This window comes from Carya illinoinensis, chromosome 2 (genome assembly GCF_018687715.1).
Source record: "Carya illinoinensis cultivar Pawnee chromosome 2, C.illinoinensisPawnee_v1, whole genome shotgun sequence".
In the NCBI taxonomy this organism is placed as follows: domain Eukaryota; kingdom Viridiplantae; phylum Streptophyta; class Magnoliopsida; order Fagales; family Juglandaceae; genus Carya; species Carya illinoinensis.
In genome coordinates this window covers 23359227-23422015 of record NC_056753.1, presented here as the reverse complement: position 1 = coordinate 23422015, position 62789 = coordinate 23359227, and the positions used below count along the sequence as shown (strand labels likewise).

The window sequence follows — 62789 nt, the reverse complement described above, 5'->3', positions numbered from 1 at the left end:
GGCATGCATGGCTGCCAAAGTACTACGTACATGACCCTACAGAACCCTACTTCTTTCGATCAGTTTCTTTGTTTTGTCATTTTCCATAACTGATGAAACATAACGATCCACTTCCTCCTCGCAAAGTTCATACACATTAGTACGTTATGCTATCAGAATCTTTCTTCAACGGGAGGATCCTATATATATATATATATATATATATACGATCGGTGTCGAATATTTATTAGGGAATATCGTTCGTTTATAATTAAAGTTCATGTACCTATTAATGTTCTTGATCTCGTCTTTCTTATAACTTTAATATATAAAAGTCTTAGATTGTGTACGTGTACAGTACTGCATGTCTCCGGAGGGCTGGCGTTATATATATATATACGAGTAATGCTATACATCACATTCTTATCTTATTTTTATCATATTAAGTAAGATGTGATTTATTTAATTTTTATCATTGGATGATAAAGAAATATATAATGAATGATCATTTAATGATAATAAATATATCACGTTATATTTAATAGAATAAAAGTGAGATGATAATATAGTGTATAAAATTTATATATATATATATATATATATAAAGATGATCAGGGTTGGGATAGGGGTTAATGTCGGTACCGCTGGCTGGCTAGCTAGCTGCGCATGTACGTCGCCATCAGAGACTCGAAGTTTAAATTGTATTGGAAGCAAGAAGCTTTTTTGCACATGAGATCTGAAGATTCCTTGGAATTAGCAGTCTCGACAACCACAAGAATTTAGGACTACACACCAGCCAGTTTGGAATAGGAACTCACACACCCTGTCCATAAAAGTTACAACATCCAGCAATTCCTTTTCTCATCTTATATCATATGGTTATATTGTTTTTCTTCTTTCATTAGAGCTTTGATTCAAGAAACAGGTCTCAGCTTGAAAAACACAAACACATACGACATGATGCACTCACAATTAATAATAATAAACTCAGATCGATGGTTTTACATTCGCAACAAAACATGTGATCTTGTTCAATTAATGATCATTGATCAATGAATAAGAATCTCATTCTAGGCTGAATAAAATCAAAAATTATATTTGCAAGTCGGTGTAGATGATATATATAATGCCCTCGGCCACGCTGCTGACATTGTAAAATTTGATTTATAAGAAAATTATACTGACAGCTTGTAAGTAAGACTCAGTTGAATATATATTGTGGGCCTTCTTCCATCATTAATTGTGTTCCTTTTTCTTTCTAAAATAATCTTGATGCATGCCCTCAATAATCTTGGTTTATCTTTTCACTCAAATAAATAAAATTTGTGAGGATTCTGATCATCACTAATGACAGCTAATTAATATATAAACAAACCAAAGTAATTCTATACTTTCTTATAAAAAAAAGTTCTACTTATTGTATGATGTCTATCAAAGTATGCTAAGGTATATGTATCATATATATATATATATATATAACATAGATGCTAATTAGTTTAAACTCTAACTCTGCACTTCATGTATTTAATTAAATATGTTATGTGTTCGGCTCATCACTCCTTAAGATCAAGTATAACCCACACGTGGAGGGTAGTGTTAAGATATAAATATAAATAATAAAATTTATTTCTTTTTATTGGATAAATTTTTAAAATAAGTGGTGATTTCACTCTTATAGAAATAATATTTAATTATATATAACAATCAGTACCGATTAGAAATTTTCTTCTTGTCAAAGTTATATGGGACCTCATGCATGTGGTCTAGTTTCACGAATCACTAAAGTTATATATACATGATCATCAATAAATGTATATAAATCCACATGAAAAATCATTACACCCACTTTTAATAATAATCTTGTTGGCAAATTGCATCCCAATCACCTTTTCTCTTTTGTATTATGTCTAAGATGGGATTTCATACAATCATCAAGTGGTTGTTAGAGTGGGAAATGATAGTGTAGCAAGTGGTCACATCGTCCATGCAGCTGCTCTATATTATGGAAAATGATTCTCCCGGCCGGTACCAATTAAGAGGATCATCGATTCAATATATTTAAAAGGGTTTAAAATTGTTTAAAAGGGTTTAAAATTTTTTTAAATATATATATTTTTAAAAATATTTAAAAGGGTTTAAAATTGTTTCGGAAAAAAAAAGTAAAAGTTGTACCATCAGTACAATGCAAAATCACCTTTCGCGACAGTCCTAGCATCATTAATTCCAGTCCCACAAAAGCCTGATGATAACGAGGCATTGTAGCGATTGAAGAAGAAGAAGAAACAGATTAATAAAGTTAGAATTAGATTGGATTGGAATTAGAGTCAGTCCAACAATACCTTTTAACTTTAATTAAAAAATTTATAAAAAGAAATTCGATTCCAACTTCATGGAGAGAGAAGCTGGAGCAGAGCATGATTCGGAGTCAGATTTTTAGAATTTGCTAAAATTAGACCCTCATGTGAAATTTGAATAAATTGAAAAAAAAAACAATATCTTATTATAAAGTATTTGTATAAAAGAGTGGTGCTACACCATTGTAGCCTGACAAATTCCCCAGAACGAGAAGGCTATTTGGTATTTTTATTTATCTATTTATTTATTTTATACATTTTTTATATTATTAAATATTTTAAAAAATTATAATATCATTGAAAAAATATTTTCTTAATTATTATATAAACAAAAACTATTGCGACCCATGTCGGATAATCCCTGAGTGGGTTTTCGTGTTTTCCTATATAGAAAGGTGGTAATAGTTCTGTTCATATCGTTTTTGCTCCCCTGTTGGTGACATTAGGGTGTTCATTATATCATCTGTCATTTCATCGGTCAGTCGGATGTCAAATCCCTTCAAATTTTGATAAAGAAGGATGGCACCAAGAGCCAATCACCATTCAGATCATCCATTACTCCAATTTGGTCTAAAGGTCGCTTATGCAGATTTTTATTCCACAATTAATTGTACCATATATATAGTTGAGATTCGATTGCCTTCTTCCTTGCCCCCACCCACAAACATTAATTTGTTGGTTGCTTGCAAAACGCATAATTATGGGATGAAAAGGTAGTTATGATACAAATTATCAAATTATAACTGAGAAAGGAAAATGTTAAATCTACCTAAGAAAATTAAAAAAAAAAATCAATTATTGATATGATAAAAATTACGAAACTTGAAATTCAAAATTTAAATTTAAAAAAAAAATTAATAAAATGAGTTCTATAAATAAAATTGTAAGTAAAAGTATAACTACATGCGACAGTACTATTCAACCAAAAAAGAAAAACACTTGAAAATTAGTTTAGACATGAATGAGTTATGTTATATTTACTACGTGTTACCTTATTTTCATTCAATTATGTTAATGGAATATTGTCAGATAGTCTTTGGATGATTAATTTTTATTAAAAAAGCAAAGAAAAGTCAAAGGATTAATCATCAGTAGTATTACAATCAATACGATGAAATGAAAGCAATTTATGTTTGAATATATATAAGCTATTATAATTAGCATCATACACCCAAAATAAAGAGATTTTGTGTATCTTAATTATGGTAATAATACTCCTTAATTAGTGGGCCTATAGGTTTGACACTTCTTACTTGATATAGCACTAAGTTCTCCTTTGTTCGATTTAGTCAACATACTTTAATTTGTAATAAACCCTAAATATGATGGTACTACCTTTATAATGGGATAATGTTAGTGGGAGTTGTAGGATCTGCCTCTACTAGATTGTCCACATTACTTGGTCTGTTCTTCATGACCCTTATAGTGCCCATCGAAGACTAGAGATGGAATATCTGAGTCAAAAGACGAGGTGAGAGAGTTAGCCATGCGTGGGTCTTTTGACCGTTAATATATATACAAAATATGTTAATCACAAAAAGTTATACAAAAATAAATAAATCCATAAATTGATATAGGTTGATATTATACGTTAGATTGTGAAACTAGTTTAGTATAAATTAGATCTAACATATCATATAAAGTCATATCAGTTTGTATGTTTATTTTTATAGAATCTCTTTATTGTTATAAAACTTCTCTCTCTCTCTCTATATATATATAATGCTAGCTAGGTTGAGCATGGCATGTTTTTAGAATGTGGCTACATGCTTTATCTAACATCTTAGATTCCCATTGTTTAATGTATGGGAAACAAAAGTTCGGTAGATTATGTTCTTTGAGATATCTTTTAAAAATAATTATTAATATTTGAGACTACTAATTATTATTTTTAAAAGATGAAAAATCTATCTATATAGACTTATTATTTATGATAAATTAAAATGTATCATATATGCTGTCCTAGAAATTTAATATAATTAATTAAAAAATTAGTTAACAGTTTTTTATGGTAAATAACAATTTGCATCTAAAAAAAGTTTTCATTCCAAGGAAACTCATTTTTTATATCGCCAAATGGTAAGAAAAATAAGAAAACTGATTTTTGATAACAAACAAGCTAGCTATATATAAAAAATTAAAATGATATAAAAATTAAAGTGACAATATTCGATACAAAATAAAAAGATTGATTCAAAATAAAACTACTACTTAAGATTATCTAGGTCCTCCTGCATCATAGTAATGTGTCACTCAATCTCTCACAGCTGAACAATAACAGGTGCATTGATCCTCTCCATTGTCTTCAATCAAAAGTGCACGATGCTCCTCAAGTAGGGATCGCATCTCCCTAGTAGGAGTCCTTACAAGCTCTGTATCAGCATCGAAATCCGTAGAATCTAGATCACGCTCTATGCCACCATGTGCCACTGCAACATTAATACGAGCTAGTCTTCTGCAAGTGGCCTTCACTCTTGTTGAAAGTGTAATACCCCACTCCCCAAGTTTAAAAATAAAATTGCTTTTAGAAATTCTCAAGGAAGCTGGAGTGCTACTACTGAACCTGCTTAAAAATATTTTTTTTTTTCTAAAGGAAGCTCCAAGTACAAATATTCCTTATAATAAATACAGTCATTTTGAATTAAAATACTAAAATAGTAAATGAGAGTGTTCAGAAGTATTTATTAAAATTTATCAAAGTTCGTGCCATAAAAAAATTATAAATTAAAATTTTTGTACATGATCTAAGCCATTGTCATAATCTAAGCTATTGTCATGCCTCTCTGGACTAAATCTCATCCTGCAGTTCTACTATCATAAACATTCTGACATGGGTTGGTTTAAAAATATAAAATAAACTGAAATGAGTCAATGACTCAGTAAGAAACACATCATAACGTAAATATACTTAAAATAAAGTTTTTCATAAAATATTTCATGCTGTAAACTTAAAATCATAAAATTTCATACGTATACTTATGACATGTATGGCTTATCTTGGCTTATTTAACTCTTAACTTATCATATTGGCTCCCACACTTAACCATGTGTATAAGGTTGTGCACCAGTTCCACATCCTACAACCTCAAGGGGAGCCACTAATAGTATTCTAGCATACTATGCTAGACTACGCTAAGTTTCATGTCTTGCACATCCATCCATAAATCGCATTGTCATCATGCATCTGAATAACCATCTTATTTACTTATCTTTTCTTATACTTGATCATAAGAAAACTTATATATATCTTATGCAACATGAGAAGCAGAATACATAGATAACTATAATTTGAGGAATGAAACATGTTCAATGATGTGCTTGCAAATATCTTAATATGCATGGTATAAAGACACTAGCTTCCAAAGAACTGCCTTTAATAATAATATATATAACTGGCTAACATATGTTAATCCTAATTTATGATCAAGTTACTTACCTCACAATGTTAATCCAATATTTTCGACATGAGATTGATCACTTGAACTAGAAGGAGAGAGGAAACGTGAGGGATGTTGTGAGAGGAATGAGGCAGTCAACTATTGGCATGGTGAATGTGGAACAGGTACGTGCTAGATTGGGTATCTTGGGTTCAGCCACTGCACTTACAGAGGTTTATGGCTTTTTTCTAAATAGTGCACAAAATGGGGATATTTATAGAGAGATTTGGAAGAAGGCGTCGACGAGTTCGAATTCAAGTTGGACTTGGTCACGATCAATCAAGAAGAAAGTTTGAATTTAAAAACATGATCTAGTAATTCATTCAATGTAGGATTGACAGTGATTGAGATTGCATACAAGATTTCAATCAGTGATGATTTTAAATTGAAATAAATTTCTAATAACCGATCTTTAAATTCTAAAATAAGTCTAACTCATTCAATAAATAATAATTGAGATGTAACCTAGTTATTGAACCTAATTAAAACTCTTAATCAATCTCAATAATTTATCGCTCATGGATTTATCCAAGATGGCCCATTAAATATAATTTAGACCCAATAAAAATTTTCAATATTCCTACCTTAGAATTATTGAGTCAGATCATTATAGAAAGTGATCTTGTTAAGGGGTCTGATTTATGGTTGCCTCTGCTCTATCAATAGCACATCAACCCTTGAATTAACTAGGAGGTTAGAGATCATCAATGCATACAATAGACTACCTTTAGTCGAATACCATGACTTAGATCAAATGCGGATGATGAAGTATAGAGGTAGGTCAATTGGCTCCCATCGTGCTATCTGTAACATAAATCGAGCCAGTTCGATGTCAAAATCTGTCTTTTGTTTTCTCATATCGATATAGTGTGAGATAATCAAATTCAGCATGCGAAAAAAGGCTCGACAGTCAACCTATTTGAAGACCATGTTGCCGTCATCTGGAAGAGCCTCATCATGCGCTGGACCATCGTTTGTTGGAGCCTCATCCCCGATGGCATCACCACCGTTTGTCCCTACAGTTGAGTGCTGTGTAGGATATATACGCACCCACTTCACGAGGTACCCCTAGAAACTTGACAATATTGTTTGCTGAGATAGTAATACGGACTCTCCAAATATCAAACGTAAAAGGAGTTCTCATTGGCCTCTATCTCTGATATAGCTCTATAAAATTCACAAACCATATCAGGATAGGCCACCCCCCCCCCCCCTCTCTACTCACAGATCAAGCACCATCCTCTATCACTAATTATGGAAGACTGGTTGTTCCCCTCCTTGGCAAAATTGCGAAATTCTTCTATAATAATTTCTCGCTCAACCAATATCGGGCTCCTTGACTTACTAGCTTCACTGCTAGGTTGCCCTGCCCTTCCTCACTTTCTTCCAACATATACCATTAATTCACTATTTATAAAGCAAAGAAATAAGGAATATAAATCAAATTTGAAGTTGTAATTAAGTAATTCTAAGTTCTATTCTATTTGAACTAACAGTTAACCCATTCGAATGTTAAATGAAACCGTTAGAACTAGTACAAAGCTCTCATCGAACAATTAGATTTCATTCAAAAAGATAAATATATAGTTCAAAAAGCATCATCATATGGCCATGAATCATGTATATGAAATACCATTCAAACAACTATTTATTTGTTCAAATTGAGTCAAATTAATTCAAACGAATCATTCAACTATTTCTTTACATTCGAACATATGGTGCCGGCCACTTTTGGACTGAAAATGACTGTTTGGAAAAAAAAATAGCTTTGAAGCCATTCAAACGAGAAAACGTCAACCTTGAACATCTATGGCTGAGTCGACTCAAAACTGAATATAAAAACGAATGATTCATTAGTTTCAAGGATTCAAATCAACATAGAGTGAAGCCTAAACCTCACTCTATCATTTTTATAGCCAAATGTTGTGTGTGGCGGCCGAAAAACACAAAAAATGGGTCAAATTAGATTCGAGATCCAAATCCCATTTTTACGAATAATAATTTATTACAATTTTAAACAACTATGCCTCCTAAACGTAAAGAAATTCGTTTGCCATCTTCATCCATTACTAACTCCCCAATTGATTTGCTTGCCACGGATGGTGGACCAACATCACTAAACCGAGAATAAGGTATGTTAGATAAAAACTTGAGTTTATGCGATGATTTAAGTAATAATGTTTTAAAAATAAAATAATATTTTGATATTATATTTTTTAATTATTGTATAGTTGTTGAAGCCTTTGCTGAAGTCAAGGTGTTACTAGAGATGTTTTGCACAGAGAAAGTGCGGAAAGAGAGGAAAATTACAGTTGATATTCCTGATGATCACACCAGCGACCTTAGGGATCCAGTAGCTTGGCTTGCTTCTTATGTTGGTACCCTTGCCCGAACATATACAACCATGACTACATCCTCCTATGCCAAGGTTTCCTACAATGTGAAAGACAATATCAAAATAATAAGTTATTTAGAAAATAATTTTATTCAATTCTTACTTAATTTATAAGTAGTTTTTTTTTGTTCTTATCGTTCCTAATTCTTTCAAGGATGAGTTTGAACTTAATTTTGGGCGGCGAGTGAATTGAGTAACGTCTGATGAGCTGATGAATAACGTATTCTGGTAATACAAAAGTAGATGTTATGCACACTATTAAAAGCTTAATGGGACAACAGAGGCGCGTCAAAATCCATTCCAAAACATATGCCTAGACGAATGGGAGAACTTTTGTGATATGTTTGAAGATACATCATATAAATTAATTTTCCTATTATGTTTCATTATGCTATATGTTATATGCATAAAAAAAATATAATAATAATGTTGTTTCTTTTCTAGTAGTAACGAAGTATCGTCAACAAAATAAATAGTGCAAATTTAACTATACACCATCATTCAGGTTCTAGATCTTTTCATCGACTATGAAAGAAATTGATAACATAATACTAGCTCCCGTTAAATATTAATTTATCAACAATTGTGATTGAAGTTGTAACATATATTTTCTTTTTACAGGAACAAGATAGTCCTGGCTATAATCTAATCCAATTGTATACTAAATCACATACAAATCGTGATGGTGTTTGGATCAATCCGGAAGCAGAAGTAAATTATGTAAGTTTAATTCTTTTTTTTTTTTTTTTTTTTTTGTATTGGCTAAAAATATTTATGTTATTTATATTATCTCTAATGATTTGAGGGGTTTAGGACATTGTGTGAAGCCTTCTTCCTCAACTTCATCATCTTCTCAAAGCAAACCGAATAACAATTCTCGGGCCTTACAGGAAGCAAGGCTCGAGATCGAATTGTTGAAGTCCAAGCAACGAGAGTTGAAGCTTCAATTACATCAAGCAGCAGATATGGAGGTGCGATTACAACACGACATACGAAGGGAGATGGAAATTCAATTACAAAAAATGTTCAAATGCAGTTAATCATGTCCCGTAACTTTAGTCCACCACAAACTTAGATCTTATTTTCTTACTTTATATCTTTTGATTTATCTTGACTTAATGCAACATTTGAACAATTGTGAAATTTTAATTATAATTTTTAAATGTATTGTTAAAATTTTTAATTACTGTATCAATGATTATTGTTCGAACAAGCAACCCAAAACGATTAAAATGAAAATGAAATCGTTACTTTGGTTCGAATGGATTTCTAATACGTTTGAACATTCTGCATGTTTTATCATTCGAACACATACTATTATGTTTGAAAAAATTTATCATCATTCAAATGGACCCCAAACCATTTGAGTAAAGTTTGTTGGACCAAACATTCAAATAGATTTTTAATTCGAACAATTTTTCAAGGACATTCGATCAGATTATTTATGTTCGAACACAAATCGACGTATCCAAACAACAAAAAAGTATTCGAACACTTGCTTCATTTGAACAGGATCAAATAAATTCGTTTCTTTAGAAGTAAATTACGACTATGTCCGAACAACTGACCAATAGTTCGAACTGAATTTATTAAATTCGAACAATATTTTGAGATGAAATCTATTTTGTCTGCAAAAAAATTTGTTCTAACGACTTCTAACGGGTTGGCCACATTTTGTCCTTGAAAGTATTTTTTAGGGATGAAAGAAAAAATATGTCCAAAAAGTTTTCGAGACGAACTTTTTAAGATGAAATAGAGACGAAAATTTTTTGTCTCCACTTTTTGGGACAAAAATAGAAATTTTTTTTTAAACAAAAATTTTCATCCCAAAAAGCACCATCTCTTGTCGTGGTAGTTGTAAGTTTATATAAGTTAACTAATTTAACTGAATAAATTAGCTATGAAACAAGAGAAGATTAGATTAGATGATAATTCTAAGAAATAATTCAAAATAAACATTAAAAATAATGGATTAGGTTCCATCACATGATTTTTTAACCAAAAGATTTGTCAACATTAATCCAAATAATAGATTGTTATGAGTTTTTTGTTAAAGTCACAAAGGGATCAAAGCCTCAATAGAGAAGGCGCATTATGAAAATGATAGATAGGTTGAAGTGTTCGTGTAGATGTCCACTCTCACATCATGATCACATCTTTGACTGAAGGAGCACAAGCCTAATGCAAATGCAACTCTTGGCAAAGATATATATAAAGAGTACTGACTCATGTTGGTGATCAATCAAAAGGTAGATCGATGAGTTTGTGACGGAATGCGTGAGTTGGAAGAGGTGGGAAGAATGCCATAGATCAAACCAATAATAAAGAAAAAGGACGGGAAAGATAAGATAGAGAAAAGATGAAGGCAATGGAAGGCTCCTGATCTCTTCTTCAACAAGTAGTACTTGTCTAGAGCTCATAGTGACTAATCTATTGGTGAATTCAAAGACAAAAAGAGGAGAGAGAAGAAAGATCATATTGATGATATATATATATATATTTATATGTATATAAGTAGCTTAATTAATACGTGTAGAATAGTATATATTCTTAATCATGGAATACATCGAATTAGTTACAGCTTGATTAACCGATTGATTGCATGCATATCTTTCTATAATAATAAGCATTTATCTCACTGCTACATGAATGAACAGTAAATTCTCATTTTATTTCCGTGTGTTTCATGTCTTCACTCTTTCTTCAATTGTTGTGTATATTGTCCATGCAAAAGTCTTTAAATTGTGTTTATAATAGAAATATTTTCCTGGTTGTGCAGTCTAAATTTGTATTTTTTGATTCTGTGTGAATGATGGAGTGTCAGTGATTTATTTTGTGTGATTTCCGCCGGTTGCATTGGTACTAAAGCCTGCTGTTGTGCCCCTTGTCAGTTGGTTAGGATCAGTGCATGCATATAGAAGTTCCTCTTTCTTTTAGTTAGCCAGTGCATGTGTATAGGTAATGCCAATTTGTCAAACTGAGAGACTTCGAGGGTTTGTGGGGTGCTGTCTTATGTAGTTGAAGGCATTGCACAAAAGGTCTATGAAATGTACAGAGAGGTGCGTGAGAGAGAGAGAGAGAGACCGTGTGACCCTCACCAAGGGAGTAGGGAGCTGCGACAGCGAATCTGGGTGGTCGGACTGAATCGCCAATCACGAGAAAAAATGGCACCGTGGTCTTCACTCGAGAATAACAGAGTGGAGGGAGAGAGTTTGTAACGGGAGACTTACAAGGAAGACGTGCGGCAGATCTTGGCTGAAGGGAGGCTTCTGGAGTCACCTTATGTGGTTGTTTTCGTAGAGGTGGTGCTCGAAGGAACTGTCGTGCGTGGGGATCTTTTGGTGTAGCGACGTGGTTCGAGGTGAGGCACACGGTGGCTGGGCGGTTGCTCGAGGTTGGCAAGGGATGTTTCCGATGTGCATGGAGAATCCGTGGTTGCTGTGTTTGTGTGGAGGTATCGTGACTAGTGGTCCGTCGAGTTGTGTGTGTGGCTAGTGCGGCAACGGTGCTTGGTTGAGTTCTTGGTCTCTCTTCCGGGTTGCGGTGGTTTGATCTCAGGTGGCTGGGCTCGGTGTGGGTGTTTGTCCAAGTGTCTGAGTCACGGAAACACGGGCTTTGTTTTTGGGTTGTGAAACAAAGGTATCGCATGTGATTGCAGGTGGCTTATGGTCTGGTGAAAAATAGCTTCTCTTTTGTTATTTTTTTCTTTTGATTTTGACGATTTTTTTTTTATAATATAGCGTTTTTTTTTTCTCATTTCGATTTTTTTCTTTGTCTTACTTTTATTCCAAAATTTCAATTGTTTGCTTTTATTTTTCTTTTGCCGACAGGAGGCTAGGGTTTTGGATTTTCGGTTTTGGCCATCGATCAAAGAAATATTGTTGTGCTTCTCTCCAACATGAAGGTTAGTTTCAGTTCGGTCTCTTTTTCCTTTTTGAGTTATTAATTCTGTTTGGCTGTCGAGAAAAAAAAAAAAAAGGGTCAAAAAGTGATGGAAGATGAAAAAGGACTTGAGTGTTTGTGCAATTTGATCTCTGAGGATGAAAGTTTGAAGCTTCAACTATTAAAGGAAGGTGAGATTGAGATTGATGAATGTGGTTACATTGGTCCTTTAATCAAGATGTTGGATGGTTAGGCTATGTAAGAGAAAGAAGCGGCCGCCAATGCCTTGTCGATTTTGATGTTATATGTAGGGAAGTTTTCTCTAGACCTTAGCAATGGAAGTTGATGTTGAATTTGGCGCAAAAACATGGTTATAGGAAGATGAGGATCATTTCTATTGATCTGCATGTAAAATAATTGTGTTTGTTCTTTTTTCAGTTTTTTTTTTCTATTTTAATGTTCATAAGCGTTGTTTATTTGTGGTAGGAAAGCCAATGTTTCTAGCTTAATTATTTATGAATACTTCTTCTGTGTAGATATTTATAGCATGGTCCTTTATTTTATAACTTGTATATATATGTGTGTGTGTATTTTGTAGATCCTTGCATCCGAAGATATAAGTAGACAATTTCTGATCTATGGTGAGAGGTATGGCCTGCGTCATGTTTATCTAGGAAGTTGTAGACTACATTGTATATGCATCACTCCAAAATAAATTCTTCTTGACTTTATGCCATGCATTGTATGTGGATATCCCTTCCATATGTTTATTTTCTTAATGCGGTGTTTTCATTGTGTTAATGTGTGAATAAATAGAAAATGAGTTGAGTTGTATGAACAAGTTTTACATTGGTTTTACCATGAAAAGAAAAAGGAAATTAGAAATTGCAGTGGCTTTGGCTCCAACTAAAAATGCTTGTTATGTCATGCTTCTCTTGTAGAAATGAGATGTAAAATATAGTGTAGGTCCTGTGTAGTTGGATTGCTTATTTCTACTATGTTTTGTTACAAATGAAATGAAATAAAAAAACATTGTAAGCGAAGCATGCAATTCAAGTTCGTAGAAGAGAATACATGCTATCTAAGGAATAATGTCAGGACCAAAAATGTTACCTTTGGGAGCCAGAAATCAATATTTGATGGCTTCTCAGGATTATGATGACACCCCCCTTTGTCAAAAATTAGGATCCAGATTTTAAACCGCCCCCTTCCACTAAAACCAAAAACGATGCTTTCTTTGTTTTTAGTAAAAAATCGATTTTTTTTCTTCTTTCAATCTTACATCACAATTTAGTTTTTGATTTTCATATGATCACAGTTTAGTTTTTGATTATTTGAGTGCTATTTTCAGTATGGTTTAAAGCAACTCATGGCTAAAGAATCTCTCCTCTATAAGACTAAAAAATAGTACTCAAATAATTTCTTATCATATGGTTGTTTTCATTCATCATATATGATCTCTCTAATGGATATAGAATACAATTTTTAGTAATTATGTTTAGGTATTTTGGAATCTAAGTCCTAAAGCAGGCTAAAAAAAGTTTTCATTGATGATAAGATGTACATGATGAAATGCACTAAAGGAGAGTGTTTTGAACAAGGACATCTTAGTCGATATGGAAACATTGAGCTAAGCCCTGCTGCTGGAGTTCTAAATTATGGGCAGGTATGTTGTAGTTGATGTTTGCTTCAAAATTTGGCTGTATGGAAACAAAGGATGTCGTGTTTAATTGTATTTATTTATTTATTTTTCAAAAAAAAGAGGTTTTATTTCGTTGAATTTAGGTACTTTGAGGGCAGCTTTGTTTTACCCTTCACTTGTGTAGCCTAAAGGAAACTAATAATCAAATGAAAAATCTGAACAGGGATTATTTGAAGGCACAAAAGCATACATGAGTGAAGATAGACGCCTTCTTTTCCTGTTCAAAATAGAATGCAATTTGCATGAAAATGCAGGCTGAAAGAATGTGCATGCCATCACCCTCCATTGATCAAATTTATAGATGTTGTGAAGCAAACTGCCATAGTCAATAAACATTGGGTAATCTCTCTCTGTCTTGAAGAAAATGCCCAAGACTTATGCTGCATTGACAGTTCTATTATTTTCTGAGTTACATTTGTCAATGGAAGTTTAAACATATTTTTAAATATATGAATTTGTTTTAATACAATTGCTGTGTTTTTCTTTTATACCATTATTTGCTTTTATAGGAAAGTTTTACGTTTATATTTTGCCTCCACTAGGCAAACATCCCTTGGACGTTTTCATTCTACTAGTGTGTATATATATGCATGTGTACTGTCGGATAAATTGGCCAACAATGTCCATGATGGTGTTTGGAGCCGATTAATGTGTTTCTAAGGCCAAAATGAACTCTGTGTGTGTGTGTGTGTGTGTGTGTGTGGGATAGCCTAATGTAGCTTATATTTTATCTTTTGATCTTTTCATGATTTTCTTGGATGCGGGGGGAATAAGCAAAAATCTCAAATCATGGATCTGTTTTCTTTCCAGAAAAACTGGAATTAAGTACGTAACATGTAAAAGAAACCCTCACCTAGGCATGTGGCACAGTACTATTGGAAGATTAACAAAGCAAATCTTCATTAGGGTTTGGAAAAGTATTACCTTGATATATTTTAATATTGCTGGTCTAAGACTCTAAATTTATCTGCGCAGTTAATTACTTAATTAAGTACCATTTAATAGAAGTTATGTCAACGGAAACTAATATTCCAACCCTTTAAATTCATTAGCCATCTATTTAAAGGGATATATTTATGAATATTGAACATAAGAATTTGACTATAAATGTAGAAGGATGAGTTTGAAAGAATATGGGTAATACTCTTATATTTTCTTAATTTTACTACTACTTTACTAACCAATTATTTTAATTTCTTTCTTTTTACAATTTAAATATGGATTAAAAAATGACATTTTTGTATAATTTAAAAAAAAAAATATTTAATCAACCAACGTAATCGTGTAATTTAATTAAAAATAAATTTAATTTTATAAAACTTGACCTTCTTTTATTTTTTGAGTCAATTTTATAAAAATTGACATTCTTTTAATATTCTTTAAAGGCAAAAAATTCCATTTTTTGGTAAGAAAATTTTCACCCTCAAAAACTTGATTTTCTTGCAATGATGTCGACATGTCACAAATTTTTAAGAATGTTTTTGTATCCGATCAAGCAGTACTGTTGATTTGTAGGTAAGGTTTTCCTTACTAAATCATGCGTACGTGGGCCTCATTATATATATTTATCATACAAATTATGTAATTTTTTTTTTTTTTTTTTTTGTTATGTCTAGAATAATTTTCGATAATTAGTGGTACTTTTTTTTCAACGGTAATTCAAGATGTTGATGTAACCTTAGTATCGACCAACATGAGATCGATCGATCATGTAATCGATTCCAAATTAAGTGCCATTGAAAGATCATGGACTGTGTGGGCCTTTTTTATTTGTTCTGTTATTGTCTTTGTTACCAACCATATATTATATATATATATATATATGAGTCTATGACTTCTTTTTTCTTCTTTTTCTTTAGATACAATCTTGACTGATCAACATCGGACGTTGTCCAATAGTTTTCTTATCAGTCTCAACCATGCATGCATGCCACTCCCTAAGTTATAAGTACGTGGGAACAAACATAAAACTTGGCTGATTTTTTAAGATTTAACATATCTTATATTATGTATATAATGGTTCTATATTTATTCACTCTTTTTTAAATAATTGCGCAGCGCTTATGTACTTAATCCATGACTATATGATCTAGGGGTGAAAACCGAAGTATCGGTTTCGGTTTTGGACAAAAATCGAAACCACACCGATGGATGAAAATGATGAAAATTTCAACCGAAACCAGCCAGAGAATGGGGAGGAAATCGTCCTCCTCGGTCTCGGCGTAACTCCAGTCAATTCGTCGGCGATGTCGGTGGCTGTATGCACCATGAGAGAGAGCAAGAGACTACGGTGAAGCCGCGCACTGACTGAGATTTTTAAGAGAGAGAGAGATATGATGCCGCGAGGTGAGCTTAGAGAGAGAGAGAGAGAGAGAGGGAGCTGGCGATGGAGGTGGCCTTGTGTGGCTGCGCTATGTGCACCTTGAGAGAGAGAGAGAGAGAGAGAGAGAGAGAAAGAGAAAGAGAGAGAGAGAGAGAGAGAGAGAGAAGAGCGGCGGCATACTGTGAATGTGAGAGATACAAAGAAGAGGAAGACGAAGTGGAACGGCACTGTGTTAACTCTACAGTTAAAACAGCACCGTTCCTTTATTTTTTTTTCCAATACTAAGTCATAAAACAACGTCATTTAACTTCAGTTTAAGTAAAATGACGTCGTTTCATATATGTATAATTCAAAAAAATATATATTTAAACCATCAGTCGGTTCAGCCGTCCGGCCTAGGTTCAAACCAAGACTGAACTGCTGGACATCGGTTTTGAATAAAATCTACAGTGCGCCAACCGGTTCTACTCCGGTTCTGGTCGATTCTGATCTCCGGTAGCTGGTTCGAGTCGGTTCCGATCGGTTCTTCGGTATTTTGTACCGTCCTAATATGATCTAGTATTACTTGTTTCTTTATTGACATACCAAATATATTATTGATTTAAAAATTTGTCACGTCAGCTAGAGTGAAAAATTATTTTATGTGTTTCTGTTTTTCGTCTCTATCTATGTGCATGTACGTGTTCTCTCATTCCGAGTTATCACTAAGTTTTGATCATAGGGTCCTTGAAGGAATGTTTGGATTATGGGCTCCATAAAGATGGACGTACCTATTATTAAGGGAATAATTATTTGTACCTATACGTCTATGATCGCTCTTATTGTAAATCTTAAATTTTGAATAAAAACTCTAAGGCCATGTTTGGAAAGTGAAATAAGTTGAGAACATCTCATGATATGATCATTTAAAAACTTTTTAGAGTTGTGCTACGTACAAGTACAGTCGCGTACTAATCTGTATACCAATACTGATTTATTCATACTTAAAATTTAAATTAACATTATTTTCAATAAAATCTACTTTTTGACCAATCACATCACATTGGTGCACATATTAGTGCACAATTGTGCTTGCAACTATACTTTTCCAACTTTTTGTAATATTCTTCTCAAATATCACTCAAATATATACAAATGCCTTTCAATTTCAAGTTTTTAAACTTTTTCATCTTATCATTACCTATTTATTACAATTTTTTTAAACTTACAAATAAAACACAAAAAACCAATACAAAATTTTCAATTTTCAAAATAAAAATAATATTCAAACAATTTTTTAATTTTACTCAATTTTTTCTCGCAACTTTCTCAAAACTCAATAAAAAATTTTAATCAAATCGTTTCATTTCCTAATTAACTTCCTCCTAATCAAAACCTACTATAAATGATCGGCACAACACAATACTATTGATCATGCAGCTACGGCTACAAAGTCAAACGTTGTCATCAATCTTCACCTTAATTTGTACGAACTTTTTGTAACAATTGTAATTGGAAAAAGCTATATATATAAAATCTATTCACACGGCAAGATATATAACACTTTATCGATCTGGCCTCTTTCCTAAACCATTTATACTTTTTCGTGATATAATTGTCTTTTTTTTTATTTATTTATTTTAAGAATAACGGATCACATTTTATTCATGAAAGAGAACATACAAAATTGACTTTACAACAAATCAGTTACAAACGTTAATAGCTTCTCAACACACTTTCATAATTGACATGGTCTAGTTTAGACGTTAGATCTCTAAAAACTAAAGTCTAAGAGATAGCATAACTCTATTCACGATAGAGTTACCAAATCCTCATATCCTAACTAAGTGGATTATGGAGCACCAACCCCACTATAAGCACTGCCAAGCAGGGGCCCGGGGGGGGGGGGGGGGACCACTCCATTCAGACTAAGGTCCGAAGGTACTTTTTTTTAGATTTTTATTTTTTGGAAAGTAAAAACAGAACACGAAATAAATTATAATGAGAACATTGCACAAAACGAGAAAACTAGTGCACCCAGAGGCTGTTGTGGGGCATGCAAAACACGCGCCACTCTAGGAGGAAACCGACGGCCAATCTTGGAAGTCCTAGACTCACAGGCTCCAAAAGCGTCACTCGTGGCTTCGCCAGAGGGCTTATCGGTGGCACGTGCGAGCCATTCATCGCTCCGTTTGGCGTTGTATTTGGTAGTCTCGAAGATCAATAGCTGGGCAATACCATGGAGGGGCGCGTGTTGGTCTGCGTTTGCCAGAATCTTCCAGATCTGTAATTCTTCCTTATTGGGCCTCAAAAACAAAAACACAGAAAAAATACCTACATAGAGGAAGAGAGAGGGAGGGAGGGAGGGGGAAGGGGGCTGAAGCTCCCACCCCCTCTAGCCAAATATGTGGAAAGAGTTTAGAGAGAAGGAAGTAAGTTTTTCCTAGAGAGAGAAGCCGATGAATGGAAGAATGTTTTTTCGTAATATGATTATCAAACTATCAAATTAGTTGTCATTTCACTCTAATTACTTAATATTGTTCATCCAGATTCTAGAATGGGTACCCGAGTAAAATAAGTTGCAATTCATCAAATCGTAAAGATTTAATGATTTAGATCGACAAAAAAATGTAGCGATCTTAATGGTAAAATCTTAAAAGAATAGAAGAAGAAGAGAAAAACTGTATTTTTTTTTTTAAGATGACGGTACCCCAATTTTATTGATTGTCATCGCTTATGGTGGAGGAATACTATGGTAACATGTAGGACATTTAAGATTTACAAATATTCAATAAAACCATCCCAGACATCAAAACCAAGTAAATAAAAAGCAACCTATACAATAAAGTCGACAATAAATTAATAAACCAATCATAGGGGTGAGATTCAGCCAGTCCGGACCAGAGAAACCGACTGAACCGACCATTTTTAGACCAAATTGGGTTTGATCCAGTCCAATTTTTATAGGACCGAATTTATTCAGTCTAGTTCTGATCTAGGAAATTTTCACCCTGGACTGGACCAAATGAAAAAATATTTTTTTATTATTTATATAAATAATTGTATATAATTAATTATTAACATATCACAATATTACATAAGTATTATATTCTTTAATGTATAACTAACAAGGAATGCTACACATCATCCCACACTACATATTTATTATAGAAAAAATGAAAAAAAAAATTAAAATAAGTGTGGTGTGTGAAGTATGAGGATAACAAGAAGAATTTTCTATAACTATAATATATAGTACTAGTATATATTAATAATCGTACAACTTATTATGTAATTTTCATTTAATAAGTCACTCAATTTTAATTTAGTATTTTAAATAATTTTTTTTATTAATCGATTTTTTTTTTTAAAGGTTGGACGGATCGGACCGTAGCTCCGAGCTGGGGAAAATGATGGACCTCCCTAGACCGGATTGTGCTCACCCCTAACCAATCTAAACATTTGTATTTGTTAAAAAATAAAAATAAATAAATAAACTGTAATTTGAAGGCATAAAGTGTGATTTTTCATTTCATTATATAGTACAAACATTAAAAAGTGCGTATTGAGTTAGGACTTTAAAAATAAATAAATAAATAAAAAGAAAAGAATCTCATGATCTATATGTGGTTCTATACATGATTATGATGTCACATAAGGCAAATGCTCTTGGCTTTGCCCCAATACCGCTTTCGATGTTAGGTGATAAATGTTGACTAATATTAAACCCTAAAAAATTTAAAGATCTTGAATGATTAAATCAATTTCCCATAATTGGCTAAAAATGTTACACATGTATAGTTTAATTACAAAAGGCCTTTCGATAAGCACAACTCATAAATTTGGGGTATTTGTGAAAGAAAATGCTTTAGGGACACGTAATTCATAAAAATGGGAGTATCATGAATTGACATTAACCCAAAGCTCACCACTTTGTTTAATGATGTTTTTTTTTGGTATATTGTGGGAGAGAATTGACATTGACCTAAAGTTCATCACTTTTGTAGAGTGATGAGTCCAAATTGCAATGTGAAAGGTCGAAAAAATGCAAATTTTGCATAAAGTGAACATGGATATTGCTTAAGAGACAAAAAGGGAAATTCCCAGTCATGCCCTGCATTAGGCATAGATGGAGATATGTGCTGATCTGTCAAGCTAATTGGTGGGTGGAGGAACTTGTGTTCGTTGGGAGATGATGTGAAGTCCACTGAACACAAATGCATGTCGTGGAGGATACACTTATCTCCGCACACATGACCTATGTTGCATTCCTTTTTTCTTTTTTCTTTTTTCTTTTCAAACAAGCATATATTAACATAAAGGAAACGATATATAGGAGGAGGGGGTGGGGTCCCCAACAAACACCCCATTACAAAACCATGAAAAAATAAACCAAATTTTGGGACCAAAACCTTGATTTTCATCCATATCTTGCAAAGAGAACACCACTTTAAATGATAATTTTTTACAGTTCACATAGTTATGCGAACTATGATGCCACCGCTAGAGGCATTGGATGTTGAAAGTACACTGCAGTTTGTAATCCTGATATATTTGCTAAAGAAACTCGTATTACCTAACTCAAAATCATCAGTTAGGGAAGATTGGCATCAAATGGCCTGAAATGCTGTTGATGGGGTTTATTCACCCTCGTCTGTGACGACACGTGGAGACCAAGCACCAGTGATTGTGAGATGAGATGGGTAAAATCTAAACGATTTTGAGGTGACGAAACTACTGCTATAGTACGTGTAGCCGTCAGGCGCATTTTGATACGGCGCATGTTGTGGTCTGGATGGGTTTTTTCTTTTTTCTTGGTTATTTGTTTCCTTTCCGTGTTGTGTTCTGAGAAGGGTTTTGTTTTCCTGTTTTAGATGTGAGATGGGCTTCTGATTTGACTGGAGAAGAGAGGGCTGATTTCTGGAAAACATGGGTTTCATTAGCTGGTCTGGTTCATTGACAGTCCAGAAGTCCTGGACCAAATCTATAATATTGCCCGAATCAACTGGGCCCAACCAGAGAAGAAAGCCCACTTTTTATTATCTAGAATAGCATTTTTCTCTTTTGCAATTGAACTGTTCCATCCGACATGGCAAGTATTAGAACTCGACATGCGGTTGCCTACCTTTCTTATTTGCTGCCGTTCTTGCATTCCTGGTGCTATTGTTCGTTCCATGTGAACTTGCAGGTCACATGGGCATCTCACCAACATCTGTTGGCTGTTGAGAAGTCATGAAGCACAGGTGGGAGGGAATCACGATGTTCAAGTTCAGATTCGTTCCTACTCTCGAGATTGTTCACTTGGGCTTCAATTATTGCAAAAGACGTGTCAAAAAGTAAAGCAGTAAAAATTTCTTGATTATTCGCTTATTATAACATGTCATATAATTGAGCAGGTCGTTCGATCTGATCGAGGACAAGCGCTTAACCAGACGATATGCCATATTCCTTAGATCAAACATAGTGTCTTGGTCCTCTCGAAAGCAGCATACTGTCTCCAAATCAAAATCCCGTGTGTTGGCTAAAACAGTTGCAGAAGTCATGTTGGTGTTTTTCTTCACTTCACTACACTTCCAATCTAGCATTTGATGCACCAATGAAACATGTCGAAATCGATTTTCCTTTCATCTTTAATAGAGTTGCTTCTAAACGTACGGCCGCTTTGAAAGACTAGCTTGCCTTTGCATTCTCCTTGTTTTGTCCTGCTACAGTCCAACCTCACCGTCACTGCCTTGCTGTTGAGTTTGCAGGGGTTTGTTGATTGAGACATCCTTTTATAAAAAGTAATTAACACTATCTCATCCTTTTAAAATAGTAATGATAAGCTAACAATCCGTTTATAATTTATAGATAATTTTAAATATAATAATATTTTTTTATTAAATTTAAACACATCAAATAAAAAATAATATTATTTTATCACATAATTGTATACATGTTGTATCATTTCCTCTTTTAAAAAATAATTAACTCAAACTATTTGATAAATATTCGTAAATTTTTATTACGTTACACATAATATTGTGCTAAAGAGCACGTTCAGCTGTTCATGTTTAGCCTGCAGCAGCACTACTCTGAGTCTCTGACCGAGAACCAGAAAAATGGGATTACAGGGGAATGAATCCAACCGCTTCCCGAGTTCCAACTGCCGCCAACCGCTTCAAAATATCCAGCTGCCACGATTACTCTAAGTACAGTGCACACAATTGTCAAAAGATTTGGCGGTCACCCTTCACTCTCAATTTTCTCGGCCTACCCTCTCCTCGGTTGACGGTTACCATGGCGGTCCTAATGCATTTACACATTGTCATTTTTTTGGTCCTCGCTTTCTCTTTGTTCACAGCGACTGGTTCTGACCCTGCGAGTTCAGGCAATCGCTAAGAAAAACTTCTTTTTTCCTATCCTTTTTTCATACAGTGGCTTTTTTTTAATATTTGTTTTCAATTTCATTTGTGGCAGAGGAAGAATCATTGCCTAAATTTGCTTTCGGTTGGTTGGATGATAAAGACACGTTCCGGGCAGGTGATATCGCAAACATAAAGATTAAAGTACTGGAGCACGCTGACAGGCTTGATAGAAATGCTTTAAAGCCCATTCTTACTGTCAACGGAAAGATGGGGAATAGTTCTTATGTGTCGGGTGTTCTTTATGATTTTGCGGGCGATCCTAGTGACTGGAGAATTTCCTTCACTGTAATAACTGTCGGGTTATTCAATGTGTTCATCGAGGAACACAATTTCCAAGTGTTTGACTCTTCAATGCATTTCCAAGTTGAACCAGGTAGTGTTTGTAGTCAATTGCGAGATCGAATTGCTATTTAGCTAGGTGTTTCTGCATGTTCCTTTTCTTGAATGATTTGCATGTTATCTGTGGTGTCTATAACGAGGTGTGTTAACCCAAGTTGTTCTGTTGCCTGATTGAAGGTCAAATGTACCCGTCTGCCTGTGTCGCTTCATGGATGAATCTTATGAATGAGTTTGAAGCGGGGATGAGAGCGACAATTCTGATAATTTTAAAAGATGCATTTGGGAATAATATCTCTTCAACCGGTGAAGACCCAAGTTTGTATAAGTTTACTGTATCATCACTTTATGTAAATGGCTCTGTTGCAAGTGTCCCTAACATCAGCTTCATGGGCTCAAATGAATTGGGTTATATCATCATTGAATTTATTGTAGTGCAAGCTGGAGACCTCTCATTACGAGTTGAAGGTGACAATGAAACTTTGAGGGGCTCTCCACTACCGTTTAAGGTGAACCCAGGTGATGCAATATTGCTTTGTTATAAGCTTCTAATTTTTGTTGAGTGGTACTAATCTTATATACCTGATTTTGATTTTTTTTGTTTTTACTTTTACTGATGATAATAGTCATCAAGTTCTTTGCACCAACTATTAAGACATGGGCATCCTATAATTGGAAAAATGTCTCGTTGTGATCTCATGTGATACCCCATTTTTGTAAGTGAGAAGTGTAGGTGGTGTATAGGATCCCAAATTATTTGGAAAAAAGAAATTCTTGCTCTTTATAATGTTCCAATGGGACACTAATTGTATCATTAACTAATATTTTTGAATTATATGCCATGTGGCTTGGGCCTTCCATTAGGGCGTTACAAATGGTATCAAAGGCTATTACAACCAGAAATATGAGACTTGAGCTATGCCACTGATGGAGGATTAGCCCAACGAAGACATCAGGAATATTAGAGAGGATATTGTGATACCCCATTCTAATAAGTGATAAGTGTATGCTGTATATGGGATCCTACATTACTTGATAATGAAAAGTCATTGCTCTTTATAATACTCCAATAGAGCTCTAATTGTATCATTGACTAATTCTTTAAGAATATAGGTCATGTGACTCGGGCCTTCTATTGGGGTGTTACACCTTCATCTCACTTAATAGTGCGTTCTTAGGGCAGAAATAACTCTAATTCCAAAAAAAATCTTGTCTGTTTAGGGGGTTATCATGTCTGGCATATGTTTGGTTCTACTGATGATCTTGCGTTGGCCTTCACCAGGACCTCTTGAGGTTTCCAATTGTATGGCCACATGGAACTTCGAACCAAATGGATGGCAACTATTCTCAAAGATGGAGATCTTCATATGCCAGAAGGATCAATACGGGAACCTTGTTCCAGGATTGTATGAATTTGATGCTGAAGTTGTTGAAAAAGAGACAAACTTGTCTATACCTGTCGCAGATTTACACTTTGAAGAAGTCATGGCAGGAATTCAGTTATTTTCTTTTAGCAATTTGGAACCGGGGAACTTCTTGCTCACAATATATGATATCAAGCATAATAAAAGCATTTCCAATATGCCATATGCCTACACTGTCTTTGTAGGTGTGTATTATTATGTTGCTAAATTTGGTGATGGACAATCTGTCAGTGTCCGTGATTATCACTTGATTGATTTATTAGCTATTTCCCACTACAACTTTGTGAACTGTTTTGACCCTCTTCTTTTTTTTGCTTGCTCTTTTACTTCTTTTGGCACCCAGGGGGTGCGTTATAGACCTAGTGCAGTACGTGTTATACTAGTTTCTGATTATAGTTTTTGCCACAAGAAATAGTGTCATTTATGGACTACTCCTTGTGGTACAATTTACCCTTGCTGGTACATATAATTAAAGCAAGAGTTCTTATGTGGTTAATGTGCTTTGTTTGGCATTCTAAATTTAAAAATTCACTTTAGTCAGAGTGCATTTATGGGAAATGTTTTGTATGCTTTGTTCTGTCTACGAAGCCATTTTTTGTTAATTAACTGCGGAATTCATGTTATGCCTGAACTGGAACTAGGTTATTGTGATGGATTGAAAAGTGTTGTCAATGGATCTGGTTTAAATAACTCGATTGCTGGGGAAGTAGCAGAGTTCACGGTTTATTTGAAGGATCTTTATCAATACCCCTCAGCAGTTGAAGTAGAAAGGCTTCAAGTACAAATCGTTAGGGAAAGTGATTCATATTATGTATCTCCGACCATATCTCCACTACATGTCATCAACGGTATATGCAGTTTAGCAACTTTTCAGATGTTTGATCATTTTCTGGTGTGCTGTTAATTTTACAAAGAGAGTTTTTCTTTGTTTTAGGCAGTGAACCCACAAGAAGATTGAGATATGGCGCCACCAGCCCGATTGAAATTGCTCCTTCACCATCTTTTGAGCTGAGTAACAGTGTAAGAATTGCAATCTTATATTTACTTTAGCCTGATTTTTTTTTTTTTTTTTTTTTCCTTCTGATGATGTGCTGGTTCTGGATTTAGTCTGTCGACAGCACAAAAGTTCAGGCCAGTTCCTTTAATGTGGTGTATTCACCAGACAAGAGTGGGATTTATGAAATTCATGTATTTTGCGGAAATGTTTTACTGAATGGTGGCCATTCATTCACAAAGGAAGTTATAGCAGGTATCATTCTTTATTAATTTAATATTTCCCAACTTCGGCTCCCTTCCTTCCCCCCCACCCACCCCTCAATCATTAAAAACTAGTCCTTAAAGTTTTAAGCACAATAAAGGATCAATTGTGCTTTATGGTAAAAAAAAAATTTACAACCCTTAATGATTTATTACAAAGGTCCAAAGGATCAACCAGTTTATTATTGTGATCTTTTACTTTTCAGTTTCGTATCTGATCAAGGGATTACTCACCTGCAGGTGAAGTTAATACATCATTGTCAGGGGTTCTGAGATTTTCTCCCAAGGTGCCAAGGCTGATTAAAAATGAAATAATAGTGCAGCTCCTGGATTCATTTCAAAACCCTGTTTTCTCACAACAATCAAGGCTGAAATTAGAGATTGTGTCACACAACAATTCTGAGTTTTCAAGTTGGATGTTTGTGGATAACAATGATGGATCATACACTGTCCATTATCTGTCTAAGGATGTTGGCACTTATGAGATGTGTGCTTCTTTCAATGGCATATCGTTCTCACCCTGCCCCTTTGGGGTCAATGTGTACAGTAGTAAGACTAACAGTTTACTTTATCACTTTTTAAAACAGAATAAGTCAAGTTTATATATGGTTTATGATCTTGTGGCTTGTGGGTTATATAAATGTCAATGGGATTTATGCTTCCCTTTCCCTGACATAATTTTGAATCATCTGCAACTTTGCCAGTGGCTTTACATAAAATTATATGCACACTCAAATTTTTTATGTCGAGATTGACTTTTTCAGGTGAATATTTTCCCTCTGCCTACTCTGACACAATATCAGTTTGGGAGGATGAGTCCATTGCTTTTGATGCTTTAGCAAATGACTACTTTGCTGGTGATAATGCAAGTATTGCCGAATACACAAAAGTAAGATGAAAAATAATGAAAGCAGTCTCGACAACCCCAAACCCTCCAACCTCTCAGTCATCCAAACTTCATTATTATTTTTCTATACGTCGTTAGAATCTCTGCATCTGTTTATTTCGGCATAATCAATAGCTCAATTACACCATATCTTTTTTAAAAAGAATAGAATACCTTTAACTGAAATTCTTCTCAACTTTTTTGCTACACAACGTAGGAGGGGTGAGTCGAACCCCAGCTCTCAAGGTCAGAACTGGACTCAGTGCCTGTGATACCCCATACTAACAGATAGATAATAAGGGTAGGTGGTGTATGGGATCTCACATTGGTTGGGAATGAAAAGTTCTTACTCTTTATAATGGTTTTAATGGGGCTCCAATTCCAATTATATCATTGATTAATCATTATGGAGTATAGGCGCAGATGTGGCTTGGGCCTCCCTTGGGGCGTTACAGTGCTGGCTAAAGGCCACTGGCAAAACTGATTTAGACTTATATTGTAAAAGGGATTGATGCATAGATCTTTGTAACAATGAATTCTATTTATGGACAGTTGACCTAATTGATTGTCTTTTATTTTTTCAGCCAGATCACGGTTCGCTCCTACAGTATGGAAGGCATCTTAGATACACTCCTTACAAAGATTATTATGGGAATGATTCTTTTTCATACACAATGTCTGATATAAATGGCAATCTTGCTAGTGCTTCTGTAAATATTTCTGTTCTCAGTATCCCACCCCAGTTTGTTTCCTCCCCAAGTCTAGTGCAAGTAACTGAAGATGTGTTAAGTCCCAGATTTGGGTAAGGAGATTTAATCCTTTTACATTGTATTGATATGTTACATATAAATTCTGGTCATTTATGTCCAGGAATTTTTCTGTCTCTTTGTAGGGGTTTCTTTGGGTTTGAAATAAGATATTCAGATCAGATGGAGAACATCTCTATTATTCTTACTGCACAAGCTGGGACTGTTTTTTTGTCTCCAATGCTGATGCAATTTTGGGAGCCAATGTGGAGTGGACTTTCTGTAAACAGAGGGGGGGAAGAAGCGAAGGACTTGATCTTAGAAGGCCGTGTGGAAGTGATCAATTTTGCGCTTCAGTCAATTCAGTATCTTGGGTATGATTACTAAACCTCAATATCAATTCCACTTGGTTAAAAATTTTGATTGCATCATTTCTGAAAATTTGTTTGATATTAAGGATGCAGTTGTTTTATTTTTCTTTTTATTATCTTCTATGTAAGTACCCCTTGAAGAACTTCCAAGTTATTCAGATCTGCAAAATCATTATCACCGTTGATTGACTAGAAAATAGAAATTTATAAGTTATTCCTCATGAAAAATTATGCCATGTTTTTTGCTGCTCAGATACTATTCTTATTTTATAATTTTTTTTCTAGCTATGAACCTCCTCTTCTTTATTTAATTTTATAATATCGTTGGAAAATAGTCTATAAATCTGAAGGAAATTATTTGGGAAATCAACGCTACCTTCATTCGGATTTACCATTTCTGCTTGTACTGGTATCGATTTTTCTTCTTTTTTTTTTATCCGTGGGAAGGGAGTGAGGTCACTATAACCAGATGATTTATGACCCCTAGTGGGTAAGAAGTTTATAATAATGGACCTCAAAAAATCTTTTTCCATTTGTGCTCCACAATATTGTCGGTAACTTCTTGTTTGCTTGTTTATTCAGAAATCAGAACTTTAGTGGCAACGATACAATTCGAATCTCTACAAGGAACAAGAATGGAAAAAATGATTTGGATGTTCCCATTATTGTGGAACCCATTAATGATCCTCCATTTATTCATGCTCCTGAATTTATCATCCTGAAGGGTAACGAAGATGAATCACTGATCTTTGACAGAGAAAGGGACAAGTTTGAGTTTTACATTGGGGATCCTGATCTTCCTACGTTCCCTGGTATGGTTTAGATTGTTACTGTTAGATAGATGGAAATTCTTAAACGAGAAAGTCGAGAGGAGTGTGTAACTTAACTTGTAGCAAAATTAAAAGCATCACACTACAAAGTCAGAATATCTTTAGTATATGCCAATGTTATTGTTGTGTTCCTTTTCCACCAAAAAAATAAAAAAACTGGTACTTTTCATTTTAGAATCCGTTCTGTTATAAGGTGTTGGTTTGAGAAGGATGTCTGCATATTTATTGTTTCTTTGGAAAGATTGTTTCTCCTAGATACAAAATCAAGAGGCATGCCATGCTTGAGCCATTGCCAACTTAGTTGATAAATATGATAGGAAATTTTTATGAGAAAGTTCCTGGGGGTGGGTTTCTCCTATAACGTAAAAAGCACAAGAGTGCCCTGTTTGGATGAAACAGACGGAAGAATTATTATCTGAACCTTTTCATCTTAATATTTGTGCTTGACTTGCAGACTTCTAATTGCTGGACATTCTGCTGGTGGCTTATGTTTCAGGTGGTGATATTAACTTCTTAGTCATATTTTCTGTGGAAGTTAATGATGGATTTTTAGTTGCTAATTTACCAGCTGAACTCATCGATACGACTGAACTGAAGCTAAAGCATAGTTATATGTGGCAACCTCTGCAGACATATGTTGCTATCTCAAAACATTTTGCAGTTAAAGCTAGTGGTATAAGGTTTCGAGGCTCGGTTAATGACTGCAACAGTATTATGCAACAGCTTTTTTATCACGCGAGAGTGAGCTCCTTTTGCTCCAAATTATTGTACTTCAAGTTGTAAAAGTTGGTGGCAGATAAAGCATATGTTTACACAGACTTCCTCTTTGTTCAATTAGCCTCTACAAGCCCCTGCCCCTTCTGAAAATCTAATAATAATGGTAATTGTAAAGCTAACTATGATGGTAGCAAGAAAAAACACATAATATAAATGAAAAGAAACAACACATATTGGGGAGGGAGATAGTTATCTTAACCATTAAAAAGATATTTTTTTGACTAGGATAATTACGCACATGCATTTAGCTTAGTTTGGTCTTAGGAAAAAATAAATAAATAAATTGACTGGATCATCACCATGAATTAAATCTTTTTTCTTTTTTTAACACTTCAAGTTGGACTCTGTTTTCTTATGTTTTGTGGTTTTCTGCTTAAAAGATGTGAAAGATGTTGCATGTCAATACCACAACTTACTAGTGTCATAATTGGTTAGCATTATGCTTGAAGACGATTTGTCTGGACAGAGAGTATCAGACCATGCAGTCAATTATTCAGATAGTATTTTGTTTTTTTAATCCCAGGGAGCCCACTAATACAGTGTTAAGCATTATTAGCATCACGAAATGAAAGGACCAGGTTGTATCATAACTCTCGGAATTCAACATATAGTTTCCAAGCATAATAAGGCTTAAAATTGAGGAAAGAAAGTTTTGCATGTAGGAACATTATACCATTCTTCAAGTAGCAAGTGTTTATCTAATTGGGAATCTTGTACAGGGTGGAGAACATGGTGCTGTTTTGACAATAACACTAAATGATATGGGAAACCATGGGTGTTATCCAGATTCAGATTGTGCTGAAATGGTTTCATTGCCTTTATACACTAAGGCAGCTGTAAATCTTATCAGAAAAAGGCCAATGAGTTCCTTCGTAGCTCATGGTAAATGATATTGAAGTTATTCTTATTTGCTATTGTCTTTGCTTTTAATATGTATTCGCTTCAGCCTTTCATTCTTAGTTTTTTGGATAGTTGCTTGAGCATAATGGCAGATCTAACTTGTCCAAGTTTGAAGTAATATTTATCCTACCAATACTTTTATTTTGATCATCTGTGTTTCTCTTAATTATGATGATTTCCTTGTGACTTTTCTTCCCTGTAGAAAAATGTACCTAAAAAAATGCTTGGATTCTGCATTACAAGTTTCTGTTATGGATTTGGAAAGGAATTCCTTTTCTTGTGATGGTGGTTGTTGGTCTGACCAAATCAGCAAGCAAGACCCCCATTACCTTTGTGCTCTTACATATTCTACAGGGAACTTAATTGATGCAAGAACTTTAAATATCTTTCAAAATGATGTTACTTGGAAACGGCTCAGAAATGGATGAAGAAAGTTTAGTTAATCCTTGTAATTTATTAGCTTAGTACCAAATAACTAAAGGTGTGATAAGTTTTTATCTTCTCTGACGCGTACAGCCCTGGGATCAGCTATCGTCATTGAATTTCTTGTGGTATTTTCTTTTGGGGTGTTGCTTCTATTCTTTATATGCAAGTGTGCAATTCTCCTTGTAAATGAAAGAAGAAACCGGCACATGAAGACTTCTGAGCCATGTATTGTGCAAAGCTCCTATGATCGAACTGTAAGTATTCATACATTTCTGATTCTAGAATCATGACAGAGCACATATTGCCTCATCAAAATTGTACTTTTTTTTGTAACTAACATTATGAACTAATATCGATACTATTGACAGATGAATTGTGTACAAAATCGTTTTTAAATGTTGCATTTTCTTATTAATGTGCAGCCGAGTACAAATTTATCTCAGGATGCAACTCACTTCACTGGGTGTTTTTCAAGCTCCTTCTTGCCTGGTAGCCAATTGTCCAACTTTCGTAAGCGGTAACTACTTTAAGTTTCAAAATGTTCAAGCATGTGAGTAGCAATTTTGTTGTTACATGATTGAGAAAATAGGTTTCCTGGAAATAAGGGTAACAGAAAGGCTGGGTGAAATTTGGGACTGGGGAAGGTTTTTAGACACATTGTCACAATCTGCTCTTCTGACTTTAGGGTTCAATGGTAGGATATAGTTAGCTTCTCAAAAACTTGAGAACTGCTACAGTTACAAAGGTATTACAAAGAAAATAATTTCACAAGCTGGCGTGGTTTTATCTACTTCATTAAATCTACTTTACAATAAAAATAACTTTACAATTTGACAGACCACATGAAGCCACGATAGTTTGTGGGATTAGTTTTATATAATTCTTTTGTGGCTACAGTGTTTCTCTTTAGATTTTATTTTAGCACCGTAAACAAGCTCTTCGAGAATCAATATAATAACTTCATGGGCAGGACAACTGGTTATATTTCATTTTCAGCAGCATTTGATCCATTCTGCTAGAAAAGAGTATTGTAAAATAGATGGATGGCTTGGAATGTCTCACGTTTCTGAGCTTATTCTTTTGTTGAGCTTTGTTAGTAAATCCTTAATGCAAATTAATAAACATAGGTTCGAAAGGATGCGTCATAATGTCAATGAGCTTGTTCTTTTTGGTTGTTTTAGGATCCATTAACAAAATATTGTTTGCAAATTTTCAGGTCACATCGTCTATCTGGGAAAGGAGAATCTAGCAGGCAAGCGTTTCGCTCTTGTGATCAAAGCCAGCGGACTTCTCTACCCAGTTTCAAGCCACTTGCTGTCGAGAAAGAGCAAAGTTAAACAACTTGACAGACTGCACGAATCTGAACTGCGCAAACAAATCAAAGATTTTAACCTTGTCGGAAGACATTTATTTTCTATGGATTCCACTAAAAAGAAACAAAAGGGATGCTATTACAGGGATTGCAAATGCATTAGCTGTCACTGGCAGCGGGCAACATAGCATTTCTCAAAAGAAAATAATAGAATGCCTGTATTTTCATTTTAATCACTTATGAATTTTTTTTTAATTAATAGAGAATAATTATAAATGTATTATTTTAATGTTTAAAAATATTTAAATAAATATATATATATATATATAAAATTTGTGCTAAGAAACACGTCCAACAGTCAAAACGCATAGTAATAGCATCTTCTTTTGGTAAGAAAAAGATTTTTTTATATTCTTTTTACGGTGAGATATACCTTTTGTTTATTTTTATTATTATTTTTTAAAACAAAGGACAGCTTTGAAAAGCTGCTTCATCGCTTTGGTCAACCCCATAACTTTTTCAATAGACGGAAAATACCCATTATCCATGTGCCAAAAACTATCTATAATCGGGGATTAACTAATAATTATTCGAGGGAAATACTGTTTCCACATAAACTTTCTTCCGAAAGTATTTACCGAAATACATATTATTACTATTATTATTATTTTATTTTTTATTTATTTATTTTTTTTACACTTAATGATGAAGGAATTGTTTTTAAATGAATTTATATTTTTTTTATTTTTAAAAAATGTTTAAATACTTTAAAAAATATATGGGGAAAAAAAAAAAATTTAAGCCTATCGGTGAGGATTCTCTGTAAGAATCTGTGGACATAGATAGCATTGTCATGAAGAGTTTTGATGAGAATGTTCTAATCTTGTTTGGGATGTTGAGAAGCAGAGAAAATGCTAGAGAACTTTTTAGAAAAAGCTTGAGATGAAGTTTTATTGATCTTTGCGACAGAAGTGAGGGTAATAGTGAGCAACAAACACAAAGGAGGAGGATCATCCAGCTTTTCCTACTATAGATCAAACACCTTCAGCAGTTCAGAAAATCATGACATACACATAGAAATCGATGGCTTAATGGTTTGAAGTGCATAATATATATACATTTTCAGGTAATAATACAATAAAAGAAAGGAGATACATATGATATGGTGCCCTGAGAAATTGCTAAAAACAGAGAGGTTCAAGCGCCTCGTGCTTCTCAAGTAACCAAATATAAGGGCATTGCAGAGGTCGAGCACCTTTGCTGCTGCTCCATGTTAAGATTCCTCAGGCTCAAATAAGGTATGTCCGACTCATCCTTCCTCAACGGGGTAAACATTCCGGCGAGGGGACCTGAGGATGACCGGCTAGTATCCATACGTGGGTACGGCGTAGCAGACCCACTTGTGCTCTCGGTGATGTACACGGGGCCTGATATCGAGGCCCTAAAGGCACGAGCTCGAGCTTGATGAACGTCCTCGTGATCATGATCACGATAACGCCCATGACCATGGTGGTGAGGCATCCACTTCCATTTGAAGAAGAGAAGGGCGCTTCTCCACCACCGCTTCTTCTTGGCCTTTTGGCTCTTCTTGGACTCGTCTTTGGATACAGGCTTCTGGAGCTTGAAGTGGATGGAATCTATAGACCTTGCTGTCTCACGCTTGTGCTTCCTCGCTTCTTCTAACACCTTTTGTTTTTTACACAAAAAAATGGGTCAGATTTCATCGTCAAACACTTCATCAAAGAGATGACATAAATGGTCAAAACACGGGAGTCTGAAAGAAGACAAAACAGAGACCCGAAAATAGTCGATTTGAGGATCAAAGCCATAGTCGCTGAAGTGTAGGGGCTCTGGCATCGGAAATACCGGGGACTTGTTGGACATTTTTGCTATTCTTTCCCCTCTCTTTCGAAGTAGTTTCCCTTTGTGGAGGAGTCAATTCAGCGTCCACCCGCGTTGAGGGAAAGGTGGTGCAGTGGTCACCAAGGTGGAAGTTGCAGGGAAAGTAGGGGTGTGGGGAAGTGGGAAAAGAGCCTTTGAGGGGCTCGAGAATCTCATTTATTATATTTCACGTATTTCATTTGTACACATTTATTAATTAATCATTATTTTTTTTTTCATCAACCATTAACGATGAATGGATAAAGGCACGAACTTTGCATGACGAGAATAATTTAAATTGAAAAAATATAATTGTAAATATAATTATGAATTATATTTATGTATTAATATGATGTAATTGATAAAAAAATAAATTTAATTAAAAATAATATTAATTTAAATTTTAAATATAAATAAATTAATATTAATATATAAATTAGTGCACGACTGTATTTACATATAATAAAACTCATCCAAATTAAGTTTCTACCGAAAATAATGGAAGATGCATTAATATTATCTGGCCTTTTATATTGGTATTCAACTCCAGTTTTGCACATGGCTGGTGTGCCATAAAGCCTGACCATATTGAATTAGATTTTGCACGAACAGTAGGGGTGGGAAAAACGACGTCTCACCGGAAATAAATTGTAAAGCCGTCGGAAATGGTTGAAGTAGACTTGAAGAAAACATCTAAAATAATGATGACAAGTGACGGAAAAGTCAGGTAATGAGTTTACTGCAACCATCTGCATTGCACTGCAGTCATGGCAAGGTAGGCTAGTGTATCTGTAAAATGTATTGATTGTGATAAAAGTTAAAAAAATATTTTTTTAATATTATTTTTATTTAAAAAATTAAATTTTTTATTTTATTTTATATAAAAATCTAAAAAATATATATAATATTTCGATAACATGAAATAAGCTATTAAAATATGTGAAATATTTTAATTTAAAAAATAATTCTATTTATCATTCTCATTTGTCATATATCATATTTATTTAAATTTTTTTATTATAAATATGTGATATAAATATATATGATAATAAAAATAATTTAATTAATTTAATAAAAATATATTAAAATATATAATATACATTATGAGGATGATGAGCCACCTCCTCTTATTTAAAATAAAAATTTTATTACTTATAAATAAAATAAAGTACTAATTTATATTGAGATTCAAATTTTAAATTAATATTATTTTTAATAAAATTTATATTTTAATCAACCATATGATAAATATATTAATAAGTATTTATACTTGGAAGTAGATTTTTTCTTAAAATAAACGTAAATGAATTTATTCCACCAATTCAGCTATTCGTGTCTTGTCATTCTCAATCCGCTTTCAAGCACAAGCCGTGTCGGGTGTGGAATCTAAGCAGACACGATCCCCTAGGAACAGAAAGATTGAGGTTTTTTTTTTTTTTTTTTTTTTTTTTTTCAGGATAAATATTTATCCCACGTAAAAAAGATCAGTTTTTTTTTTAATTATTTAATGATTAAATAAATATTTTAAATAATATTATAATTTAAAAAAATATAAGAAGAAAAAAAAATGAATAGCCGTTCGCATCCACCATGATGACTTTTCTCTGTTTGCGACATTAGCAGAAATTTTTTTTGTTTTTTATCTAAACACTTTGTATTATTAGGATAAAATATAAATAAACATAATAGGTGAATATTTTGTATGTACTCTTATTTCTATACATCATATTTTTTAAAATTTTATATTTTTTAATATTTTAAAAAAAATTAAAATTTATTATTTTTAAATTAACTAATTTTTTTCTATTAATTATATATTAAATATTTAATAAAAATTAAAAAATATATATATAACGTGTGAAAGGTTATGTAAATAGTAAAAAATTATATGACTTTTTTTCTTTATAAAAATATGGAAAAATCTTCTTGTCATCCTCACATTTCACACATCATATTTATTTTAATTTTTTTTTATTTTTTCTATAATAAATATGTAGTCTGTAGATAATAAATAGAATAATTTAATTAGTTTAATAAGAATAAAATAAAATAAAATTAAAAATTAAAAAAAAAATAAAAAAATAATATTTTAATATATAAAATATGTAGTGTGTAATGATGGGTAAGATTCCTCTAAAAAAAACATTCGTATAAAAATTATAAAAAAAAATAATAGGATAGACATGTAAACGAACTTGGAATAAAAAGGGTCAATTGAATGAAAAGCGTGTCCAAAGTCAACAGAGGCGTCTGCTACAGGTGGTAGAAGACCCTATCCGGCCATCCTCTTTTTAGCGCGACGTCCCTCCCCTTCCCTGTTCTTCAATCTCGATTACTCTCTCTCTCTCTCTCTCTCTCTCTCTCTCTCACTACGTACAATGGGCGAGAACGACATCCCGGCAGATTACCCTTTGAAGCGGGGAGAAATAGATTACAATCGGAGTTCCGAACCTGCCTACGCCCTCAGCGGCAAGATTATGCTCAGCGCCATTGTTATATTGTTCTTCGTTGTTATCCTCATGGTCTGCCTCCATCTCTACGCCCGCTGGTACGTCCTCCGCTCACGTCGCCGCCGTCGCCAAACCCAACTCGTTTTTTATTTGGACAACGCCAACCCCAACCACGCCGCCCCCACCGTCTCCACCCGCGGCCTCGACGCGTCCGTGCTCAATTCTCTTCCGGTTTTCCTTTACTCCTCCAAGACCCACCCGGAGCCAACCCCTGATTGCCCAGTTTGCCTCTCCGAATTCGAGGAGAACGAGAAGGGTCGGACCCTACCCAAGTGCGGCCACACCTTCCACATTGAATGCATCGACATGTGGTTCCACTCCCACTCCACTTGCCCGCTCTGCCGGTCCGCGGTTGAACACGGCCAAGTATCTGAAAGCCCGGACGAAGTCGTCCTTGCCGTCGGTGAACCTGAGAGAATTGAAGCAGGTTCGAGCTCGGGGTTGTGCTCGGATTGTGAGCACGAGAATGAACAAGTGGATCAGCCTTCGTCGTCGACTGTGGCCCGGAGAAAACCCATGGAGTTGGTGGGTGTCTCCATTGAGGTCCCGAGGAGGAACGTAAGCTTCGGGGACGAGTCCAACTCCCCAGCGAGTCAAAGAGGTTTCAAATCGCCGCTGAGTCGCATGTTGTCATTGAAGAGAATTCTCGGCAGAGATAAGAGAGCAAGTGAGTCACCGACCTCGGCAAACGCAGCGAGCTGTTGTTCGGCGCCCGAGCCGGATATTGAGCGAGGAGCCGTCGATGATAGCCGGCAAAAACAGGTCTGAATCGGAGCAAAAGACATTCGTGGACTAGCAGTCCCAAGTCTGTGGTCCTACACGTTGCAAAATATCATTTTGGCACATACTTCTTGTAGCCTTGGGTTGACCGACCGATATTTTTTTTTGTTTTTCAGAATATACCGAGGATTTGATTGATATTTTCTTCCTTTTTTTTTTTTTTTTTTTTTTTTGTAAAAAATATAAGTTAAATTTTAATTCAAGTGATGCCACCTGCCGCCCAGACCACTGGGCGCGTCCAACGTATAAGAGGAATAGAATTAGAGCCATTAAATTCATCTTTAAAATTTAATAAAAATTACATATTTTTTATAAATTTAAAACCTTCGTATTTATAATTTCATATTAGATTAGTCATTAGATTTAAGGATGTACAAGCAATTGTGGAACCGCTTGTGACCGACTCAAACCGGCCGTCGGAGTCTGAAACCAACCGAAACCGCCAAGGAACTGGTCGGCGAGCGGCAACGATTTAGCAAAACCACCTATCGTCGATTCAGTCACAGTTTGAGGCCGGTTCAAACCGTTGAACCGGCCGATGTAATAATACTTTTTTTTTTTAATTTTCTCGGCGTCGTTTTAACCTAAATTTTTATCTCTCACACAGATTAAATGACGCCGTTTGTTATTATAACAAACAGCGTCGTTTTGTTTATAAGGTGAGGAAAAGAATTAGAACGGTGTCGTCTGGTATTAAACCAAACGACACCGTTTCGAAATTACACAGTCGTCGTCTTTGCCTTCTTTCCCCTTTTTGCATTTTAGTAACCCTCTCTCTCTCTCTCTCTGCAACTCTCTCTCTCTACTCTCTCAGACGAACGACGCCACCTGAGAGGAATCGAGAACCAACCGTAAACCGCCGGAGTCGATACGGCCGATTGTCCTCCTCCCCGTCGACCAGTTATGGTCGGCCCGTCCACCGTTTTCCATCTCATCGGTCGACGGCAGTTCTGCCCAAAAACCACGCCGAAGGGATCGGTTTTCACCCCTAATTAGATTCATCAAAATAATAATATAATATTATTTTTTAATAATAATATTTTTAATTTTTTTTTTCATATTTTATAATTATACTAACTATATGGACATTAATAGTTTAATTTAATACTTAAACAATTAATTTCTAACTAATTTAGAATAAAATAAAATAAAATTATTGTCTGTTAAAATTAGAATAAAATATTAGTTTGAATGTGGAATAGTAGACCTTTAAATTTGAAAAAAGAGCAACAATTAATATAACTCAAAACTTTCTAAATACCTTTTTGATAAATTCAATATAGGTTTACTTTAAATAAATTCATCAAAATTTAAAAATATATTGACTTTTGATTAAGTCAATGCTAGTGTTCTAAAATAACATTTTTTTAAATTTGTTACTATATTTAAATATTTTAAAAAATAAAAAATGTAACAATATATTAATATTTAAGCATATTAAATTAAAAAGATAATAAAAAAATTAACTTTCAACAAAATTAAATTATCTCATCTCATTTTATATAATCATTATAATTTTTTTAATTTTTATATAAAATATAATAAATAATTCAAAATTTTAAACTAAACTAATATTAAAAAAATTAAATTATAACAATATTTTGTTCAACTTTCTACAAAACATCTCATTTCATTTTATTTAAATTGTGTAACCAAACGAAATTTAAAGCACGACAACAAATTTACATTTTTTCCTTGTTATTATTAAAAAATTTCTATTATATACAGTTATTTTTTGGTACTTTTTATGCATTTCACTTATATAATCTGTTAAAATAATTATTTTATATTAAAAAAAGTGATGTAATTAATTATATTAATAGAGTTGTATGTAAACTACAAATTTTAAAAATAGAATGTATCAATTAAATTACAACTCCATCCATATTTTAATACTCAATAGGGTATAAGCTGTATTTTTATATCCTTTTTCAGAAAAATACCAGAGATTTCTGTTTATTGGGATAATCAAAGAAGAAATTCTCCTAATTAGATTTAGAGCTTTTATTCCAATATTCTAATTTTTATTGTTTCCTTATAGTTTTTATAAGTTTGGCATGTTTTCAATTTGATTGTTTTTATTATCTTTAAGGTTGTCACTTTTTGAGATGCATAAACCATTCAATTAATTACCAAATAAAAATTATATGTGTAATCATTCTTATATATTCTATTAATGTGATTGACTGTATTATTTTTTTTAATATAAAATAATTGATTTTTCCAATTATATTAAATAAAATGAGCAAAGAGTACACATATAACGAGATAGTTTAATATAATTTATAATTTAAAAAATTCAATAAATTATTTCAGCACTCTTTTCTCTCCCAAAACTAATCAATTTAAGCACGTTTATCAGATCAATTGAACTTATAATTTCAATATTATTAATTTAAAGATAAGAATAATGGAAATATGGTTGAATGAAGAATGCTTATGCAACTAATAGCAAGTAGGGGTGTGCATCCGGACCGGATTTTTTTCCGGTCCGGTCCGGAAATCCGGATCCGGGTGAATCCGGGCGGTTATCCGCCCGGATTACACCCGGGCGGTTTTATAAAATCCGGATCCGGTTTTATAATCCGGTAATCCGTAACCGGCTTTTATGTCCGCTTGTTTTATTATTTGCCGAAAACCAGGTGGTATCGATGGACGGAAACCACGAGCAGGAGCTCGAGGACCTCGAGCTTTTTCAGAAATACGTGGCCGATCGCTTCTCTGATCTTTTATCATCCAGCTCTGACGAGGCCGCTGATTCCCTGCTATCAGTCTCTTGGCTCCGCAAGCTCGTCGACGTGTTCCTTTGCTGCGAGGCCGAGTTCAAAGCCGTCCTTATAATGGGTCGAGATCCTTCACAGGTTTCCAAGCCCCCACTCGATCGTCTTGTCCCGGAGTTCCTCGACCGCGTGGTAAAGGCACTCGATGTTTGCAATGCGGTCTCGCACAGTGTCGAATCGGTCAGACACTACCAGAAGCTTGCGGAGATCGCTGTCTCGGCTTTCGAACAGAGATCGATCGGCGATGGACAGGTTCGCCGTGCCAAGAAGGCCCTGAATTCTCTGATGCTGACGCTCGAGGAAAAGGAGGGAAGCAACCACAAGTCAGCGGAGCGAGCCTGGTCATTCGGGCGCAGAGGTGCTACGAACAAGGACCGAGCCGCGCCCGGGCAATTCCGATCCTTGTCGTGGAACATGGCGAAGGGCTGGTCCGCCGCGAAGCAAATCCAAGCCATGTCGGCCAACCTGGTGGCACCGCGTGGCGCAAAATCATCCGGTCTGGCCTCCCCAGTTTACATAATGAGCACGGTCATGTTGTTTGTGATGTGGGCTCTAGTGGCGGCAATACCTTGCCAGGAGAGGAACGGCTTGTCGACCCATTTCCCGGTGCCGCGGCAACTGGGATGGGCCCAGTCTATGGTCGCTCTGCAAGAGAAGATTGCGGAGGAGTGGAAAAAGAAGAAGGAGAAAACCCGCTTGGCTGGGCTGCTGGAGGAGACGCAGAGGTTGGAGAGGTTGGGTCAGTCCCTGATCGAATTCGCCGACTCGTTTCATTTCCCTGCGGAGGCGGAGCGCTTGGAGGAGATGGCTTCGCAGGTGGCTGAATTGGCTGATACTTGCAAGAAGATGGAGGAGGGTTTGGTGCCTTTGCAGCAACAAATCAGAGAGGTATAACCCGAATATCCGGGACTAAAGACCAAAAAAAAAAAAATCCGGATATCCGGATTGAATCCGATTATCCGCCCGGATTGAGTCCGGGTTCAATCCGGGCGGATACCCGGATCCGGATCCGGATGCACACCCCTAATAGCAAGGTAGGTCTTGGCTGATCATCATGTGTGCGGAATGCTACTTTGCTATTGCCTGCACCACATATTCTTAATATTTTAATTTTATTTATTTATTTCTATTAAGTTAATTGAATTTATTTTATTTATTATCTATACAGTACATATTTGTTAAGAAAAAAATAAAAAATAAAAAAATGTATGGCATATAAATAATGAAATAATGAATAAAATTATTCTCATGATATATTGGCGAAAACCCAGCATTAATATTCAACAGGACAACACTCAAAAAACAGACATGACATGAATCTTAAATTACGGTCACGTTTATGCAACTAATACCAGATTGTTTTTTTTTTTTTAGTAATTTGGAACACTAATAATCAATAATAGTGTAAAGTTAGATTGATTTGTACAAAGTAATATTGCATTTGTGAGATTAATTATATAATCCATATTGGATTCTTATAATCGAAGCCAATAAAATTATTTTACAATTTTATAAGTTATAAAATTGTTTCTCCTGTACTATTTTATTTTAAATATTTTTTAACATCTTTAACCATTAAAAAATTATAAAATACATATAACTTTACTAATAATTATTTCTTTAACCACTAAGTAAAACAATTATAAATAAATAAATAAAATACTCTAACGGTAATGGTTAATAAATTTGAGATATTCCTCCTATTATAAGCGATGATCTTTTTAATAAATTTGAGATAAGGGTCATTATTAGACGTGTGGTCCTGAATTTTGAATTAAAAAAATATATATTAAAAATTATTTTATTTTACAAAATTATAAAAAAAAAAAAAACCAATTTACATAATTATTTTATTAATTTTTTAAACTTTTTTAACACCTAAGTTGTGAACACGAGGATTCGCATTATTGATGTCTATGATATCTCGAGCGATATTGAGAGCTTCCTTTGCCAGAGCCACTCCATTTGCTTCCCTCGGCACATATGTTACCGTCCATTCTAATTTAATTTTTTTGTTAAGAGTTTTGCTACATACAAGTAAAGTCACGTACTAATCTGCATATTAATACTGATTTTTTTACACTTAAAAGTTAAATTAGTATTTTTTTAATAAAATCTACTTTTTGACCAATCACAATAAATTAGTGCACATATTAATGCATAAGTGTGCTTGTAACTAGACTTTTTCTTTTTTTAAATGATGGGTATGATTATTTATTTATTTTTTTGAAATATTTTTAATTGAGACTCTCTCGACTGACCCTTTTGCGTTGGACTCCCCTTTTAATCCAGTCCAACGTCTACCCTGTTGAATTAAATTGATTATATAATACTAGTTTTAATTAGTTTAATATTTTAATATAAAAATAATTTTACACTCTTTAAATGTTAATGCACATCCTTTTAAAAAAAATTATATAAAAAATTAATTTTTTAATACTATATCTCACTTTAAAAAAAAAAAAAACCAAGGTTTGCATAAAAAAATATCTAATATTATATTTTTTAATATATAAATATATATATTATTAATTTCACGTGGCATTGAACTTGAAACTCGAATGGTTGTACGTTAGCGTTGTGACTGACATTAGAGGGAAGACTGGGATTGAGAAATTGGAAATTGGAATTACGCGTATAGTTGGAATGGACGCCCCGTAAGTTGTAACTCAACAGTTGAAGACTGACGGCTCATCGTGCTTATGCTTAACGTATACGGCATTCCTTTGACCATAAATTTATGAAAAAGAATAATGCTAGACTGCCGCTTGAAGATGCCCGCTCCAATTGACCGCTTGACGTGGCCCATGCCACGTCATCACGTGAAGATAAAAAATAAAGAAAAATATGATTCGTCTGTTCAACTCCATTCTGCAGGTGTATCCAAACCCTAGCCCCCATCTCACAGCAACCTGCTCCCCTGTCTCACGGCGCCGACGACCATTATCGACCCTATCTATGGTGAGTTTTTCATCCTCGATATTTTCAGACCACCATTTTCGACTCCACATTGTACTTCATCCTCACCACGATTCTATGCCTCCCGATTCGAATCCACACAATATTTCGTCCTCACCAAGATTCGAGGCGATTCGAAGCTTCCATCTCGCTCCGTTCCACCCTCACGAGTCACACCACGCTGGAAGCAAATGGTAAAAATTGTAGGTGCTTTTAAAAAAAATTTCTTCATCTCTGTTAGGTAGCCGTGACTTTGTCTCTGTGTATTGAGCTTGTGACGCCCCCAAATTCCATTTGGGATAGGATGGAAATTTGAAGCGTCGAGACATGCAACACAAGGTTACCTGTCCCCGTTCATGACATATAAGATGCAATGTTCCTAACATGCATCTAACAATATGCAATATTCGCAGCGGATAAATTTTTTTTTTTTTTTCTTTAGCAATACTATGCACCAAACTAAAAATATCTCAATACTTAAAACATACTTCATACATAAAGATCCATTGAATAACTAAGATCACAGTACTATTCCAAAATAGTTATGATCCAAAAGTACTGGAGATGCAACTCCATCGTACAAGTAGTAATTTAACTACTATATTAACATTAACGACGCACCGTCATTCAGTCGACTGTGTCTAGTTGGTCAGCTCCTGATCCTCCTTCAGGTCCTGTAACAAGATCTACCATTCGGGGGGAATGGTAGTTGGGACTACCACAGTGAGATTTGATTACAAATCTCAGCAAGTTAACAAAAAACTTCCATACAGACTAATGATGCATGTATGACAATAAAAGCATAAATGCATAATCAAATTTATAAGTAATTAAAGCATAACTTAGCGTACAACATAGCATAATTGACATAGCTTAAATTGAATCATGAACTGAACTTGACTTGACATGAACTTGATCTGAAACTTGACTTAGCATGAACTTGCTCTGAAACTTGAATTAACATGAAAAATACATACTCCACAGTTGTTGTGGCCCCATGTATTCTACGTGTAAATACATACTCCACAGTTGTTGTGGCCCCATGTATTCTACACAAACTTGACTTAACATTAAAAATACATACTCCACAGTTGTTGTGGCTCCATGTATTCTATGTGTAAATACATACTCCACAGTTGTTGTGGCCCCATGTATTCTACATAAACTGAATATACTCAAGATGAAACGTGACTGGAATATGAAAGGACTGAAGCCCTGACGTAACATAACGTGACTTGAACATAATTTGAAATACATAACCAACTTGAGATAGTAACATTTCGTAACATGACATAACATATAACAGACAACATATTTAGCATGACATATTTGTAATGTATAGTAATACATGACAGAATATATTGTGTAACAGATAAAAATTGATGACAGAATAAATTCTGTATAATAGACAATTACATGATAACTTGGCATGGCATGACATATATGATAACATACATACATACACTGTAATTCTTTTACTTAGCACACATATACAGTAGACTGCTAGTAAGTTAAAAGCTAACTTACCTCGATCTCCGTGTTTCTTATAAAACTTCAAGTGCGATCACGAGGAACTGTAATTAGTGATTCTAAAAGTTATAACTAAATCACTAATAATTTGAAATATGGAAAATACTAACTTAAAGAGTAAAATTTTCATTTTACTCTCTACATGTGGGAAAATGACCGTTTTACCCATAACTTAAGGATTTTGCATACTAACTCCAAAAGTTTCCAAAATTTACATTCCTCATGTAAATCTTGTCCTAAACTTAAATATCAACTCAGAAAAATTTAAAACAAAACACAACTATGAAGAACACACTATGGTCGAAACATCCATAGGCCATTTCCCTTTATTTTTGTTGCAATTCCTTCCAACTTCAAAACTCATGCTTAAACCAAAATTTTGCAACAAACATCTTCCAATCCTAAGTTCAAAACCATACTTAAAACATCCATTTAGAAAAAGCTAATAATCAACACCAAACTTTTTTGTAAAAAGATCCAAGCACTTGAATCACAACTTTTGACTTTAAATCAAAACATCTCCAAGAATTTCAAAAAAAATCAAATCTTACTTCTAACATATTCATAATATCATCCTAACATCAACCATGTTTTAAATCATCAAACTAAAGTCACCAAAATCACAAAATAACATTTGGAGTTTTTGGTTTTACACTTAGTCCAAAAACTAGGGGTGTAACCGGTCCGGTTTGGTCCGGTTTTGGACAAAATCTAGGACCGAACCGGTAAGTACCGATTTTGTATTTTTCAAAACCGATTACGCACATATTTTCCTTATAAACCGGTATTCCGGTTTTACCGGTTTTCGGTCCGGTTTGGTCCGGTTTTCCGGTTTTAATAAAATATAAATTTGTCATTAAAAAATTTTGTTTTAAAAAAAAAAAAAACTGATTTAAAAATTCTGTTTTAAAAATCTTCTATGTAAAAATAATCTGCTATAAAAAATATGCTTTATAAAAAAAATCTGTTATGTAAAAAAAATCTGTTACAAAAAATCTGCCTTATAAATTGTTAATATGCTATCTAAACAAAATTCTACTATATAAAAAACTGTTACAACACAAAAACTGAAATATGAAATCTAGTGTAAAAAAAATATGTTCTAAGCTTATAAGCCTTTAAATAAAACTGCTACAAGAAAATAAAATCTACAATAAAAAAAAAAAAATTCTGCTATGAAATAAAATAAGTCCAAAATTACAAGTCCAAAAGTCCAATAAATTACAAGTCCAAATTCCAAATGTCTAAATTACAAATCCAAAGGTCTAACAAATTACAAATCCAAATACCAAAAGTCTAAAATACAAATAAAAAAGTCTAACAAATTACAAGTCCAAAAGTCCAACAAATTACAAGTCCAAATAGCATTAATATTAGATTACAATCACATACTTTATAAAATAATAGACCAAGCAATTTAGCAATCACACGCTTTATAAAATAATAGACCAAGCAATTTAAAAAACATATTAATATTATTTAAGCCACATGCACGTACAAGTAGTAATTTAGCAAATTACTAAAATAATGTTCATCAAATAAATAAACTAACAAAGAAAAAATATATCACATTGCCAGATCGTGTTAAACTCCAATAGATTTCTTTTTTCACTAACCAAGAATATACTACGGTTATTACCAAAATAATATTCATCAAATAAATAAATTAAAATATATATATATATATATGTGAACTAGCAGTTAAGTTAGTCTATATATATATATATTTTATAAGGTGTGAGATCATGACACCTAAGCAAAATACACATTTGGAAAATATCTTAAGAACATAGATTTAAAATATAACTTAGTCTATATTGTGTGAGATCATGACACCTAATTGTGGTAGTGCTTGGATATACATGATTAAATGCATATTTCTATGAGTGATTGGATCATGTCATATATATGAAAATCCCTGAAAGAAATAAAATGGAGTACATAAAACATATACCAGAAGATAGAAACACAAATATAAATATTTGTGAAGTATTATTTTATTATCATAAAGCAAAATTACAGAAATTTGAGGCTCTTTGCCTCAATCTTTAAACGTTCTTGCTCTTCAAAAATCTGCATGCCTCTCCTATCTAAAGGAGTAGCCACTCGAAAAGAAGAGTTAAGCAAAGATTTTAAATCTCTGTTCTCTCGCTTTACTGCTTCTATCTTCATGTTGGATTCCATAAGAAGCCTCTGAAGGATAGAAATTTTCTCGTGGAGTTGGTCAACCCCACCAGTCCTGGATTGCAGTCGCTGAGAATATGCGACAATGGCTGATGAGTATCGAGTACCGAGACTCACAAGCTCGTAGATAAGTTCATTTTCTGACTTATTAGTCAGATCATTATTTGATTGCATAATAGCACCTACGGAAGAAGCAGAAACAACTGGTGAACGAGGTGCAGAATACCTCATGTATTGGTAATGAGAAGATTGCTGAGCCATTGCAAAATGAGAAAGCAGAAAGAGATTGTAGAGTAAGAATGCAGACTAATTTCAAAAAAGTGAAGAAGATGAGATGCGAAAGAAGATGAACTGAATAATTCTTTTATAGAGAAAATTATGACGAATCATCTCTCGTGAAGCATTTCTGTACAAGAGACAAGAACAAAGTAGTGTCATAGCTATGCGGCGCCTGACAACTACAGAAGACCTATAAAAATCATGCGGATCAGAGTTGTCTGGTCTAAAACAGAGTGCCACCGATTTTGTTAAAAAGAGAGAGAGAGAGAGAGAGAGAGAGAGAGAGAGAGAGAGGTTAATGGCTTAATATAAATATTAATATTAATTATAGTGATTATAAATATTAGTGATTATTATAACTATATTTATTAATAGACTAAAATTAGTATAGTAACAAACTAACAAAAATTGCTGCAGACCAAAGAGGGATGGGATGAAAGAGAAACATCCTAAAAATTACCATGGGTCCGTGAGAGGGGCTGCGTGAGGGGAGGTTCACGGCGTCGACGAGGGCTGTGCGTGGAAGACCCACCGAGATGCACCAGGGCAGTGAGGCACGACAGTGACTGTGAGGAAGAAACCAAAGTCTGAAGAGTGAAGATTCAAGAAGAAGAATGGAAGAAGAAGAAGAAGAGACTAGAGAGAGGAGATTGGGAGTCGGCGCAGGGCAGCAGGTATGAGGAGAGAAGGAAAAAAAAAATGTTCTGTAAACCTAATTTTCACAAAACGCACCGTATAGTTAAGATCTCTTCTCAGGCTGGGCTGTAGTGGCAGTGAATGGGCTAGGCCCAAAACAGAGAAAAAACACACTTAAATGGCCAAAATAAGCCCAGTAAAAAAATAGAGGGTCCAATAAAATAAAAATGGTACAATAAAATAAATACAAAACAATTAAAAACACTATAACAATTATATTATTAAATATAAAACAATAACTAAGACTATTATAGTATTAGTGTTACTACTACATATAAGTCTATATATAGACTATATAGTTATACATTAAAGAATATAATTATTAATGACTATTAGTATTAGTATATATATATGTATAATAAACCATTAGTATTAATATTTAATACTATAAGTCTATATTAGACTATTAGTATTAGTATATATATATATTACTATATTAGTATTAGTTATAGTTATATAATATATTAGACAATATAATAGTATTAATGGTAAGCTATTAGTATAGCTATATATTAGTATTAGTTATGGACCTTATGGTGAATCAGTGATTTAGTATAACTATATCAGTATGAGTATAACTTAGTCTATATTAGACTATTAGTATCATTATAAATATTAGTATTCATTATAGTGATTATAACTACCATATAATGATATTAATATTTGTTAATTGTTATAGTGAGTTTGTTTTATTATAACTATATTTTTTTTTATAGGTAAAAGAAGTTTTATTGATCCACGTAAATAGGCAAATCCCGAGTACATAAGAGATATACGAAGAAGAGCCTAATTACTAAACTACGTGCTATTGATTGTAGCATACAAATCGTTTAGGCTCGTTCCATTCCATATTATAGAAGAGGCCCACAACAACAAAGTGTGAAAGAAAAAGTCTCTAAAACTTTCTGGGGAGCGTTCCTTATCCTCAACTATATTACTGATAGACTATATTGATAGTATTAGTATATTAATTTAGTATTAGTGTTATTATATCATTATTTTATATATGATTATAAAATTATACATAGACTTAAAGTATAATACTAATAGTAATATAGTTTTAGATTATTAGTATTTAGTATTAGGTCATACAATTTAAATTGTATTAATATAATAGACTACATGGTTATACATAATAAATTAAAGAATATAACAATGCAATATAGTATTAATACTATAAGTCTATAAGTCTATATTAGACTATTAGTATGATTATAAATATTAGTGATTATTAAAACTATATTATTAATAGACTATAGTGATTATTTTATATGTGATTATTTAGTGTAGTGATTTAGTTACTAAAATTAGTATAGTAGTTTAAACTTTAGTATTAGTTTATTATAGTTTATACATAGACTGAAAGTCTGAAAGTATAATATTAATAGTAAATTAGTAATATAATATTAGACTATTAGTATTTAGTATTAAGTCATAATATTTGACTATTTATTATTAGTGATTATTTCAAAATTTAGTAATAATATTTGACTATTTGAGTAATTTTTTTTTTCTTAGTTCTTACTAGTTACTTCTTATAATAAAATGTTATTAATAATATATATTTATAATATTATATATTAAAAGCATATGATGAATTAAATTTTTATGTTCAAGATTAAACATTTATTTTATAAATTATAAGTCCATTATCTTATATATAATTATAATTTATATTATTTTATATAAAAAGTCTATATAATATAAAACATATTATATATAATATTAATATATATATATATATAAACAGTACCGGTCCGGTCTGGGCCGGGCCGGTCCACTATTAAGTGAAACCGGAACCGGACCGGAACTGGCCGGTTTCCTAGTTATAAAAACCGGTTCCGGACCGGACCGGCCCAAAACCGGCACAACCGGTCCGGTCCGGTTTGGTCCGGTCCGGTTTTCCGGTTTTCCAGTTTTTTTTTACACCCCTACCAAAAACATAAACTTTTCCCTCAACTAGTTTTGATAAATCTCTTGATCTATGACTTATAAATATATGATCTTCAAACCAAACCATCACATGGTTTAAAAAGATGTCCTAAAACATATATAAGCTTTTAATTCAAGATCATATGGTTAGAAATTAACCAAAACATAAATTTAGCCAAGAATATTCACACTTTGACTTATTTGAATATCTCTTTGCATAAAATTTCATATCTTTGAAACTAACATCAAATATCTTCAAAATAATAATATAACATGTATATAAGATGTTTAGGATCCTCCAATAAAATTATCAAAGTCATTAGAATAGGTTTAGACCACCAAAGAGTTAAACTTTCTCAAAACAGAAACTGTTTTTCCTCTTCCAGTTTCTAAGTTTCTAAATCTAAGAACATCTTTCATCAAAACCTTTAATCATGCAAAAATCCTCAACCAATAGTCACATATACATGTTAACAATACTCCATAAAAATTTCGGACCAATATCTATCTATTAGCTTGGTCAAAAACTCCAAACTATAACATATTCTCCAGTTTATCTCCCAGAATGACCTTTCTATAGTTTACACAATATTTGACTGACCAAATGATCTTCAAATGGGGCAAATAAGATATCCATGTAAACTAGACTCAAAAAGGAACAACTTATATGAAGGAGACTTTATGATAAAACACTTACAACAGCTTCGAAATGGGCATGCAAAAGATCTCTTAAAATCTGTCCGAGAGAGAGTGTTTGATAATCTTTTATTAGAAGGAGTAATTGAAGATAAGTTCATGGGTGCTGGCTGGACACATTTATGGACGAGATAAGGGAGGTGATAAGGCTGGAGTTGAGAGTTGAGTGTGGTTTTCTCCTAACCAAAATATCTATAAAAGATTATCTCATAATATTCTATCCAATAATATTTACAAAAATCAACTTAAGATATTTTTATCTAATAATATCTATAAAAATCAACTCAAAATATTTTTACCCAATAATATTCACAAAAAATTACCTCAAGATATTTCTTTTTATCCAATAATATCTACAGTTTTGAACAGACGTTTTGTCCGAAAATATGAAAAAATGTTATTGCGCCATAAGACTTTAAATAACCCTCCGAGTCTAATGGCACAAATTATAATACATTTTGACACTTCTAACTATCTCCAATAATCAAAAATACACTTATGATACCATAGTAAATAATAACACTAACTATGTAGTTAGACAAAAACCTATACGATTAATGGATTCGTGAAAACTTATGGGTTTTTTGCGAGATTCCTAAAGTTAATAGAAATTTCACAATTGAATTTCTAGTGGGCTGTTACAGAGCTTGCCTAGACTCACCGATAGTTTCTAGGTAGTTGTCTCTGTGTATTGGTACTTCTCTATTCTTGACTCACCGACTTCGTATTTGTTGCTTTTAGTGACATACTTTTAGTCATACAATTTTCCAATACAGAATATTTTTGCTTGTATTTTGGGCCTATGTTTGTAGTTATTAAATTACTTTTCCATTTGCTGTTACTAAGTTGATGTGTATTGGGTGGATGATGATGTTTTTGCTGGGATTTTAGGTGGATAGTGCTCTATGTTTGCTTTTATTTTGGGCTTATAGTGATCTTGGTGATGTTGCTACCATACTAAATTTTTTCTTTGTTTATTTTTATTTGTGGGTTTAAATCTCTCTAGTTTCTTTGTACACTTGCTTGTTTGATTTCTTTAATTGTATTTAAAAGTGAACAACTTTGCAAGGGATGGGGATGATGTTGAAGTGATTGTTATGGCTTGCTAGTTTTGAAGCACGAACCTTCCATTTTTTGATAATTGTTATGGCCTGCTATTTTCATTGAAAAACTATCACTATTTAGTGCACCTATAAAAGACTTTATTCCTACTACATGTTCTTTTCTCTTTTATATTTCTATAATAAAAGTTTGAACTGAAAGGCTAGTATTATTCAATTGATTTTAGTTGGGTGGATAGTGCTCTACTTTTGCTGTGATTTTGGGTGGATATTGCTATGTTTTTGCTTGGATTTTGGACTTATGTTTTTAGTATTTTAATTTCTTATCCATTTGCTGTTCTTTTCTTTTGTATATATACAAAACCCATAAAATGCTCCTATTTTTGTCACAGGATCAAGAAAGTCAAGTTTGGACACATGTGCTAGATTATTTTTCTACTCCCACAACTGCTCCTCCACCTCTATTACAAGCGCAACCTTCGTGATTGCATCTCTCGAGTCAAGATGATGATCTACACCAGCATAGATGGTGGCAGCCATGAATGCATTGTTGTATTTATGATGTACCACCAGCCTTGCTGTTGGTTGTTTCTTGAAAAAGCTTCTGTTTGAACCCTTCTTGCTGTACATCTTTTGTAATGAAAGTGTTTTGAACCCTTGCTATTGAGTGTTTGTTGTAAATGAGTCAAGTTTGAAGCCTTGCTGTTGTATTTAGGAGGTGCTTTTGTAATGAAAGTGTTTTGAACCCTTGTTGTTGGGTGTTTGTTGGTGGCATCTATGTGCTCTAATAATACTGAAATTAATATGTTCTTTTGACTCATTTAATTAACTTATATTATGTTCTCTGGCATCTGTTGTTCTGCAATACATCTTCAAAAGAAAAATTCTGCACATTTTCCATCCATCCTTGCCCCTTGGTAGAAAAACAAACACTTAAAAACAGCATCTTGGAAATTTATTCATGAGAAGATTCGAAGTCTCAACAAATACAAAGAGCTTCCATATACATATAGACTTTCCAAATTTCCATACACAAACAAACTTAGCTCTACTCATCGATTCTATTCATCATTTCATTGTTAACACTTATTGCTTCAATACACCGCCCCTATGCACTGCAACATGGTAGTGAAGATCATTTCCAGTTCAGCTTCTGCCGTCCAAATTAAAATTGCCAAAATCTGTAGAAAAACTAGAGCAGTCAAAGCCATATTCCAGGACGGAAATAAAATTGTTCAGAACAAAGCGTATAATGCATATGGATAACTCAATTAGCATATAATTTTCTCCAAGCAAATGGATAAGAAATTAAAATACTACAAATATAAGCCCAAAAATATTAATAAGAACATTGTTAAGGAAACACATTTTCAGACTAGTGGAGATAACAACAAATACTTCAAAAATACTATTTTCTCTCATTTTACATGTACTGCTTTAGTAAAGGCAGAAACTAATTGGGACGGCATTCCAAGATGCCATAGGCATCTCCACTTAAAATCTTCACTTCACCAAGCATCATTCATAAGTTAATAAAATCAACTGCATCATGAGTTAATAAAATTAATAAAATGAGCATGAGCTGCCTATTCTAAGGTTAATAAAATTAATTGCTTTTGGTATGACCTGAGAACCATCCACCCAAAATCCCAGCAAAAACAGAGCAGAAGAAAAAGTTTTTGCCATGCGTTAAAAACAGAGCCTTCACCAAAATGACAACAATGCAAAAACAAAGCATAAAGGAATCATACAAAAGTGACAAAAATGATGATTAGAAGCTCTTCAACACTGGAACTGGGATCTCTCCTCTCATCCTTCCTAGAAAAGCCCCAACAACAATTACTATGAAACCAAAAAAAAATTACCATCAAACACCCACCAACAGCCATCCCCCGAAGCCACCACAAGCTCTCAAAGTATACAAGCACCAATCTTTATCATCATCGTTGCCATAAAAATCACCAAAAAAAAAAAAATTAATAATTTGTAAATGGTGGTGAGTTCGCTTACAAATCTACCAGATGACAAAGTGGAACCTTCAGTGGTTGCTAGGGTCTTATACTCCTGTGAAGACCAGGTGACTTTCAGTACTGGGCAACTTTGAGGTTTGACGAGATGAAAAATTGTAAAATGCAATAGAAATTATCAGCATCAAAATCGAGTTAAAAAACTGGAAAATGGAGATAACCCCTGTAGCGGCAAATGCTAGTCTGGCCGGTTCTCTCTTCACAACATGATTGTGCTAGGGTTCTCTCTTCTCAACAAGTTCTGGTAGTCTTCACAAACTCGGTTTCGTATTTTATTACCGCTCATTGTTTTTAATTTACGATACGGAAGGCTCTTGGGGAGGAGGGTAGGAGATCTGTGTTGCGGGCTCGTTCTCGTGGAGGAGGGAACTGGTGGTCGATGACGGAACCACTCGTGACGGTGTTCTGCAATAGGATGGCCACGGGGACGGCGAGGGAGGACACGACGACTGGAGGGTGAAAGGTTCTTAATGTGATTTTCAGTCATTCGTTTGAATTCGTTTCCGTTTCATCTTTTTTTTTTTTTTTTTAAAATACCACATGGCATGCCATGTCAAGCGGTCAGCTGCAGCGGTCACAGGGAGGCGGCACAGTAGCGCGACCTATTTATGAGGAAATCTAATCCATCTCACTAAACCTGATGAATTTGAAATTTTGATTCGTAAACCCTATATTGTTATGTTATAAGCAACAATGTTGTTCAAGTCTTAATTATACGAGCCCCCACGCAAGTCTATTGAAATGAGCCAACAACATTACTTAAAAAGTAATGTTACGTACAATCACTATTTATAGATTGCAATATAGGTATAGGTAATTTTATTTTTAAATTCTTTTAAAATTATTAAAATATCATACTTAAAATAATATTTTTTCTCTTTTAATAAAAGATTTGCACGTACAGTTCCCATTTAGAGATTGCAAATAGAATTTTTCTTACCATAGTGTGAAAATTTTATCCTTCTTCTTAAACAACTTTTTTTTCAAAATACTCGCACGAAACTTGCACAAAATTTACTCACCTAGAGCCTGTATTACCAGAGTACAAAAGCGTTGCAAGAGACTAAAGGGAGCATTCATACGGATAAAAGGAAAAAAAATATAATCAATAGCACCGTCGGTGTGCCACCATTATTGACCCCATAATATCAAAGCGAGCTAGATGGCTACTTAGAACCACAACTACCCTAAGTTCCTAACCACCAACTTCAACACTCTTTTAGAGAATCATTAACACCCTCCTCACTAGGACCTAAAGACACTGAAAACTTTGGTAGAAGCCAACCAACTGCACACTAGAAACTCCAGGACCACAATCAGTTGCTTATTGTAAAACCTATTACTTTGTACACCCATGCACGAGTTCTTCTTCTACTTGCATGCTGGTGTATACATGCACACAGTTTATTGATCATAGCTGATGTGATAGATGGAACATCTGTGATATATTTGATTTGTTAAATGGAACTTTTCTTAATGAACAAACTAGTAAGCCCATTGGAACTATTGCTCAAAATCTTGAATCAGAGGAATGAAAGGAATGCATGAAACTTGTTAAAAGGATTTGTAGAACCATTAAACATCTTGATATTAGTTCTCAATCACATTGGGAATGAAAGCAGGTGTTGATTTGTGAACATCCAAGGTCTTCCAATTGAGTTAAAGTAATTTGGTCTTCTTTCATACCCTAAAATAAAATCATTGCACATTGATAAAATTACACCTACTTACAAGAACATATATGAAATAAGGTTAAGGAAAAAGAGTACAGCCAACGGCTGATCATGGTTAACTAGAACTACAATGACGAGGTACCTACGAGAGAACCCAAGCAATCCAACAAGTGTTGAATCTCAATTAATATAGAAGAGTGGCTAACTTGTTGATGGTATCATTTTTACCCTGCAGGGTGTAGGTCAACTGGCTCAGTAAATCTTGACCTTCGTCTCCTCTTGCCTTCAGGAGTACATCGAACACTGCCGATTGTTCCTAGCTTCCCAGAAAACTTGCAATTTGATCTATATCCCGTAGAGGACGAACGTACAACTGGAAATTTCTCTTTCCCAGACTTGTCCACGTTGCTTTTGGTTTTGGTGCATTCTTTCCCAGTTGGAGATTTTGCTCTCTTTTTTGTTACCCTGAGTTGTGTTTCCTCTCTCTTCTTGTCATGGCTGAGGAGACGAATGTGAAAAGGATTCACATCAGTGTGACATATAGACTGGCCATCAAATCCACTCCTATCTAGACCAACATCTCCATTGTTCACCTGAAAATCACATGGACTGAATTCTCATTCCTCCAGAGAGCAAGTGGTATCTACTTTCGGAATCATTTCATCATCGTAGGAGATTATACCAGAAATTTGGAAAGTAGTATAAAACCATTTTTAAGATTTAAACTAGGATTTAATATTTGATATTTTAACTAGAAACAATTTCTTCAAAAGTATACCACGCACACCAGGCAGATGTTTCTGTTGATAATGGAGTTACATTTTTTTTTATCTCTTGCTAGATGGGGATTCTTACCAATTGAAGAAGCGCAGAAAAGCTTCGAGCCACATCATACTTCTCCTGTCCCTTCACCACATCACCAAAAGACATGACATCTCCACTGTATGCTTCAAGGGATAGTTTGTCTAGAATCCTATCACCATACTCATGTATATCAAATGGAGGGCATGATTCCTATAAAATCACAGGGGCTGAGTTAAAAATATTACGAAGAAACTTTAATAAACACATTTGACTAACATTCTCATTGACTGTATCATGTATGCTCAAATACAAAGTTAATTATGACACAGAAGAGAAGCAAAAGTGACAGAATTTACTTGCTCCTCCAAGTTGTGCTCTATTTTCTGTTTCCATGTCAAAACCCGGGCAGCCAATTCAGTCTGATTCTCAGTTTCAGCTATGCTAGCAAGTAGAGCATCCTACATGAGAAAACATGGTCAACCAACCGAGCAAAAAAATATAAGGGAAACGAATGTGCAAGTGACAGCGAAATTATAAAAGACCGGACTCCATCCATAATCTAAATGCTTCAAAGCATACAGACACCAAAAGTGAAGTTGCAAAAATTGCTGAAAAGAATATTGCATAGCATTGAGAACCTCAAAACCTACCACAAAGAAAGAGCAGATATCATTAATGCTCACATTCTACTGAACTGAAAGAGGAACCTAACAAGTACATAGGTTAAAGCTACACTTGAAAGTGACCCCTTGTTTTAGGCTAGTAGTTACACAATCTAGCAGATATCATTAATGCTGATATCATTAATGCTCACATTCTACTGAACTGAAACAGGAACCTAACAAGTACATAGATACATAGGTTAAAGCTGCACTTGAAAGTGACTCCTTGTTTTAGGCTAGTAGTTATACAATCTTGTATGTTCTGATTGTCAATGCAAATGAGACACTTTCACAAACAACCAAAATCTAGCTTATGGGTGGATATTTGGCAAGCCACAAAATGAGGCTAGTTAACAAGTATGACGGATTTTAATTTGTAACTTTTATCCATTAAAAATGAAGCTAGACTGAACCATTAATTCTAATATTGTTAAAGAACTGTTAAGTATTGATGTATATGGCCACATGCATTAGCAAAACTCAGGTGAGCATGAGGGAGAAAGATGATCCCCAAAAAAGTATCAAATTAGCAGTTTCAAAATGCAACTTAAGAATATACTGTGTAATATCTCAGAGGCAAAGTTGAAGACTCTGCTTACTAGGTGAGAGCGACAAAGATCTTCTAGGCTTGTATGAGAATTTGGATCTTGTCCAAAATCTTCATTGGTATCAAAGTGAGCAGCACCATCATCACCCTGTGTAGAGACCAATAAATACGTACTCTAAAAAAATTTCACTACTTTTATTCTGAATATATATCACACAATCATGTTGCTGGTCTGCCTAACCTTTTCATTGCGAATGGGTATATCTTCATGCATACACATATTCTCAGGCAAGTCGTCAAAATCAGGTTCCCCAAAATCAGGGATCCCACTATCATAGTGATAGTTATCTTTCTCATCATCAGGATCACAAAAGGTATTGAAAGTTTCATGCCCTCCATCTATAAGTGACTGACGCAACTGCAATTAGAACATCAGGAATTATCAGCCATACAGACCAATTTAATTAATACAACCTTTGAAAAACATTACCTTTTCATATAAAGGAGGAGACTGGGACTCCCTTTGTGTTTCAAAAGCATGATGTCGCATCTCCCAGATTTCTGTGAGCTCTGGACTAATAGCACCATGCAATCTAGCGAGCGGAAAAATTGTAGTTATAGAAGCTCCCTTTGAAGAATTAAACCCATTCCTTTTAAAAGCTTTTACTGCCAGAAGAAGAAGAAATTAAAAATACAATGTTACTTGCAGTTGAAAATCGCAGGAGTAAATAAAACGAGCTAAAGTAATAAATCTTTGAACAACCTTTTCTAAAAGGCTTTACTTTCAAGTTCCCAGGTTCGTGGGGATTCAAGGGCTTCCAAGGATCATTTTCATCCTCATCATCAAAATCCCCAGGTTCTGAATATCTTTCATCAATATCTAATCCCCAATTGTTGTCATTTAAATTTTCACAAGCAGGAGGATCTGCCCCAACATTATTATTATTAACATCAGAGTTGCTATTAGGCCCAGGAAATTGACTGACGCTAGCATCCTGGTTTTTTCTAAGAGTTGACTTTTGCGCTGTTCCTCCAGAATGTCTTGTAGGAGATTGGAAGCTCCTGCGAGCTGAGCTGCCTCTGTGAGTACCATTCTGGCCTTTACCAGCCTTATTTCCCTTCAAAAATTCATCAACTGCTACAGCATCACATGGATCTAATAAAATAAAGTCCTGGTATAGATCATTGGTGGCCAACTGCAACGATATACAGGTATGGTTCAAGGGTTAGACTCATAAAAAAAATTATTCAAGGGTTAGATTATAACTAGTATGCACATTGATAAAATAACAAATGGATGCAATTACGGTACCAGATATGACTCTAATTCCCCACCATCAGCACTAATGTCTAAGCAATCACCTTCAAGAACAACTAGATTTGCAGGGGGCTTCAAAAAGTGTTTGAAAGGAGCATCTTTGCCTGCCGGACTATCTAAGCAATTCTTGGCTTCCACTGTAAATGAAAAGAAGTTTTAGTTGTGTTTGCACTTTGCAATATAACTTCTCGATGATAAATCCAGAGTAACATGCTACCTTGGACATCATCTAAGCCCCAAAACAGATCATTTTCTACATCAGCAACTGGATGGAAACCACTTTCTTCAGGCTGGGTTGATGTGTGCTTTAACTGATCCTGCTGCCTGTATCGTAAATATAACGCAACGGAAACACAACTGATAAAATGGCTGTAATTTGAGTTCTGCGTGGCGGGGCATGCTTCTAAAGATCTGGTGTCGTTTCATATTTTGTGATTAGCGATATATTAAATTTTAAGGGAACTTATAGTGCAAAATTGAACCCATGATGTTTTGAGTGTTCAAAGCAAAGTTTTGAATATTGTTTCGGTGATCATTTCGATTAAGGTACTGGAATAAAATATTTCGATATTAGTATGTTTCGGTGTACTGTTTGAGATTAATTATATATTACATATAAATATTTATATGTATATATAAACTAATAACTAATAAAATAAATACATATATATGTAAGTGTGTATCATGTATGTGTGTATATATATATAAAAGAATTGAATATTTATAAAATAAATATATGTTGAAAAAAATCACAAATTTGAGTTAAGACACAAAAATAAAGAAACAAAATAAAAAAATAGATAAATTATTAAAAATAATGATATTTAAAAAAATAAAGAATGAGGGAACATATTTAAAATTATAAAAAAGTTAAAATTATTTAAACATATTTATATTTTAGAATGAATTAAATATGATTTGGATTTAAAATTTACAAAAATACAATCTAAGAATAAGAAAATTATAAAAACAACCCGAAACGGAATGGGGATTGAAATGTTCCATTTCGGCTGAAATGACTAGAATTTGACTAGAATGGTAGATACAGAACCGGAATAACCGGAATTTGAAGCGAAATAGATTGAGATGGTAGAATGTACCGGACACTATACTAAAACAGTAAATTCTGATGGGAACGGAATTCAAAACCTTGATTCGAAGAGAACTTAGACAGCAAAGGGCAGACCGTTTGACCACTCAGACATTACATATATATATCTCTCCCCGACATCCTGAGTTCGATCCCACGTAATAGATACATGATTATGGATTTTGAATCGTGCACTGGGGGTTTACTCTAGCGCGAAGGACCTTGCCTTCGTGAGGTGCCCCATAAGTATAAGAAATATTTGAAAACAAATTATATCCTATCTCATTAGGCCAAAAATGAAGATTAGATGTTAAGCATTTAGAGGCATACAACGTAAAGCAGCAAACTTGATTCAACTACACCTACAACCCACAATTATCCGAAAGTTGCAGAATAATCTAACCTAAAGAATCTTAAAAATTTGAAAAATAGAGAGTATAAGACGCAAACCTCTTCTCAGAAAGGAACTCCAAAGCACGCAAAACCAAAGAATAGAGGTATTCGACCTTTCGACTATACACCTGCACCGAACCCTGAAGTAGCAAAGCAGCTACATTTCACACATAACACCAAACTCAGAAAACTGATGAAATTTCCAATTTTTTAAACCAAAAAAAAATTATATATTAAAAAAACTGGAATGCACAAACTAGAAAAGTAACCTTCGGCGAAATTGATTGGGGCTTGACCGTCTTCTGGGACCTCACCGGAGCAAATCTTCAACAAATACTCTTCGAGTCTGTTGGCGAGGTCCACCTCCCAATTAGATTCCAGGTCACGCTCCGGATGCACCGTATGGAAGCCGCTTGGTTCTTCTCGGGGATTAGTCATCTTCTGCGGAGAGGGTACGGTCGTGCATTATAGAGGTGCCGAATTTCATTAGGGAAATACTAGGTTTCGAGTTTGGACGGGGAAAATACGATAATGGATGATTTGGGCTTTCCTTTTGATAGTTTCTAAAGAAAATGGAAGAGAAAGTGCGAGAAATTCAAAGAATCTGATTGAAGCATATGGTCACAGATTCACAGAAGTGGTGGGGTTCAAAATTGCCGTTTTCCCGCTCGCTCGTAGAAAATTGGGCCTCTCGGGAGTTTTCTACCTATTGGGCTGAAATGGCCCAAAAAGACCCATAAATGTTGGAAACAAAAGGAACTTTGCCTACTTCTATTAATGTCGGAAAAAATTATTAGTTATTTCTTTTTTTGAAACAAACCAACTGAACATTGCATTAATCAGGTAAAATACAACATTTATCCTTCAAAATAAAAGAGAAAATAGACTCAGGACAATCCTCCATCCATATTCTCTCCTCTTGCAACAACAAAGCCAGCTTTGCAAGATTATTTGAATAGTGAGATGAGATAAGATAGTTTTATATGAAAGTTAAATAAAATATTATTAGAATTTTCTTTTTTAATATTATTATTATTTTGAAATTTTAAAAATTTGAATTTTTTATTAAATTTTGTGTAGAAATTTAAAAAAATTATAATGATGAGATGAAATGAGATGATAATATTTTTCAATTCAAACGGCCTCTAAATAATGGGCTATAGAATTTCCTTCCCTTGGAGTAAAACTTAACAACCAGTCTGGATATGCTGTTAGTACCTGCTGCAAGTCTTCTACAAGTTGACCATAACAGGCAGCAAAGCATTGCTCTTCACTTTGAACTGCCTTGATCACCATCAAAGTATCACCCCCCAAAATAACTTTGCGACACCCTAACTCAAAGCATACCTCCATAGCTTTCCATAAAAGCCAGTCCTTTTCCTATGATTGGATTTGACACCCCATTCTTTTGGTCACAAACAGAAATCAAGAGCTCCCATTCCCAATCTCTCAGCACCACTTCCATACCAATTTTCTCTGTTTTTATCCACTACAGCATCAAAATTTGCTTTCACTACATTTGTAACAGGTGCTCTCCAGTGATGGGATGAAATTCATGCCCTCCCTAGTAGTTTTTTCTCATCTTTGAGGTCTTGTGCTTTCTTGTAAGTTTCCATACTTTCTAGAGCAGACCTCACAATTAGCCTTGGACTAGTGAATCTATTCTCAAAGCAGAACTGGTTTCTCCTAAATCAAATCCCCTTCATTAGAGTTGCAATCCCCTCACAGTTCTTTTTCTTCAATTTCCTTCTCACATTAATCCATAGATCTTTGAAATCTATTGCACAACTTGAGCTTTTCTGTAGCAAACTTCCCTTCTCTGTCCATACATCCATTGCTACTGGACAACTCCATATTGCATGCACTACAGTTTCTTCTTCCCTTAAACATATAGGACAGATGGCAGATTCAATAATTTTCCTGCAATACAGATTATACTTTGGAGGTAGAATATCATTCCCTACTTGCCATAAGAAAATTTTGATTGTTGGTGGCACCTGTATCTCCCATATACTCTTCCAGAACTCATCAATTACTGGTCCACTAGAAGTCTCGCCCTTCCATTTTTGTTTTCTGGTTTGTGATAAATGATAGGCACTTCGAACTGTAAACTTCCCATCCTTTGTGAAATTCCATATCTAGTTATCTTCAACCCCCATCTAATTACTTATAGGGATGCTGCATATTAATTTAGCTTCTTCAATATCAAAAATTTCCTCAGCGTTGTTCCACTCATTTTCATCCATTATAAGCTTACAGACTTTTGAGGTTGGGTTGAGAATCTTAATTGAGGATTGAATACGGTAGGAAGTTTCTTTAGGAATCTACCTATGACCCCATATATTGATCAGCTTGCCATTCCCCACTCTCCAAATTAATCATTCCTTTAATAGATTCCTAGCTGACCAGATACTTTTCCAAACCATCAAGGGAGAATTACCAAGTGGTACTACCAAAATATTAGAATGCCTGAAATATTTTCATTCTTTTCTAACATAAATTTATTTTAAAATAGAATGTATTTTAAAATGCCTATTTATACCCTCAAATTAGAAGTTGACAGTGTCAACTTTTAATGGATGAATAAAGTGGTCACCCACGAGATCATACCAAAATTTTATAGAAAATATTTAAATTAAAGAAAATTAGACTTCAACCACATTTGGTGGTTCGGCCTCCAAAGGCTTGCGGTTGGCACCACATGCAAGGTGGTATGCACTACCCTGGGTGGGGTGGGTCACTTCCACCATGCATCCAAGTGGTTTGGAAATTAAGATATGCTTGGTTGGTTGAGTGATCTCAACTCATCTCAAACTAATTATTTATAGGACCCATAATTTTTAATTTAATTTAATTTTATTTTTTATAAAAAGTTAAACCCCTTCTAATCTATTTCATACATTCAATTACATAACTCAGTTTAATTATTTAGATTCAAACATATCTCAATAAGACATACAAACACTACTATTTACAAATCAATTCAGATCATATATATAAGATCACCTCAGCATAGATGCAGCCTCACGAATGGTTTGATCCATATCTAAGTTTGATCTAGCAGCCACTAGTAGTGGTTTTTGGCTGATGCCAACAGATTTTCTACTAAATCTGCTCTAATGCGGGGATGGTTGGCTTACAAAAATTCTAAAATCCTTCTTTAATTATTAAATAAATAACTAATTAAGTACAAAAATTCGGTGAGTATCTTCAGTGGAAATAGAGTTTTCATATAATAATTAATAAAAAATAGAAATAGATCGAG

At 34.0% G+C, this 62789-nt stretch overlaps 5 protein-coding genes across 8 annotated transcripts; 3 read left to right on the top strand and 2 right to left on the bottom strand.

Moving 5' to 3' along the window:
• Positions 1-21557: 21557 nt before the first annotated feature.
• Positions 21558-31956, top strand: LOC122300407 (protein GAMETE EXPRESSED 2). 4 transcript variants are annotated; one of them, XM_043111038.1, is made up of 18 exons: positions 21558-21834; positions 22109-22421; positions 22511-22831; positions 22975-23313; positions 24077-24403; positions 24860-25066; positions 25153-25238; positions 25326-25467; positions 25716-26024; positions 26240-26364; positions 26946-27163; positions 27254-27481; positions 28061-28290; positions 28805-29043; positions 29805-29967; positions 30502-30665; positions 30834-30928; positions 31628-31956. In XM_043111038.1, exons 2-18 carry the CDS (start codon positions 22169-22171, stop codon positions 31746-31748), a joined length of 3567 nt encoding a protein of 1188 aa, XP_042966972.1. In that variant the 5' UTR covers positions 21558-21834; positions 22109-22168; the 3' UTR covers positions 31749-31956. The 4 variants fall into 4 exon arrangements, with proteins under 4 accessions (XP_042966972.1, XP_042966970.1, XP_042966971.1 ...); XM_043111036.1 differs by having other exon boundaries at positions 28805-29049; XM_043111040.1 differs by lacking the exon at positions 21558-21834 and having other exon boundaries at positions 22975-23112; positions 23230-23313; positions 28805-29049.
• Positions 31957-32707: 751 nt separating this feature from the next.
• LOC122300409 lies at positions 32708-33757 on the bottom strand. Its single transcript, XM_043111042.1, has 2 exons — positions 33521-33757; positions 32708-33409 (listed from the first exon to the last, which is right to left on the bottom strand). The coding sequence occupies exons 1-2, from the start codon at positions 33605-33607 to the stop codon at positions 32939-32941; spliced, it is 558 nt and encodes a 185-aa protein (XP_042966976.1). The 5' UTR covers positions 33608-33757; the 3' UTR covers positions 32708-32938.
• A 2107-nt stretch (positions 33758-35864) lies between these two features.
• LOC122300408 (RING-H2 finger protein ATL2) lies at positions 35865-37032 on the top strand. The gene has a single exon (XM_043111041.1). The coding sequence runs from the start codon at positions 35983-35985 to the stop codon at positions 36880-36882; it is 900 nt and encodes a 299-aa protein (XP_042966975.1). The 5' UTR covers positions 35865-35982; the 3' UTR covers positions 36883-37032.
• A 2504-nt stretch (positions 37033-39536) lies between these two features.
• Positions 39537-40568, top strand: LOC122301801 (protein ROH1-like). Its single transcript, XM_043113178.1, has one exon. It carries the CDS (start codon positions 39546-39548, stop codon positions 40566-40568), a length of 1023 nt encoding a protein of 340 aa, XP_042969112.1. The 5' UTR covers positions 39537-39545.
• A 14094-nt stretch (positions 40569-54662) lies between these two features.
• On the bottom strand, positions 54663-60150 carry LOC122300406 (condensin-2 complex subunit H2). Its single transcript, XM_043111035.1, has 11 exons — positions 59794-60150; positions 59582-59681; positions 58259-58365; positions 58036-58178; positions 57487-57919; positions 57214-57389; positions 56965-57141; positions 56776-56871; positions 55871-55972; positions 55566-55724; positions 54663-55303 (listed from the first exon to the last, which is right to left on the bottom strand). Exons 1-11 carry the CDS (start codon positions 59960-59962, stop codon positions 54935-54937), a joined length of 2031 nt encoding a protein of 676 aa, XP_042966969.1. The 5' UTR covers positions 59963-60150; the 3' UTR covers positions 54663-54934.
• Positions 60151-62789: the final 2639 nt, after the last annotated feature.

Coding starts and splice junctions, on each gene's coding strand:
- LOC122300406 (XM_043111035.1), bottom strand. CDS start 59,962: ATGACTAATCCCCGAGAAGAACCAAGCGGCTTCCATACGGTGCATCCG. Junction 57,142..57,213: donor CTCCTCCTTTATATGAAAAG/GTAATGTTTTTC, acceptor TTCTAATTGCAG/TTGCGTCAGTCACTTATAGA. Junction 55,725..55,870: donor AGCACAACTTGGAGGAGCAA/GTAAATTCTGTC, acceptor GTGATTTTATAG/GAATCATGCCCTCCATTTGA.
- LOC122300407 (XM_043111036.1), top strand. CDS start 22,169: ATGAATCCAACCGCTTCCCGAGTTCCAACTGCCGCCAACCGCTTCAAA. Junction 23,314..24,076: donor ACCGTTTAAGGTGAACCCAG/GTGATGCAATAT, acceptor GGCCTTCACCAG/GACCTCTTGAGGTTTCCAAT. Junction 29,050..29,804: donor AGCTTTTTTATCACGCGAGA/GTGAGCTCCTTT, acceptor AATCTTGTACAG/GGTGGAGAACATGGTGCTGT.
- LOC122300408 (XM_043111041.1), top strand. CDS start 35,983: ATGGGCGAGAACGACATCCCGGCAGATTACCCTTTGAAGCGGGGAGAA.
- LOC122301801 (XM_043113178.1), top strand. CDS start 39,546: ATGGACGGAAACCACGAGCAGGAGCTCGAGGACCTCGAGCTTTTTCAG.
- LOC122300409 (XM_043111042.1), bottom strand. CDS start 33,607: ATGTCCAACAAGTCCCCGGTATTTCCGATGCCAGAGCCCCTACACTTC. Junction 33,410..33,520: donor CTCAAATCGACTATTTTCGG/GTCTCTGTTTTG, acceptor AAAAAACAAAAG/GTGTTAGAAGAAGCGAGGAA.